This window comes from Malus domestica, chromosome 16 (assembly GCF_042453785.1).
Source record: "Malus domestica chromosome 16, GDT2T_hap1".
Classification (NCBI taxonomy): domain Eukaryota; kingdom Viridiplantae; phylum Streptophyta; class Magnoliopsida; order Rosales; family Rosaceae; genus Malus; species Malus domestica.
In genome coordinates, this window is record NC_091676.1 from 8706569 (window position 1) to 8778657 (window position 72089).

Genomic DNA, 72089 nt, shown 5'->3' on the forward strand with positions numbered 1-72089 from the left:
CAACCATAGAATATCACACTTGTGGGAAAATCCCCTGATCATTTCTCATAAAGAAATTGTCATTTCCGCATAGATAATCCATCATCAACCGTAATTAGTACGAGTTTCTGGAGCTTCATGATTAAGGGTGGAAATTAATATGTAAAGCCTATTGCTTGGGGAAATTCTATGGTATTCTGTTTCTAAAAGAAAAACGTATGGTCATTTGTTTAAATAATATTTAATTCAATATATAATCGTCAAAGTTCATTGTCAAATGTTACACAATAATAGTAAGTTTATACATGATATCGTTTATTACACAACTACCGTTGATTCTTACACCATTAACGACGTTACAAATAGAAGTAAGTTATTATTAGGGAACGTCATGTAATTACACATTATCATTAGTCATTTTTGAGCTCCTTACCTACCATAGGATCTTAAGCATTAACATTGAACATTTGAATTACAAAAAAGATAAAGTTATATCATAAAATTGTCAAAGTTAACTGTCCAATATTGCATATTAACAATAAACATTAGTACTATGGTCTAGCGTATTCATCTTCATCTATAAGTAAAATATCTTAAGTTCGATTCGTCCAACCAAATTATTATGTCTAACCCATTGTATTTATAAAATGTAACATAATTATAATTAATAAATTAATATGATACATAAAGACATTGTTATTACGATAATAAGTTTAATTTTGTACACTAGGTAGAATGTTATGCATAAACGTATTACATTATCGTTCAGTTAACCAATTCCCCGGTTTTAAAGAGTACTGTATATTTGCCCTAATTACTATTAACATTATCTCTACTAATTAATGAAACTCTCTTTGTCAACCAAAAGAGGGTAAAAAGACAACTTGGTCTTCTATCACACAAAAAAAATGATGGGCAATAATGTAATTTCATAGGTTCAAATTTTACTATTTTTTATTGAAGCCTCACCTACAGGTGATGTTAAAATACCTCCAATATTTAAAAAAAAAAAAACTAAAAACAAAAACCTCCCACTCCCCCATGTTCTCTCTCTCTCTCTCCCTCTCTCCTTCTCATTTTCTAAAAAAATGTGTTCATACACATAAAGTGTGTAGGCAAATATTAGTTATTAATTAATTAATCTTAGTTCAATACTTCAATTGGTTGGTTTTGACCAAATTTACCTAGGTTTCGTACGGGTATACTTTTCATTGAATCTAAAATACATATTCAAATATTTTGGAACTTGTTTAGTACTTTATTTGAATCCAAATTTTTAGACTTTTTTTTTTTTTTTTTAAGTTTTACATTTTGAAATTTGAATACCTATTTGGCTGAACTGTTTTCAAAAACTAAAATCAAAATTAACTTAAAAATTAGTCTACTGCTAGAAAACACAAAAAATGAGTTTTTTAAAGTTCTTAAACTTCGAACAACTATTTTCACTCTCCTCGCCTCTCACTTCCGATATTTATGTGCTAGCTCTTTATCTTTATCCTATCTCTCTTCCCTCTCATTTCTTTCTCTCTCCTCCCTTCCGAATCACTCTCCCTCCTCTCCCTCCTTCTCCTCCTCCGACTCTCTTTGGATCTCTTGTTCTATCCAATTGAATTTATTCTCTCCTATCTTTCTCTTCTCTTTCTCTCTCGTCTCCTTCTCCTTCAACCTTCTATTTGAATCTCTTGGTCTGTCCAATTGAATTTGGTAGTAATTTCTAAATCCATGGGGAGTTGTTGTTGGATATTTTTTCTTCTTTTTTAATTATTAAAATTTAAAAACAATTTTGAATCTCATACCAACTAAGTTTTTGGGTTTAGGGTCTAGACCATGTCTATGTTGAAATATCTTACATCGACCGTCTCTATGAGAAAAAAAAAGTTTAAATATTCTAACCTCGCTCAAACTAATACCAAGATATTTTATGATAAAATCTCATACCTGACGGATTATACATTTGATAATTATCAAATTTGAGACAATATCGATATTATTAGAAGTAGACATTTGTTTCGTCTCTCTAATAATTGTACGGTTTTTATATAAGTGGATGTTATGGCATGCTGGACCACATGTAATAATTTAGGCTTCCCACGGGTTGGGGGCCATCCGGCCATGCATATGAAGTTTGTAACTTCCCCATGTGTCTGGAAGTGGAGGTTCAGATTTTCCAGTCAGAACACGTGTTTTAAAATTATTCTGTAATCTATAGACTGCTAAGATGATTAAACTCATTATTAAGAGGGTCGACTATTCCTGTTTTGATATCTCATGTATGTCTTCTCTGTAATTTGTTCACATGTGTTTATCTATTTAATTCAAAAATTAACACCTTTAACTTTTAATGATAATAATAATATAATTAATACTAAATAATAATAACCAAAATTAAAATAAAAGATAAACTGAGCAACACAGACCATCAACATCCCCTACACGACTCCGGTATCCATAACACCTTGCCTTCGGCTCCATCCCCTTTCGCTGCCCAACTTTTCTTCAACCACGTCATGACCACCACCTCCTCCTCCTCTCCTTGATCTCTCGTCAAACTTGGTTTGATTATTGTGTTTTATGTGTTAATTTGATTTCTTTCTTTTATTTATTGCATAAGATTCATGAATCACTCATCTTCTAATTTTAATTTTTTTGGGGGGGAGGGGGAGAGAAATATTGTATTCATTATCGGAATCTTAAAATTTGGGGCAATAAGGACACAATGGTTGAATATCTGGCGATAAGTAATATATATGTGCGTGAAGGGATGCGGTGTAGCCTGTAGGAGAGGACTGGATGTGGGGAATTGCGGTCGTGGAATGCGAGATGGATGAAGGAAATCACGAGTGGCGCGGGTGTTAGTTTGTTTTATCTTTCATTTTATTATTATTTTGGATAAATTATATTTTACCACCTCAATTTTGAATCACATAACAAACTCATACCTCATCTTTTAAACATTACAATATTATACATCAACTTACAATTCATTGCAATGTTAGACCTCCGTTAAATATTTTGTCAATTTGGCCATTAAATGATGACATGACAAGTGCGGAGCCCACCTGTCACATCCCCGTCCATGTCCACCACATCTAGGGCCCGTTCCACCACCGTAGCACGATATTGTCCTCTTTGGGCTTACCATTCCCTCACGGTTTTGTTTTTGGGAACTCACGAGCAACTTCCCAGTGGGTTACCCATCCTGGGAGTGCTCTGGCCTCCTTCTCACTTAACTTCGGAGTTTCTACGGAATCCGAAGCCAGTGAGCTCCCAAAAGGTCTCGTGCTAGGTAGGGATGAGAATATACATTTAAGGATCACTCCCCTGGGCGATGTGGGATGTTACAATCCACCCCCCTTTGGGGCCCGACGTCCTCGTCGGCACACTTCCGGCCAGGGATTGGCTCTGATACCATTTTGTCACATCCCGGCCCTAGTCCACCACATCTCGGGCCCGTTCCACCACCGTAGCACGATATTGTCCGTTTTGGGCTTACCATTCCCACACGGTTTTGTTTTTGGGAACTCATAAGCCATTTCCCAATGGGTCATCCATCGTGGGAGTGCTCTTGCCTCCTTCTCGCTTAACTTTGGAGTTCCTTCGGAATCCAAAGCCAGTGAGCTCCCAAAAGGCCTCGTGCTAGGTAGGGATGGGAATATACATTTAAGGATCACTCCCCTGGACAATGTGGGATGTTACACCACCCGTTCGTCCAAATTTTAAAAAATGTAAAAGTGTAAATTACATTTACCACCTCAACTTTGGATCATGTAACAAACTCATGCCTCATTTTTGAACATTGTAATGTCATACATCAACTTACGAATTCGCTGCAATGTCAAACCTCGTTTCTTTGTCCGTTAATTTCTTTGTTAACTGTTCACATGGTAGGTGCAAGGGCCCACTACCTCGTCCATTGGAACTTCACGCTATTGACATGTCCACAGTGGAGTGTGGCTAATCTCGTTCGCCATATATGTCCAATCCTGTGTCCACCCACCGTCCTTGTCTTCTTCTGGTTTTTCGCTATGTGGCTCCCTCCCTTGCTTCTGTCCCTAGCTATTTCCCTCTTCCCTTTTTTCTCACCCTCATGAAATCTGAACCCTAAAGATTTTCAAAGCAAAAAAAAAAAAAAACTTGATGCTTGAAACTTTATAATTTTTTAGTTACGCCCGAAGTGGGATTGAAAGATGAGGGGTTGAGACTAATTTAGGGCTGTTGATCGATTGCAACTTTCAAAAATTAGAGAAATCAAAGCTTGTCAATGGGTTTGATGTAGATTTAAAAGAGAACGAGCGCCGTCTCCATCGCCGATCTAGTCGTCGGAGCCAGAGAGTGCGCTTCTAGATCCGCATACCAAGCGAGAGATGCAGACATTGAGAAAACAAGAAGCGAAAATGAAGTCGGATGAGAAGAAAAGCCAGAACGGAATGATTCCCAAGCAAATGAGAAGCCAGCGTTGAAGAAATAAAGAACATAGACCAATGTCAACGTGAATATGAATTTGAGCAAATGACAAACGGAGCTACGCTAGTCGGTTCAACAACTTGGCCAGTACCTGTACCCGGTGGTTCAATAAATGAGATATATTAGCGAATGACGTTAGCCACACTCCATCGTGGACAAGTGAACATCATGGAGTTTTAGTGTGCAAGGGAGTGGGCCCAACGCCACCATGTCAGTAGTTAGCAAACAAATTAACGGACAAGGAAACGAGGTTGTAATGAATTTGTAAGTTGATGTATGACATTGTAATGTTTAAAAGATTATGTATGAATTTGTTATGTGATCAAAGTTGAGGTGGTAAAATGTAATTTGCCCTTTATTTTTTTTTAAATTTGGGCGAGGGAGTGGGCCTTGTGCTTGCCACGTCATCATTTAACAATCAAATTGACAAAATTTTTAACAGAGATATAACATTGCAATGAACCGTAAATTGATGTATGACATTGTAATGTTTAAAATATGAGATATGAGTTTGTTACATAACCCAAAGTTAGGGTGGTAGAATATTATTTATCTTATTATTTTATATATTAAAAGTTAATAGTTTTAATTATGGCTATATGAATACATGTCAACACATTAAGCAAATTAAAAGAGACACAAAAGAGACTCCCAAACGGAAACATAAGACTTGCAGACTCATAAGAACTAAATGAGACAATGAAAATTTAGAGAACCCTAAAACTCCATTTCCACGAAGCATGCATTGCAGTGGAAAAACCATGCGACTAATTAGGCCATTTCGAGGAAGGATTTGGATCCTCTCCTGAGGCCAAGGAGAGGATTCTCCTGACCAAGACATGTGGACCATTGGATTTTTATTCAACGGCTATAAACAGGAGGGTCCCTTTAAAGTTATAATAATTATAGTCATTGGATGAAAATCCAACGGCCTTCATCCAACGACCCACGTATCTTGGTCAGGAGGATCCTCTCCTTGGCCTCAGGAGAGGATCCCAATCCTTCGAGGAAATGTGTGTGTATGATAATATATATATATATATATATATATATATATATATATATATATATATATATATATGTATATGTATATATATATATATTCTGTATATATTCAAATTCACATCATGATCATGATTATCCTAAAAGTGATGGGCCTTGAAATTAAACCAACTATACTAATTAATTATGTTATTATTTCAATAACTTTTCCAAGTTTGGGGTCTGTTATATAGATTATGTATATTTTGACCTAATCAAAGTTAGAGGGATAGTGTGGATGTGGAAAGTGTGTAAAGACTAACTATTCGTTGTCCACTCGGTTTGACTAAATACATCCGGGCGAAAATGAGATATCATTAACAAACATCAATTTCTATGTTTTCATCACAATGAATTTTGACTATAGACAGTAAATTGTAGTAATAGTTTATTAAACTAGAAAGAAAAATAAATGAGTTGAAAGTTTAATTTGATTTTATCAATATTTTATGTAGTATTTTTACGAAGCTGCTACCAATCTCCTTAGCCGGACTTTATCATTCTACAATATCTGGCTCTTTTTTTCACTGTGCAATGTTGCACCATGATCAAATTTATTTACTTTTTGTTCTGCTCTTTAGGTATCAACTGTGCAAAAAAGTCAATCAAATTAGAAAAGTGTAACATTTGATTAATGTTGTCAAAATTTCAGTTTTTGATTAAACTACATAGTTAATTGTCTATTTATTGGATAATCATTAAAAGACTAAACAAATTCAAACTTGATTTAATTTTTGAAAAAGTTGATATTTAAAGAGTGATCTAGAAAATAATATGATTTATATATATTATCGTTTAACATTACTTAATGAGAATGAAAATTATGAAGAAAAGATAGGAAAATTCAAATAAAAAAATTACTCAATCAGACCTTCTCGGCGGTTCTAAAATGATTGATATACATCATTTGTCACATAAAACACTTTTATATAATTGAAATTTGTGCGGCCTCTTTCATATACATTAAATTAAGAGAAAGAAAAACTGAAAGAGAAACTTGAACGGGCACTTGGGTTTAAATTAATATTCCCGGCAACGAAAGGGAACAAGGAAAGTCCTAGCTAATGATGGCGGGCTGAGTTTTTAAGGTTATACATCAAGGTTGGTGACATGGTAGTTATCACTAATATCTACTTAGCGACAGCCTCATCACCTGCTTCCTGTCAAAGTTAGGAATTGTAAAATTAACTGAATTATAAAATAAGATCAAAAGCTTAATTTAGTTAGTTGATAGCTTTCCCTGTTTCCTAATTATCTTGCATTTGTTACTTTGAAAAAAAAAAAAATCATTTGTAAGAGGAAATTTTCAATATGTACAGAACATCGTTCGGTATACCAAGTGTTATAATACAATTGATTGAATTTTTTTTTTTTAAGTTTCCAACAAATTGTATTATTTCTTTGTGTACCAGACTGTGTTCACGGTCCACTGAAAAAAATTTCCATTTGTAGGTATACCAAAATTGGCAAAGTGCTAGAGCGGATGAACAACAATTTTGAATTAGTAATTTTTTGCGTCCACCTAGACCTAGTTGCAAGGGAATAGATTTATATCTTTAACGAATGAAAACGATCATCGATCGTACGATGATATAGGTGTCTCGCATGCATAATGTGACCTATCTATTGCGAGATTAGATCTGCTTTTATACTTAGAATCTATAGCTAGATAGCTAGAAATGTATATATATGATCATCCCACTCAAAAGATTTGATACCCACTTTTATAAACTTTATTAGATAGTAACTTATTTCTGACTGATTAGCCTGCTAGATGGTACCATTTTTATCAAATTTTGCATGTGTTTATAAGGAGTTGGAATATTACTCTGCGTATAGTCAATTGATTTTATGATGTCAGAGCATGTTGGTACCCAATTTTGAAGCCCAATGGCTACACGTATTTCACGTCACCTAATTTTCGTTGTCTATAAGGTAAGTTTGAAAATAGCACGTCTAGCATATTTTTTCACAGTAGCAGGATTGCTATAATGGACTCCGTTAGTATCGGGAATAGGTCTGAAAAAGTATCTAAAAATATCAAATTTAGATATTTGTATTCTGTCGAAGTAAGGAACCATGACATATATATTTGGAATATATATTCCATTTTGAGAGAGTTGAAAAAGCACTTCACACCAAAGGATGCAGAGTGTGAAAGTTTACGAAACTTTGCATATTGTTATAATAAGATGAACTACTTCTTATATATGGAGATTAGTTTTATGATGAAACTTCAACTTTTATCAATTTCGTTACTTGACTAGTGTGGCCTTAATGCTAAATTTGGATTAACTATGATCAGTTCATAAGTTCTTTGAACCCTAGTCTGCCGAACTGCCTTTAAAGGAAGTATAATAGTACTGCTGCAAACCAAACTAATTAAGCAAGCAGCCAAGTGACCTTGTGTTCAAAGGGGCCAACGTATGGCATTGCTGCATTGGCACCTTTTTTCATAGACAATATTCGAAGGAGATGGAACTACGGGGCTAGTTAAGTCTGGATATTCCTAGCGATATCATACACTAGTTTGTCATATCATTTAATATTTTTGGGCAATTAGCAAGAATAATCAATATTTTAGATTTCGTTGCCGAAATGATCAGTTTTAGTAGCAATAACATATTCATATCATATATTGATAACTAAACGATAACATAACAACAACACAATGATAGTATAATAACGACATAATAAACACTGATCTTTTATACAACCAAATGTAAAAAAGTGACCGTTTCTACTAATTGGCCTAATTTTTCTTTAACATAAGTTACCCTGCTATTTTTTAAATTATTATTATAAGCCGTATGTACACTAAGAAGAGAAAATAAAGTTTGAACTTAAAACGCAGGAAATTAAAAAAAAAAAAAAGCTACTTAAATACCCTCAATTATGTAAACCATCCATGCATGCACATCCTCATGGCGTTGCACCAATAATGTCCGTAAGTACATCTTCATGTGAGAAAGGCCATGGACGTGTGTACGCGGAAGAGTATTGGTTTTGTGACTTCCGTCTCCTTAATTTGAATTGACGAGTTCTGAAATTCTAGATAAGTCATCGACTTCTACTAGATGGTGAATTATGTATTTATTAGAGAATACAATTACATCAAAATCAAGGACAAAATAGGATTCAAATGTTTTTTTTTATTTTTTGTTGAAAGATTCACATGTTCTTATTTTAATTTTCTTTGTAGTCGTTTTACATGTACTTTTCAATCAAATTAAATTATGTACAGATAACATATCACCATATTGCACGTGAGTTCCTTTAATTCTTACAAATTGAAAAATATTATACACAAACTTGAAAACGGCTTGAGGTATAAATCATCTCTCTTATTGTTATAAACTATGGAAACAATATATAGAGAGAAATGAGAAGAAGAGAGGGTAGAGAAAGACAATATAAAATGTTCTTCAAATTTCTATATTTCATCATTGATAAGCATCTATTATAGGCTTACATTGATGGATTAACCCATAAATTACAAAGTACTAGACACAATAATTAGAGATATTGGTTACAAAGCATCTATTTATTTATTTCAAATTTATAACAAATGTGTGACAATGTCTTCAATGCTTTGGGGGAAAAAGCACTCGCACCAAAGGATGCAGAATGTGAAAGTTTACCAAACTTTGCATATTGTTATAATAAGATGAACTACTTCTTACATATGGAGATTAGTTTTATGATGAAACCTCCAACTTTTATCAATTTCGTTACTTGACTAGTGTGGCCTTAATGCTAAATTTGGATTAACTATGATCAGTTCAAAAGTTCTTTGACCCCTAGTCTGCCGAACTACTATTAAAGGAAGTATAATAGTACTGTACTAATATATAAAGGTCTGCATGGCATGTTCCTTCAAATAATGCCGCAAACCAAACTAATTAAGCAAGCAGCCAAGTGACCTCGTGTTCAAGGGGGCCAACGTATAGCATTGCTGCATTGGCACCTTATTTCATAGACAGTATTCGAAGGTGATGGAACTAGCCTTCAGGATACGGGGCTAGTTAAGTCTGGTCATTCCAAGCGATATCATACACTAGTTTGTCATATCATATTATTTTTTTGGGCAATTAGCAAGAATAATAAACTTTTTAGATTTGGTTGCCGAAATGATCAGTTTTAGTAGCAATAACATATTCATATCATATATTGATAACATAACGATAACATAACAATCACGCAATGATAGTATAATGACGACATAATAAACACTGATATTTTATACAACCAAATATAAAAAAGTGATAGTTCATACTAATTGGCCTAATTTTTCTTTAACATAAATTACCCTGCTATTTTTTAAATTATTATTTTAAGCCGCAATTACACTAAGAAGAGAAAATAAAATTTGAACTCAAAACGCAAGGAATTAAAAAAAAAGCTACTTAAATACCCTTAATTATGTAAACCATCCATGCATGCACATCCTCATGGCGTTGCACCAATAATGTCCGTCAGTACATCTTCATGCGAGAAAGGCGATGCACGTGTGTACGCGGAGTATTGGTATTGTGACTTCCGTCTCCATAATTTGAATTGACGAGTTCTGAAATTCTAGATAAGTCATCGACTTCTACTAGATGGTGAATTATGTATTTATTAGAGAACAAAATTACATCCACATCAAGGACAAAATAGGATTCAAATGTTCTTTTTTTAATTTTCTTTGTAGTCGTCTTACATGCACTTCTCAATCAAATTAAATTATGTACAAATAACATATCACCATATTGCACGTGAGTTCCTTTAATTCTTACAAGTTGAAAAATATTATACACAAATTTGAAAACGGCTTGAGGTATAAATCATCTCTCTTATTGTTATAAACTATCGAAACAATATATTGTAAATGTAGGATATTTCAAGAATATATATATATATATATATATATATATATATATATATATAATAGGCATATGTATATATGCATGCGTTTTGAGTTAGCAGAAAAGATTTGGGCTCTTTGCCCAATAATTACATATTTTCAAGAAAAGCCATGCAGTTTTTCATTGTGGCTAACAGACATATCCATTGATCGGGTATCTAACCGTATGCTTTATAACATATATGACCTTTGGGTAATTGGTGATTTGTATCAGACATGTCCATTGGATATACTGCTGAAATAAGTTGTATCCTATGGTGAAGAGGCATACTCAAACCAAATGATATGTCTAAAAGGTGCAATTCTCTCTCTATATATAGGTAACATTAGTAGAAGAGATTTCATTCAGAAATTTGTTGTATACACAATTTCCTTGCTCTCTCTTCTTTCTCCATCACATTCATACAATTTCTTTCTAGTTATTTCTAAGGGAATATAATTCGGTTTTGCTAACCGAATATTTCATACTTTGTTGTATCCTAGAAGTGATTTGCCAAAAACCCTTTAGCAAACTCATTTGAGTGGGGGCATATAACACTTTAAAGAAACGATTCAAGTCGTACCTCAAAGTCATCATTCAGATTATTCTCTAAATTTCTACATTTACTCAAACAATCTTAAAGTGTTATTTTCGTCATGGAGAATAAATCTGATAACTTAGCTTTGAAGATTATCAATCAAGATGTCTACAAGTTAGACAAATTTGATGGATCAAATTTCACCCTGATGGAAGGACAAGATACGTTTCATGCTTACTGTTCTAAATGTCATTTATGTGTTGGACTCGAAATTGGAGCATATTTGTGAACCAAGTGACAAAGACTCGGACAATATAGTTGTCGATCGAAAGAAGCGTGAAGAAGATGAATTGGTATGTCGAGCACACATCTTGGGCACATTATTTGATCGATTATATGACATGTATGCACACATTCAATCTCCAAAGGAAATTTGGGAAGCACTTGAACATAAGTACACAACGGAAAAAAGTGGTACCGATAAATTTTTAATGTTCAAATATTATGAATTCAATATGTTTGATAACAAACCCATCCTAGACGAAGTTCATGAATTATTGGTCTTGGTCTCAAAGCTTCGTAAACTTAAAATAGTTATTTTGGATCCTATGATTGTTAGGGCTATTGTGGTAAAATTACCCTAAACATAGAATAACTATAGAAAGAAACTTCTACACATGGTGGAAGATATTAGTTTAGATGATTTGCAAAAGGGTATTCAAATTGAAGAGGAAACTTGAAATCGTGATAAGAATTTTACAAATCAAGATTTCTCTAAAGTTCACATTGTCGAAGGAAACAAATATAAAAAGAACTTCAAAGTCAAAATTGACAAAGGGAAGTTTAAAAAAACCAATTCCAACAACAATCAAAAGAATGCAAATGGTGTCTGCTACCATTGTGGAAAGAAAGGCCATTATATTCGTGATTGTAAACACAGAAAAGTAAGTGAGGAATATGCTAATAAGACCAATAGCGCAAATATGGTGGAAAACTCTGGAATTGATAACATTGTTGCAATGGTATCAATGATGCATATTGGTATGATTACCGAATTGAATATGGCAGCGACAATAAAATCCTCTGATTGGTGGCTCGACTCAAGGGCTACTATACATGTGTGCAATGACAAGGCACAATTCAAGACGTATGAAGCATTAACAAACAATCAAGAAGTTTTAATGAGGAATCATAATTCCGCCAAAGTTCTAGGAAAATGAACCGTTGAACTTCAATTTACTTCTGGGAAGAAATTGACTTTGCTTAATGTACTGCATGTTCCAGAAATTAGAAAAAATCTTGTGTCTGCAAATTTATTATGTAAGAACGGTATAAAGACTGTTCTAGAGTCCGACAAGTTAATAATGTCGAAAAATGGGATGTTTGTTGGGAAGGGGTATTCTTGTGATGGGATGTTCAAACTAAGCATTAATAATAAAGTGAATTCTTCTGCTTATATTGTTGAATCTTCCTCTCATTTATGGGATTTACGTTTAGCACATATAAATTTTAGATCCTTAAAATATATGCGCACACTTGGTTTAATTGCTTGCAATGATGATTATAATGATAAATGTGAAACATGCATTCAAGTGAAAATGACTAAGAAACCTTTTCCAACTGCCAAAAGAAATACAAATTTATTAGACTTAATACATTCTGACATATGTGAATTTAATGGTGTTTTAACCAAGGAAGAAAATATCGGTAATATCGGTAATATCGGAAATATCGGTAGTCCGAAAACACTGAAATATCGATGGAAATATCGGTAAAATATCGATATCGATAAAAATTACATGGAAACCACGGAAATTGTAAGAAAAACTTGGAAATTTTAATTGAAACTTTGCAAGATGTTTATTTAGTCAATTATCTATTAGTTTATCACAAAAAATTGGAAGGAAATGCATTGCATGATGGATTTAACATTATCAAGTTGATTATATAGCGAGCTGACAAACATTGTGAGTATAGAAAATATGTAGTAATTAATGAAAGAAGTTTAAACACACCATAATCATTTATATATAATGAATTATGTACCATTCAAACAACGAGGAGTGTGCCAATGCTCTTAATCAGGTTGGATAGACCTGAAGTCGTTGCTAGAGATGTGATTTAGGTATAAAGTTACTTAGCATTGTATCGCATTCATCCAAACAACTAACTTTCTCATGTTCGTACCTAATCACATGTTCAATTGATTTTGGTCACATGTTTAGGAAACATGATTCAATTAACTCATATTCGAGGACAAAAAATCATTAGTGTGAACATAGAAAAGAAGAAATTCTTGGATAGTTGGACTATCAAAACTTGTTTACCAAGTAAATGGCAAGAGAAAGGTTATATAAAGTTTCTAACAAGCAATCCTAAGATTTTATTCTTTGTCATAATTATAAGCCACTTTGTGAAACCCCACCCCAAAAGATTTTGTAAATTCGCATTTTTTCCCCCAAAAGGTTTATTAAATTTTGCATTTTAGTCCCCTATCTTCATCCAATCAAAATCTCCTTTTCAGATTTTCTAAACCTGTCCTCCTATCATTGCTTGCCACGTGGCAAACACTCACCTATCTCTCTCTTCTCCCCGTACCAACTCTCATTTCTCTCTCTCAAGTCTCAGCTAACTCACATCTCTCTCTCGCCGATCGAACCCACACCACACACCGAGGTACCAGAGCCACCCCGACGACGGCGCAGCAGCACCACCACACGCACAGAGACTCTCAAAACTCTCATCTCTCTCCGTCCTTTCTCTCTGCAGTCTGCACCGAGAGTCCGAGAGTCCGAGATTCACACATGCTTCAGGAATACACCCACCTCGGCTTTCTCCCTCTCCTTCTCGTCTCTGCAACTCGGCAAACGCAGGAACCCTCCGACGAGTTTCTTGAATTTCTCCGGTTAGGTAAGCTTCGGGTTTACCTCTTTCTGTTGAATCTGTTATAGATTGAAGCTTAGATGTGAAATTGAAGTTCTATCTCGTGTTTTTGCAAGGTTTTTGGGATGAAATCGGCTCGGGAATAGGCACACCCATCTCCGGCCTTCTTCTTCGATGTGCACAGATCCGAAATTTTACGAAAATATCGATAATATCGCGATATTTTCGATATTTTCGATAATATCGCGATATTATCACGAAAACCATTTGGATAGTGATAAAAATATCGGTCTCCTTAAAAATCGATAATATCGGCGAAATATCGCCGATATTATCGATTTTTTCTTCCATGGTTTTAACAAGAGCAGGAAAAATATATTGTATCACATTTATAGATGATTGTTCTAAGTTTACTTATGTTTATTTATTGTCTAATAAAGATGAAGCTTTTGAGTGTTTTAAGAGCTATAAGGATGAAGTTGAAAACCAAAAGGGAAGGAAAATTAAATGCTTTCGTAGTGATAGAGGTGGTGAAAAATTTTCACATGAATTTGATATTTTTTGTGAAGAACATGGTGTTGTACATCAAAGAACTGCACCCTATACACCATAACAAAATGGTTTGGCAGAAAGAAAAAATAGGACACTCAATGAAATGATGAATTCTATGATGATTAATGCTAATACTCCAAAATATTTATGGGGTGAAGCATTGTTTATTGCATGTCATATACACAATAGAATTATATCTATGAAGACACATATGTCACCATATGAAATTTGGAAAGGAAGAGAACCAAATTTGTCATATTTGAGAGTACGGGGTTGTATAGCTTTTTATAAGGCACTCGATCCTAAGAGATTCAAGTTGGGTCCAAGAGGAATTAAAAGCATATTTGTAGGATATGCATAAAATTCAAAAGCATATAGGTTGCTTAATTTAGACTCGAACACAATAGTTGAGTCTAGAGATGTCGAATTTATAGAAAAATTTAGACTCAAACACAATAGTTGAGTCTAGAGATGTCAAATTTATAGAAAATAAATTCTATAATGACTACTCAGTGTCTAGAAAAGTGAATGATCAAACACTTTTTTCTAATCCGTCTACTAGTTATTCTCAAGGTGAGAAAAGAAAACAGTCTAAAACTGTTAATGAACCAAGGAAAAGCCAAAGGGTAAGAAAAGAAAAGACTCTAGGCTATGTTTTTATTTCATCTCAATCTATTGTATTTTTAGTCGAAGGAAATAGAACAAAGGTTCTTAAGAAAATACCCATATTGTTGAATGTTGAGGATGATCCTAAAAGTCTAAGTGAAACATTGACTTCAAGAGATGTAGCCTTTTGGAAATAGGCTATAGATGATGAATTTGAATCATTAATATCTAATTAGACATGGGTTTTAGTAGACTTGCCCCAAGGATCAAAAGCAATATGTTGTAAATGGGTATTTAGAAGAAAATACAATACAGACGGGTCTATTCAGACATTTAAAGTCAGGCAGGTTGCCAAAGGTTTTAAGCAGAAAAAGGGAATAGACTATTTCGATACATATGCACCAGTAGCTAGGCTTACATTAATTAGAATATTGTTTGCATTGGCATCTTTATATAATTTGCATGTGCATCAAATGGATGAGAAAACGACTTTTTAAATGGTGATTTAGATGAAGAAGTCTGTATGGAACAACCAAAATGGTTTGTTCTCCCTGTGAATGAAAAGAAAGTTTGTAAATTAGTCAAGTCGTTATAAGGATTGAAGCAAGCACCAAAACAATGGCATGAAAAGTTTGATATTGTCATTTTATCATATGGATTTAGACATAATAATGCTGATAAATGCATATACTCTAAATTCACAAATGATTATGGTGTTGTTATATGTTTATATGTTGACGACTTGCTAATTTTTGGTACAAACATGAAAGGTGTATCTGAAACTAAAAAGTATCTAAATTCAATATTCAAAATGAAAAACTTGAATGAAGTGGATACTATCTTGGGAATTAAAGTAAAGAAGCATAATAAGGGTTACGCTTTATGTCAGTCACATTATATAGAAAAATTGCTTCTTAAGTTTAAGCATCTACAAATAAAAGAAGCAAATACCCCTTATGATCCTAGTGAAATTTTGCTTAATAATTCTGGTAGGTCCGTTGCACAGCTTGAGTATGCTAGTGTAATTGGAAGTTTAATGTATGTCATGCATTGTACCAGGCCAGATATCGCATTTGCAGTAAGCAAACTTTATAGATACACTAGTCATCCAGGTACTGCTCATTGGAAAGTAATAAATAGAATTTTTGGTTATCTTAAGAGAACTATTAACCTGAGTTTAACTTACTATGAGTTTCTAGCAGTACTTGAAGGATATTCAAATGCAAGTTGGATAACAAGTGCTAATGATAATAAGTCTATGTCAGGGTGGATTTTTACAATTGTCGGAGGAGCAATTTCTTGGGCTTCGAAGAAGCAAACATGTATAGCACATTCAACTATGGAATATGAATTTATAGAATTAGCAGCAGCAGATAAAGAAGCGGAATGAACTAGAAATTTGTTATTGGAAATAGAGTTGTGGCCATAACCAATGCCATCCATTTCTTTATACTATGATAGTGAAACTACTTTGTCTAGAACATACAATAAGGTATACAATGGAAAGTCTAGCCATATTAGCTTGAGACATGAATATGTCAAGCAATTAATAACTGATGGAATTATTAATATTATTTATGTTAAATCAAGTAATAACTTGGCGGATCCGTTAACGAAAGCACTTTCAAGAGTTTTGGTAGTTAGTACATCTAGTGGAATAGGGCTAAAACCCTTTATTGAAAATTAGCCACCAATAATGGTAACTCGACTTTGTCTAGAACATCACTAGTTTAAAAGTTTAATGGGTAATAACAAGTTATTGTTAAGTGGTTGTGAAAGCACTGAAAATTAATATATAGCTCATTCCAGGATGATCAGTGCAAGACTGCTACGTTTAGGAGGATAAGTTTTATCTCTTAATGAGGTTATTTGTAGTTATGTCTATAGGAGCAGGGACATGGGAAGGAACCTCACCTATATGAACATAAGAAGTGGTGCCGCTTCTGCAAGGAGTTGGGTTTTCTCTTGTAAATGTTTATGAAACCAGGATGAAGCACAAGGCCATAATAGTGCTTAATTGGTTTAGATATTTCTTTAAGGAAATAAAACATAATCATGTGTGTAGTGATTCCGGTTTTAACATAAGAATATGTGGTTTAAACTTAGGTCACCATCGCATTTGTTATAACTTTGAATTACTTACACTAATTAAAGGTTTAATTCAAAAGACACATTTATTGTATGCATGATTATATCGGTATGCTTGTGATTAATTATAAAGAAAGAATTATTGTATACCATTTATTATATATTCTTAAAATAGGGAAGGATTGTAGGATATTTCAAGAATATATATATATATATAATAGGCATATGTGTCACATCCCGATCCAAGCCCTCACCATATCCCGGACTCGACTCCACTGTAGCACGATATTGTCCGCTTTGAGCCCCTACCATGTCCTCACGGTTTTATTTCTGGGAACTCATATGAGAACTTCCCAATGGGTCACCCATCATGGGATTGCTCTCGCGCACTACTCGTTTAACTTTAGAGTTCCTACGGAACCCAAAGTCAATGAGCTCCCAACAGGCCTTGTGCTAAGTAGGGATGAAAATATACATATAAGGATCACTCCCCTAGGCGATGTGGGATCTTACAATCCACCCCCTAGGGGCCCGACGTCCTCGTCAGCACACTTCCGACCAGGGATTGGCTCTGATACCAAACTGACACACCCCGACCCGGAATGTCCACAAGGACTCCGAATCGAGCTGTGCTGGCAGACACCTGGAATGTGACGAAGCCATAAAGTGTGATGATGTGGAAAATTATGAATAAATTTAAACCTAAGAGTGCCTAAATACCAGAGTGCACTGGTGAGCAGGAATGAACCCACTTTACACGTGACGTTAGAGTATAAGCAAGTACAGAAAAGTGAATTAAGAATCGTACCCTCGAAATAGTCTTCGATATAAAGAATCACCACTAGTCTTTGATGATAAGAAAACTCAACTAATAAAACCTGGAGGGTGAAGACAAGACAATGGTGAGTGGCCCGGTAAGTAAAATACTAATAGAAAACATATAAAACATTATAATCCCTCACTACAACACCTGTATAATTTCCAGAAAAATCATAATATACCACACACAACATCTCCTAAAAAATGTCAAATAATCATGCGATTAATAACTCATGCTAGTACGCAAGTCGGAGTCACCTTTGTTGATATGTAAGACTTACCCATATCTCGTCACATATACTAATTCATTATATTTTTCATCACATATGCTAGCTCATCACATATTCATCACATATGCTAGTTCATCATATATTCATCACTTATGCTAGCTCGTCACATATTCATCACATATGCTAGCTCGTCACATATTCATTACATATGCTAGCACATAAGCCGGAGTCACCTCTAGTGACCTATACGACATATTCATATCTCATCACATATCTCATTAATCATAGCTAGCGTATAAGTCAGAGTCACCCCTAGTGACCTATACGACATGTTCATATCTCATCACATATCTCATCAATCATAGCTAGCATATAAGTCGGTGTCACATCTAGTGACCTATACGACATATTCATATCTCATCACATATCTCATCAATCATAGCTAGCATATAAGTCGGAGTCATCTCTAGTGACCTATACGACATATTCATATCTCATCAATCATAGCTACCATATAAGTCGGAGTCACATCTAGTGACCTATACGACATATTCATATCTCATCACATATCTCATCAATCATAACTAGCATATAAGTCGGAGTCATCTCTAGTGACCTATACGACATATTCATATCTCATTAATCATAGCTAGCACATCTCATCACATATCTCATCAATCATAGCTAGCATATAAGTCACATATCTCATCAACCATAGCTAGCATATAAGTCGGAGTCAGCTCTAGTGACATATACGACATATTCATATCTCATCACATATCTCATCAATCATAGCTAGCATATAAGTCGGAGTCACATCTAGTGACCTATACGACATATTCATATCTCATCAATCATAGCTAGCATATAAATCGGAGTCACATCTAGTGACCTATACGACATATTCATATCTCATCACATATCTCATCAATCAACTAATATCGTATACTTACTTGGACTTACCTAAACTTACTTGAACTTACCTGTGTGTCATGCGTTCACCTTTGCACTTCAAAGCGTTCACAATAATTATGTGCAAGGAATATACGTATGGATATGCCATGATGAAATACAAACTTAAAACATTTCATAATATTTCCAAATATATAAACATATAAACAATTGGTCTAGAATGTCTAAACTGTAGTGCCCTATTCCCAAACTAGAATATTGTCTCGATTATTCGTTCTCATTTATTATATGGCTGGATCTAACGTCTTATTAGACTGCCTACGTACCCTAAATAGGGATCAAGCCATTCGTAGTTCGTAATAATTATTTATAGTAATCCACATATAGATATATCATGATTAAATCTAAACTCAACCATCTCATAGTATTTTATAACATATAAATGTATATATGTCATGGCATAAATTTCTCAGTTTTATTTAAAAGTATTTATAGAATTATCAATCATGAAAATATGATAAGCAAGGAAATATCCACTCACCTGGAGTCCTCACTACAACTTCCTAGCACAAACATCGAGGCGTCATGAACGATCGGCGCCTGTAACCAATTATCAAACCATATCTCAGAATTCTCGTCAATACAATACATAACTTACATCGCACATAAGTCTACGTCATTTGGTCCAAAAGATCTACAAATTAGATCTCTAATCTGTAACTTATAGGGATCCACATTATGCTTCTAGAATAACATACTAAAGTTTCGGAACGATCCAACGGTCGGATCTCCGCCAATTGCCAAAACCAAGTAGTGGTTAACATTTTATTTTACGAACTTACAAAATCAATTCAAGAAGATCCGTACTTCGGATTCCCAATTCGTAAGTTCCTATATTCATCAAATATTATGAATAATAACCTATTAAAGTTTGATGACGATCCAACGGTCGGATTGTCGATTCATACAATGGCCTATTAACGTATCTTAGAGAATTTTGGTTCTAATGATAAATCTATGTCCTTAAATTCTAAAAACTAAATTCCAGGCATCAAATATAGCCTAAAAATAGCATTGGCGGCCCTCTAGCCATGCGCTGCCATGGGTGGCGGTTGGCTGCCCCGACTCGCCGGAAAAATCAACTATCTCTAAAAATTACCAAAATTTTCAGATTTGAAGATCTCAATGAGTAGAACAACTTTCATACATGTGACCAAGGCCAATTTGGCCTGGAAAGGCTCTAATTTCATCAAAACCCGTCGAAACCCTAGAATTTAGGTGAGCTTCAATTCACCAAATTTGCAACTCCGCTGTCCCCAAACTTGTTTGGGGTTTTCTCCTGACCTCAAGAGAAGTTGAATGAGGGTGGCGATCAATGGTAATAGCTGCACAAACGGCGGATCGTCACCATAATACCCACGTACCCACCGGTGAAATTTCACGAACCCTAGGCCTAAAATCCACCAATTAATGGATGAAAATGGAAGATGGGAGGTCGTGGAATGGTTTCCAGGTGGTGACTTGGCTGAATTCCTTGAAATTTTGGTCGGGAAACCATTGATTCCATGGCTCCCCCGGTCGAGTCTTACGGGTCAAAGGAGACCTGGTTTGGGTTATCTCCTCTTCGTTTTCTCTCATTTCCTTCTTTATCTCTTCCTGATCGGTTCTTCACTCCCATCTCTACTCCGATTGGCCTTATTTCCTAATTGGGCAGCGCCCTTCCCTCTGTTCTCTCTCCAGTCCCCTACTCTTCTTCCTCTTCTTCTACTATTTTTAAAATCATTAAATGATAAACAACATATATCATTATAAAAATGTATAAAATATATAATTAGCTACTAAACAAAAGTACTTCTCGGTTTTATAATCCCGAAACGTCGAGTACTTCAAGAAAACGCTAAGTATTAATTCATACACTTCGCTATATGTTGGTCAACGGATGTCAAAACCCTCGCCTTTAAAGGCATTTTCGTAAAATCACACATTTAAATTTTGTAAAAACGTAAGATTTGGGACGGGTTGTCACGATCTACCCACCTTAAAGAATTTCGTCCCCGAAATTTAAAATCATTAGCTGAATGTAATGTACTCCATAAGATAGGAAGCATTATATACCTACATACATGGAAAGAGGAAATCAAGCTAGAGCGGTAGCATAACAAAGAATGTCATTATGTCGCGATCGGAACGTAATTATTCTTCTTTCATGCTTTCAAGCTCAAACCTTCCTTCTCTTTATAGGTATGATAATGCTATATAATAGATGGAAAAATGATTTTCCTAAAAAATAATCGACACCCAAAATACCGCTTTCATGGCCCTATGGTGTTATTTTTGGGAAACTGAAGTGACCAACATACCCAAAAGGCTCAACAGATCCGTAAGTCCAAATTCCTCTTTCAAACAGATAAATAAATGTTGCATTTGTCTAGAAAGGTTTCTGTTCGCTCATGGGGTTCTGATCGCCGGCGCACGCGCCCACCAAATCGATCTATTATGAATTCCTTACTAATTGAGCGAAAAATCAGGTCGAGAAGGTTAAAAGAACACTTAAGAAATTGAGGGTCAAAACAAGTTCATGAAATTTAGAATACGAGATATCTGGACTAAATATACCATTTTCATATCTAAGTAGTCCTCCTGGATAGTTTGTCCTAGGGGTGGTTCGGTATGGGATCCCATACCGAAACCCTTGTCCCGATTCCCAAACCGAAATTTTCGGGAATCCCAATTTCAATACCGATCCCAAACCAAATTTTCGGGAATCCCGAAATAGTTTCGGGATTTCGGGACAAATCGGGAATCCCAAAATGGTTTTGGGCTTTTGGACTAAAATTTGACATATTATGCTTTTGGGCTAAAATTCAACCTTTTATATTGAAAAATTGACATATAGGCAGACTCAATCTGCCAATTTGTTTCTACTAATCTGTGCACACAAATCTGCCAATCAAATGGCAAGGCCCAGCTAGTCTCTGCCTATTTGTTTCTGCCTATTCAAAAGCAATCTACCAATCTGAAACGTTAATATATGCTTGAGTAAACTAGTGCAATTATCTATAATCATGCCAGTCCCCAAAATTACATCTAAAACATTAATATATGCTTGAGTAAACTTCTGTACATATATAATATAAATATTATAGATAGATGTAAAATTTTCTCAAGCAAATTGTAACTTATAATCTATCCATGTATCCATCTATCAATCTCCCGTGTTTATTCTGCATCTATGTATCCATCTTTCAATCTTCTGTGATTTAAAAATTCTGAATATGTTCCGCTATCTATCTTAGGGCTCCTTCCTGTATACGGTCCATCATCGATTTCCAATGCTCCTTCAGTATTTCAATTTTCACTATTGTAGGTAGATGATGTTCCCCTTAAAGATGTGCTCTTATATATTTAGAAATTAAATAATATATATATATATATTTTTTTTTTTCGGTTCGGTTTGGGAATACCGAAATCCCAAAAACTTGAGACCGATTCCCGTACCGAAATTTCGGGATCGGTTTGGTATTGGATACCGAAATTTTCGGGATTTTCGGTTTGGGATTTTTTCGGTTTGGTTTCGAGAATTTTTCGGTTCGGTTTGGGATTTTTGGGATTTTTTTCCAGCCCTAGTTTGTCCCTATCTAAAATGATATGGGAAATAGGCTGGTGACTCTAAATCAACCCAATTACCTTTAATACCGGGAGGTGAAACTGGGGGTATAAACATAACAGAGGCAGACTAAAATATCAAAGAGTCAAACAAACAATGAATTATGCCAAAAGCCTAAACAACTCTGTAGTGGTCTTAGGCCAAAAGTAACAAGATCAAATTTATGAATAAGCTCACAAGGTTCTTGATGATCGAATGGCAATAACACCAAAGTATTAAACTACCAGAGACCAAAAGTAATTTCCCAAAATGTTATTCCGCCGAGTGTTCTCACATTAGCACCACATTGCCACAATAGACATTTCTTGAGTCTTAATAAAAATAGACTTCGCAAGAATTCTATTAGGTGATATTCTAACAATACTACCAAGAATTTAAGATTCGTTGAATTTCCAATCTCAAAATGATCAATATTAACGGTGGAAGAATAATGATAAAATTATTTAATAAGAAGTGAAATACGTAACACAATGTAGTATAAATACACGAAGATGATAATATTATTGGGTTTCTGATTGCCTGAACTTGTATAAAGATCTAGAAGCCACTTTCTCATAATGCCATCATCCTCCAAAGTAACCAAAAGAAAATGTGGTTATTCAGTTTGTTGATACCTTCTTTCTTCAACATCTTTCCGCTCTAACCTAAAGCAAGACGCCTCGATTGAAAATTCTCTTCCATCATCTCACGTGAAGTCTCAATTTTGATTTCTGTCTTAGTTCCACCTTTGATCATGTCCCACGGGTAAAATTAACAACATCCCACCTTATATCTTAGTTGTTCTCACCAGTATCTTGTTTGTTGAGATTCCAACGCCCATTTTTTTAGAAAATAAACCCTCACCAAACTTTAAGCTTTGAGGTTGGAAGAATACTATTTTCCACTCAAGTAAAGCTACCACCAATTGAACAACACATGAGCATAGCATTTGTTCCGCATCATAATTATTGGTTTTCACATTCTCAATACATACAAAATATTTCATACTGAAAGTTGTATAATGGTACTTCCCAACTCCATTCATATGACAAATGATTATAATCATTCAAACCATTTCTCGATAGGTTAAAGATAATTCCATATCGATACTCATATTTTCCAACTGAAACAGAATAGGACAAACTAAAAGTATTCGAGAGTAATTATGTCCTTCTCATACAACCGGAAAAATACCCTATAGCGCACTTATAGCTATTGATTAAATTCTTCTACTGCCACTATCAAAACTCAGTCCTTTCCAAAGGTAAGTGTATTTAAGAAGTTCTAAGATTGATAAAGATTCTAGACACGTTTTCCATAAAGACTTGTCATTCGATTTCTAAGCAAAGATGATAATCGTTAACCTTAAATCATAGATAAAATAGTTCCTTCCAACTGGTTCTATACATTGGTAAGACTACTATGAATTCAACAAGCTTCCCAAGAAAATTCCAAGTTTCAAAAAGGTTGTTGCATATACCACCAATTGAAATAGGATTTGTGCAAAAAGATTCAAGAAAACTAATGTGGTAAAAAAAATTGAAATGGTGGTATTCCCCTAGATACCGCCTAGGAATTAAAACTATTTTTGATTTCTATTCTCAACAGGTTTAATAATGACGGTTAACAATAGTAATGAGATTAACCCATAAATTTTTGGCGATACACCAACAATGATCCGTTAACTCCACGTTAGGGCAACTAGTCTCAAATTCTACACCTTTCCTTGGCAGATAAGTTCATTGATTATAATCTAGAGACACACGTCAAAATGATCTTCTAAACATTGACAAATCATCAATTTTTGCTCAAAATTTAGAAGCAACTAACATATTTTCCGTATTCGACGAGGTGGCAAGATTCAAACATTATACTCGGGAACCGAAAATGCTCACATCACGTGTGTGATGAATGCAATACTGCCCAACTTATGCTCTGATACCAAACTGACACATCCCGACCCAGGCCTTCACCACATCCCGGGCTCAACTCCATTGTAGCACGATATTGTCTGATTTTGGCCTCTACCACGCATTCACGGTTTTGTTTCTGGGATTGCTCTCGTGCGCTACTCGCTTAACTTCAGAGTTCCTACGAAACCCGAAACCAATGAGCTCCCAAAAGACCTTATGCTAGGTAGGGATGAGAATATAGATATAATGATCACTCCCCTTGGCGATGTGGGATCTTACAATATGTATATGCGTGCGTTTTGAGTTAGCAGAAAAGAGTTGGGCTCTTTGCCCAATAATTACATCTTTTCAAGAAAAGCCATGCAGCATTTCATTATGGCTAACAAACATACCTATTGACCGGGTATCTAACCGCATGCTTTATAACATATATGAACTTTGGGTAATTGATGTTTTGTATCAGATATGTCCATTGGATATACTACTGAAATAAGTTGTATCCCATGATGAAGAGGTATACTCAAACCAAATGATATGTCTAAAAGGTGCAATTCTCTCTATATGTATTGGTAACATTAGCAGAAGAGATTTTATTCAGAAATTTGTTGTATACACAATTTCCTTACTCTCTCTTCTTTCTCCATCACATTCATACAATTTCTTTCTAGTTATTTCTAAGGGAATATAATTTGGTTTTGCTAATCAAATATTCCATACTTTGTTGTATCCTAGAAATGATTTGCCAAGAACCCTTTAGCAAACTAATTTGAGTGGGGGCAAATAACACTTTAAGAAAACGATTCAAGTCATACCTGAAAGTCATCATTCAGATTATTCTCTAAATTTCTAAATTTACTCAAACAGTAAGATCCCACATCGCCCAGGGGTGAGGATCCTGTAAACCTTATATGTATATTTTCATCTCTACCTAGCACGAGGCATTTTGAGAGCTTATTGGCTTCGGGTTCCGTAGGAACTCCGAAGTTAAGCGAGTTCGCGTAAGACCAATCCCAGGATGGGTGACCCACTGGGAAGTTCTCGTGTGAGTTCTCAGAAACAAAACCGTAAAGGCGTGGTCGGGGCCCAAAACGGACAATATCGTGCTACGGCGAAGTCGAGCCCGGAATGTGATGAGGGCCCGAGCTGCAATGTGACATATATAGAGAGAGAAATGAGAAGAAGAGAGGGTAGAGAAAGACAATATAAAATGTTCTTCAAATTTATATATTTCATCATTGATAAGCATCTATTATAGGCTCACATTGATGGATTAACCCATAAGTTACGAGAAATTTTTAGTTCTGACAGGAACACGAATAGTACATCACGTGTTTTTATGCAAGTGGTGGAGAATTTCAATTTTAAAGTTATTAACTTTTTAACACACATAACCCACCATTTATATAAGAACATATGGTGTACCACCTCGTGTTACGATCACACTAAAAAATTTCCCATAAGTTACAAAGTATTAGATACAATAATTAGAGAATTGGTTGCAAAGAATCTACTTATTTATTTCAATTTATAACAAATGTGTGACAATGTCTTCAATGCTTTTGGGGAAGGGAGGGACAGAGCAACGACCCAGCTTTACTGTTGGAGCATCGGATTCCGGTCCAATTGGAGCGGAGGTAGCAATGGGTGTCGGGCTTGTAGACAGATTACAAGGGTCCTCATTGTCCACGTAGGCGGATAACGAAAATACTAACAGAACTTGAGACAGCTGTACAGTATTTTTTATTTTATTGAGTGAAGACAGTTGTAAGATATTGAAATAAAATAATAGTAAATGTATGAAATTGAAATATTTAAATATGTTAAATGAAATTGTAATTGTACCTAAACTTGAAGATGCAAAATGTAAAATACCCTTTTTTATTCCTACCCTTCTTGCACCAGTGATGTTTCAATTGTTGTTCCATATTGTTGTCTTTAAATTTGAGAAATATATTTTTCTCACAATTGCGACAGCTTGCATCATTCACTTTAGGGAAGATACTAAATTGAGATTTTTCAAAGATACCGAGTAGAGCAAACTGGATGAGATTGATAGATTCATTGTGAATTCATGTTTAGGATTTTTCAAACATCATGCTTTGACTAATATTCCTTTTCCGAAACTAATTTGGAGTGTAAAATTTGATCCCAAATAATTTTGGTTGAACATCATCTAAAAAAAACCATCTTGCAATTGCATGTGGTGTTAATTCTTACCCGCTTTAACTACGGACTTCGGCTTCATATTATTAGAATCCATGAAACTGTTATGAACTTTGGGTTCATATTAACATATATCAAAACTTTGGGTTCGTATCAACATATATCAAACTTTGATTTCTAGTAATTATATAAAATAAAAAATAATATTTGGTGTTTGAATTACAGGTTCATGTTCTAGAATTTTGAAATGTGTGTTGGACTTCCAAGCCTTGCCTATATAATATTGAATAAAGCAAAGAATTAAATTGTAACAATAAAAGTAAAATACTATTGCTACTTAGTATTACAGTCTAGTGGTATTCCTCTTTACTTGTAAGTGAGTGGTATTAGGTTCGATTATCGCTAAAGGCGAATTTGAACCGCATTATTGCTAGTCCATTGTGAGGCTAAGTCTACTCCCTTCCTTTCAATGTAGATAATATCGTTTTTTTTTAAAGTAAAACATTATTGTGATAAAATAAATTGTTGGAACATTCAGTTTCTGGGAAGGAGAAATTGAGATTCGCTTCTTATATTTGGTTTTTATGACTAAAGAACTTTAGGTTCCTAAGTAGTTATAAAAACGAATAAATATCAAGTCTTTGTTTGCGTACAAGGTATGAGGATCCTTTAACCCTCAAGTATATTATAAAAAAATGAACTTAATTCAGTCGTAGTAGCTGACTAATACCAATACATCATTTCGAACCTTCGTATGATAATTAGTAAGGTAAATGAATCTAAGAAAAAGAAAAGAAGGAAGAAATATACCAAATTCAAAAGAGCTTTAGCTGGTCTTAGAGGTTCGTGCTGATAACATGTTATAAATCTATGGAGTAAATTGTAGAGAGAAACGAGAAGAGGAAATAAAATATAAAATGTTCTCCAAACTTATATATTTCATCTTTGATAAGCATTTACTTATTGGCTTACAATAATGGGAATAACCCATAAGTTACAAAATACTAATACAAATAGAGCATTGGTTACTGAACATTAAGATTAGAGGTTATGGACATTATGATGGTCATGATCCACATTCCAAACATTTACAGCACTTGTTAATTTTTTTTGTCGAATTTTGTTTCTTCAAAATATATACAGTGTGAGTACCAGTAAAATGATCAGACGCTGAAAACTCTCTGACTCGGCCTTCAAAAGATATCACAAAAGTCATCATGAAATAGACAAGCAACGTTTACTCAAGAAACTTCAATTTTGTATTTGAAATATGTACAGATCGATGATAAAGTACATATAATTCCAAATATCAACATGGAATCAATACATTGCATGCATATATTCCCAGGACATTATCAACGGATACATGTGAATGTGAGCTTGTGTTCGTACATTATCTGGTCTAAAAATTGCATGCATGCATATATTCTTAGGGCTTAATCAACTGATATCGTCATTGCCTACGTATCACGTGATAGTCCCGAATGTTTACTTGACTCTACAACCATACTTTTGCTACGTACATAGCGGGCTCGGCTGCTAACAATTTATTCTTGCGAACTAATTGGTGCTCCCTTAATTTTGATTAAAAAACTACTTTTCTAATCAAATTAAGATGAAGCATACATAATCTTAATCTTAGCAAGTGCGCTATAAACCTATAACCCGGCAACCCACATTGGTGCATGCAATGTCGTGACATGTATTTGCATGTCTCTCGTTGCAAATCCACTGAATCACTTATACACACACACACATATCGGATCAATATTTCTGACAATCTAAACTGATCATCATTTTAGGATATTATTGAATTTTTGTAAAGATGATTTTGTCCTGATAACCTAAAATTTGAATAATTCGAATCATGAGATTATATTGTGGAGTGAGCTCAAACGAGTGGTTAGTGTTGTATTAAAATATGGTGTCAAATGCAAACGAAACCCTCGGCCTCTGAAGTGAAGGCGGGGGAGAAAAATACAGACAGTTACAAACCTGGGCTTGATATTCTTTGTGAAGGTCAAATCAATAGGCCAATGGGTCAAGTGGGTCCTGGACCCCAAATCCAGTTTTTGTGAAGGTCAAATCAAGTGGCCAATGGGTCAAGTGGGTCCTGGACCCCAAATCCATTCACGCACATGTGTACAGTGAGATTGGTTGTAGGGTTCATATATATATATATATATATAAATTTTAAAGGAAGGGATCTCTATTTTTTTTTTTATAAAAATGGATATTAGTTATGGGATTCAAACTACATTGAATTTTAATAATCCGAACCATCTAGTTTTTAAGTTGCATCTCATAAATTATCCTTACAAAATATTAACTAAATACAACACATGAAAAACTAATTATATTAGAGAAATATCTTCTAAGTTTTGTCTTTTACAATATTAGCCTTAATATCCCCCCTCAAACTAAACTGAGGATGTTGAAGGTCTAGTTTGTGTATGAGAAGATGAAAACGAGCTTTGGACAAAGATTTTGTGTAGATATCATCAATTTGATCCTGTGTGCAGATGAAATGGACTGAAATTGCTTTGGATAAAACCTTCTCCCGAATATAGTGATAATCAATTTCAACATGCTTGGTTCGAGCATGGAAGACAGGATTCTTAACTAATTGAATTGCTGAGATGTTGTCACACCAGAGCTTGGGAGGATAAGGAAGTTGCAGGCCAATGTCAACTAAGAGCTTGCAAATCCATGTAATTTCAACAGCATAATTTTCCAGAGACTTATACTCAGCTTCAGTTGAAAATCTGGCCACAGTGGGCTGTTTCTTAGCACTCCAGCTAATTAGAGAATTGCCTATAAAGATGCAAAAACCACATGTGGATCTTCTGTCTAAGTGGCAGTCTGCCCAATCAGTATCAGAGAATGCATTGATGCTAAGAGATGTTGCAGTTTTGGGAAACCAAATACCAAGTTCAAGAGTACCTTTCAGGCACCTAAGAATTCTCTTTACAACTTGGAAATGTGATTCTCTTAGTTGATGCATAAACTGGCACACCAAGTTTACTTCAAATGAAAGGTCAGGCTTAGACCAAGTAAGATATTGCAATCCACCAACAAGGGATCGGTATTCTGTGGGATCTGATAATAATGGAGACTCAAAATTAGGGTACCAAAATTAGGGTTAAGGCGCTGAGAACACTCTATGGCTTCATGGTCAAATTGCTTGCAAATTTGACAAATCAGTTTTCTACCAGAATTATAAGAACTAGAGTTGTTGAATCTGAAACCACGATTCTGATGAGACCTCTGATTATTGGACTTGTTGTAGCTATTACGCTAATTGTTACCCCTGAAATTTCCTCGATTTTACAAATTTCTAGGGTTTGAAAAAGGGTGATCCAAGCCACAATCTTGATTAGATGTAAAATTGGGGAAATTATGAGCAATGTAGGCCTGCAAATTAGAATGATCAGTAGTTGTAGGTAAAATTCCAGTAGAAATATTGAAGGCTTGAATTGGTGCAAAGGATAATTTCTTCCAATTTTCAATCTAAATTTCTTTACTCAGCAGAAGACCGTGGAGTTCATCAAGAGTTGTGGATCCTACACGAAACTGAATTGCATCAACAAATGAGTCAAATTCAGGAGGTAAACCATGAAGCGTGACAGAGATCAACTCGGAATCATCAACCGGAGCACCGGCGCTGGCCAAAGCATCAACAATTTCTTCAATTCGTTGAAGATACAAGGCGGCGAAGGAATCGCCTTTGGTTATGGTGCGAAGCCGAGATCAGAGCTCATGAATATGAAAGTGCGATGCCTTCGCAAGTCTTGATTCGAGTTTAGACTAGAATTCTCAAGAAGAATTGGCACCAACGATGTAAGGAATCAAAGAATCAGAGAGAGTTGAATTGATCCAGATTAGGATATTTTGATCATTTTCATACTAAGAAACAAACATAGGATTCAAGGTAGAGGTGCGATTTCCAGATGAGTCGCAGAGATACTTTGGGGGAGCCACCTGAGATCCATCAACAATGCTGGTGAGACTGTAGGGCATGAAGATCAGAGCAAATAGCGCACTCCAGGTGAGATAGTTGGTGGTGTTGAGCTTGATCGGCACCATTGAATCAATATTCTAGATTGTAATGGATGAAGTTGACAGAGATATGACCGGAGAGGCAGGAGAGAGGGATACATTTTCAAAGGAAGGAGATGCAGATGCCGCCATTGATGACGATTAAGGTTAGGATTTGGGCAAGAAAGGGTGGATAAATGCGATGCAAACAGGTGTTGTGGAAGCAGTTATGAGTGTTGGATATATGTCAACAATCTATGATAAATTTATATATGCTAATAAATAATAAATGTGAAAAACTAATTAACCGTGTATGAACAATGAAATAATATTAAACAGAAATATTGAAGATCGAGGCTTGCATACCTCAATGTAATTGAAACAGAAATTTCGTTCCTACTCAATGCTTGTAGTTCTACGGACGTCTGCTTCACTAGGATTCAATGATCAAGTCAGAATTCCAGCACCGGAAAACTGACTTCTGGCGAATTTATGCGTGGTTCTCTTAGTAAGAAGGTTTAGGCATGTAGAAGAAGAATTTGATATTTTTGTGTGTTCTAAATGCCATGCAGATTGATGTATATATAGTGGGATTATGCATGTTCGCAACATGTATGAGAATGAGATGTGACTGTTGGGAGACATCTCTTTAGAGGGGTGCTGTGTTGTATGCATTTTTTCATTGACTTCAGACTTTATCTGAAAAGATGAGTCTGTTAAAAAATAATTTAATAAAATTTGAAATTAATTAAAAATAATTAATTAAATAATTTAATTTTCAGAGCCCAAGGCCCATCTTTTGATAATTAATACTATAATATGGGCACACACAAAGTGTGTGAGAAAAATTTTTATTTTTGTTTTTGAAATAGAAAGAGCGAGGAAGAGAGTGATAGAGAAACTGGGAGTGAGAAGTTTTTTTTTAATTTTTTTTTTTAAATTTGAGATATGTTATAATTACATGAAGGTGAGGCTTTGAAACAAAAAACAGCAAAATTTGGTTGTGTGAATTCATGTTCTGTTTTAATTAAAGGTTAAAATGGTAATTTCATAGGGTTTTGGTTGACAATGAATGTTTAATCAATTAGTAGAGATAATTAATTATCAACTTATTAGTACAACCCAAAGCCCAACCCCAAGATTGAACCCAATTTCATTCTCAATGGTTCATTACTCCAATCAATATCTATAAAAGACAAAACCTTATAAATTGAATAAATCTTTTGGGAATGACCAATGTGGGACAATGAAATTTCTACTCAAAATTTCCAACATGAGTATAATCGAGAGAGAGTCAGTAGCCAGATGGCGAGAGATACCATGATAGAAAATTTATGATTGCATTTCTTAATCAATAAGATTACAACTGATGGTTATATATACAACCTATAAACGTGTGAAAAATGACAGCTCACCTAATAATTACAACACATGAAAAACTAACTATATCAGAGAAATATCTTCTATGTTTTATATTTTCCAATATTAGCCTGAATAGAAACATGATATGCTGATTAGAGCTTATTACTTAAACTACCGTTATTTCCCCAAGCAGCCTTGAGTTGTCACTGTACAAGAAATAGTTTCTGTGCAAATGATGGGTGTAACCGTAGACTTGGTCTAGATCTGTCATCTTTTCATTGCCTCTTTATCTGTGATCTCTGGCAATTGCTGTTGATATCCAGACACATCTTCGTCTGATCTCTAAGCAAAGGTAAATAGCAAAGATGGGGAAAAATCTTTAAGGAAAGGGGTAGCTCCCTCCGTTCAATCACCATTTCTTTTCCTTTTTTAATTTTAATCTTTTTAGAGATGAAGGGAAAGTCTATGGGAAATAAGAAAGATAGAAGGGTATAAAAATAAAATGATTATCATAGTAGCCATTGATGTTCTTTTTTATTGAATTTTTTTTTTCGTTCATGCCACAAATAAATCATTTTTCTTAGCATCTTATTTTTGTAATATCAGTAAGTTGTATGTAAAATTCCAAGAAATATTCAAATTGATTGAAAATGTTTATAATTAAAGAGGTGTGGAAATATCGATCATAAATAATTGTCCTCTTCTTTTTTTTCTTCCTGGAAATAGTTGTACGACTGTTTAGATTGGCAGTCTCCGTGTTTTACTTCAATGTTACATGGTACGTTGAGATTCTACTTCACTAATTGATTATATTTTGTGTTTTACTTCAATCTCACATGGTATTGTGAGGTTAAGTTCATTCTCTTATTTTCAATATAAATAATATCGTTTGTTAAAAAAAAAAAAATTATTGTGATAAAATAAAAGGAAAACTAATGAAAATGACTTGAAAACTTTGAGTTTGAATAATAAGGACAAAATAAAGGGTAAAGTGAATGGTACCATAATTGACTTTTTAGTGTAAAAATGTGGTTTTTCGTTAAAGTGAATAGTACCGGGTGCTTTTCGTTAAAGTTCCCTAAAATAAATTGTTGGAACATTCAGTTTCTGGGAAGGAGAAATTGAGATTTGCTTCTTATATTTGGTTTTTATGACTAAAAAACTTCAGGTTCTTAAGTAGTTATAAAAACAAATAAATCTCAAGTCTTTGTCAGCGTACAAGGTATGAGGATCCTTTAATCCTCTCTGTGAGGATCCCTTTATAGAGAAATTTTTAGTTGTAACGGAAACACAAATGGTACATCACGTGTTTTAATAGGAGTTGTGAAAAATTTTATTTTTTAAGTTATTAACTTTTTAGCACACATATCTCACCATTTGTATAGTGACACGTAATGTACCATCCTGTGTACCGGTCACACTGAAAAATCTCTTCCTTTTGTGAGGATCCTGGGTATACTCCAATCAAATATGTTCATCGTATATCGTGTAGTCAGTTTTTATCAGATGCTATTTATATTCAATTTTAAATAAAAAAATTTACAATGATTTATAACTGTACAATGTACGATGAACGGATGTAATTGAAAGATCCTCAGGATCCTCATAAAGAGGTTAGGGCTTAATCAACTGATATCGTCATTGCCTACGTATCACGTGATGGTCCCCGAATGTTTACTTGACTCTACAACCATACTTTTACTACGTACATAGCGGGCTAGGCTGCTAACAATTTATTCTTGCGAACTAATTGGTGCTCCTTTAATTTTGATTAAAATACTACTTTTCTAATCAAATTAAGATTAAGCATACATAATGTTAATCTTAGCAAGTGACGCTATAAGCCTATAACCCAGCAACCCACGTTGGTGCATGCAATGTTGTGACATGTATTTGCATGTCTCTCGTTGCAAATCCACTGAATCACTTACACACACGCGAGCACACACATAATCAATATTTCTTACAATCTAAACCAACCATCATTTCAAGATCAATATTTCTTACAATCTAAACCGATCATCATTTCAGGATATTATTGAATTTTTGCAAGGATGATCTTGTCCTGATAATCTAAAATTTGAATGGTTCGAATCATGAGATTACATTGTGGAGTGGGCTCAAATGAGTGGTTAGTGTCATATTAAAATACTAACTGGTTAATGCTCTTAAGGGACCCCTCAAATAATTTTGATTGAGGGACAACTCCCAACCGTCTCTATGTTTATACATCATTCATTAATCATCCTTACACTAATATGCAAATTCAAAACCATTAGGATATCTGATTGTAGTGAAGAAAATAGATGAATAAGATTTTTCAAAGATTCATTAATATGACCACCATTAATCCAACGGACAAATAGTTCCAAATTTTGGTGGTTTTTGGTAAAAAATGATATTCAAGGGAAGAGAAAGAAAAAAAAAAACAGATAGTTGGATCGTGAAATACAATGTCAATGGGGTCGTACAAAATGGGTATAAAAAAAACTGTGATAGTGTTACCGTCTCACTCAAAAATCAAAATATATTAAAATAACTTCTTTTTTTTTACAAACAATAGCGTTAGTGTGTTAAATTATTATTTGTTCAGAGGGAAGGAGATCGATGAAAATCGAACCCACACCAGGATGAAGGTTTACAAGCTCAAATCTCTCAGCTCTCATTTTCTTCATTCTTTCTTATTCTTGCATAATCAGTTTCAGTTGTTCATAATCACTTGACTGTGAAAGTAGTGCCATGTGCACAAGGAAATGATCAGTAATGCCAATGTCCAAAGCATTCAACTTGTTGGCAATGTTAACCAACTTCAGTAAGTGCTCCCGTATGCTGCTAGAGCCATCATGCTTGGAGTTTATTAAAGCTGACAAATAAGCCCTAATTTTAGCTTTGTCTGATCTCTTGAACTTTTCTCCAATTTTGTCCATGTAATTCTTAGCCAAATCAGAGCTAGGAATCCCTCCTCTTAGAAGTCCTCCATTGAGTAATTCGTAGCCAAAACAGAGCTAGGAATCCCTCCTCTTAGAAGTCCTCCATTGAATTTTGCATGATGAGTAGAGACATTTGATTGGCTCTATCCCACTTTGCAAAATTCTCTGTTGTGCAGTACTTTCATCAGTTAATGTAGAGAGTTGAGGTACCTTGAATGCTATGTTAAATTCCAACATCCCAAGGTTCATTTCAATTTGATGCTTCCATGCTTTGAAGTTATTGCCATTTAACTTCTCAACATTCACCAAACTCAGCTTATTGAAACCTATTAACTCAAAGAAATTTGAAAAATTTCATGACCATATGATCAAGAACTGACACACATTATTTCTTGTCATGCTTAATTTATGGAAACAGTCACACTTTTGAGCCAGAGACGGTCCATACACAATTTTGGGTAAGTAGACAACAAGTAGCATGAATTTCATCACTCAGTATGCACTGATCTTACAAATGAACCCAATAATCTACCTCTTTGGAAGTGTTTTACTTGTTAATACTTGTAAGTCACCACATGCCTTACATATATCGAAGTAACAGTAAAGGACCAAGTTTAGGTCTACACTTTGGTGTTATACGAAATTTGTCCCTTAATCACAAGGTCTGTATATGTTGCATAACAATTTCTGGTCTGTGTAATTCATCAGTTTAATAAAATATTAACCAAACATATAGTAGTATAAACGTATAAGACAGAATCTGTACTTCATAACTTCTTCCAATTGAGGAAGAAATGCAACAGTTTTATGTACTTGAATCAACATATCAACCAGAGAAATCAAAACAGTTCCACGTACAAGATTATGAAGGATGAAACTGTTACTTTAATACTTTTAACACAGCGAAATCATACATATACAACTGTTTATGATAGGATTTAATTGTGTGGCTCTGATACCACATGTTAACATTACATATTAGAAGTAATTAGGATCGAATACAACTAAACCCTAGCATACCAAAGACTGTCAAAACATGCAATCTCAATAAACTACATTTAATGCAGTTCATGCACATACTAGGATTAGTAACATATATTGTTACTTGTTGCAGAAGACATCATAGTCTTTGAACGGCTTTGTCTTCTCTTCTCTTGGTTTCAATATAGGATCTCTGCACTTTCAATAAGACAAGTGCTTCAACACTTTTTGAGAACCAACCACACCCGAAAAGAGGGGCCAAACCTGTACTTTATACTTCACAACTGCTCCTTCCTATCAAAGAGCAGTTGTTGACAGGTTCATTTGGATTACAACTGCTTTACTGCAGTTGGTTAATCCTCTTAATTATTCCCTCTAATATATATATGGTCTTATACCCGCACAAACCATATAATTAAGTCCATATAAAATACAACCCGTTCTCTTCATCTATATCGTAGTTTTATGACACCCAAACTTAAGTTAGTCCAACATCAGGAGTTGTTGGTAAATTACATATGGACGGTACATGCTAGTGGTGCTCTGCTTTGTCTACCTCGTTTCTTATGCTTCATGTTTTGTGCCAAAATTCTTTGGTCAAGTTGTAAGAAAAATATTGTTCCAAAGAAAATTATGGGAAAAACGACATTCTATTCGTTCGTTTTCTACAGTTTCACTTAATATGTATGCCAATTTAAGAATTCAAATCCATGAAATATATATTGTGAGCGTATGCTGGAGCCTCCACAATTGTTTGTAAATTTGCACGTGTGGCTAATTTTTCTTTTAAACCTGCTTCAGTCCCGCCCTATGCAATTATGAGTTTGGGCTTGTACGGAAGCTTTTGCATTGCGTCTTTTCAAAAGAAAATTGTGATTTTTGAAAAAAAAAAACACTTGCTTTTGAAAACATCAGTCATAACGCTTTTGGTATATAAAATGCGTCTTAAGCACTTCTAAAAATGTTGCAAACGGATCTTAGGCTAAATTTTTTAGTTTGTACCCAATCAAATATCTAAATACCAAAAATTATGATTCCCTTTCCTACTCCTGTTTTTAAGCACTCTGATTACTTTTATTTTATTTTATATATTTCTATTAAGTAAACACGCCATAAAATTGTTGTGGGAAAAACAGTCGTGGTTTGAGTTAGCAACCGTGAAAAAAAGGGTGGAGCAGGCAACGTGTTGGCGGGAAATTACAAAACGACACCGCATGCAATCAAAGGGGTAGATAACATGTTCTTTGATACAAACAAGTAGGATCTCACTCTTACAAACACTCATCAATCTGTAGAAATCACTTCTTACTAATCAAGCAGTCACAATTCGAAAAACCCAACTTGAATCTCTTATCCTTTCACAGCTCCAGGACTAGGTCTACAATAAACATAACATAGCTGAATCAGATATAATCCTCAACTAAACTGATTCAAGATTCATATAATTAATACTCGATTTGTTTTAGGCTCTTTACTTATAAGCATCTCAAACCCATGTTTCTTATTTTTTTTGAGAAGAAAACCCATGTTTCTTAGTCAAACACCTTAAACACTGTTTTGAAAAGAAAAAAATATTGGACACAACCTGAATATTATTTTACCTGACATTATTTGTTGAGGTAAGGAGTTTTTCTCCATAATTTTAGGGCTCTTCTCAGATAAAGCACAGTTTCAAACAAAGACACTTACCCAACTGTTATTGTACCCGACATTAACACTTGATATGTGAGGCGTTATTTTCTATAATTTGATTCCTTAAGTGTTTCTTGTTAACAGTAATAGTAGTCAGAGGCTATGCTATTAAGTATTCATTTTTAAGTGCTTTGCATGTAGTCATTGTTGAGGAAAGACCAAGATCAAACAAAAGGGGTTGATTGGTACTCTACATTGTATTTGAAATGAGTTAGTGCATAATGGACTTACAGTCTGCACCTGTTTTGATCCAGTGCTCCCTGTTCTCATTTGAATCCATGCCGCTAAGCACAAATTGGAGCGGGTTTGATTGGCTCTTGTAGTGCCACATGCTCTGCATTGAAGAAAATCCTTGTTGAGGATATAACAAGATGTCTTCATCCTGACCTCCATTGTTGTAAGTCCCCTCACTGCTTGGTTTCTTCTTGCTTTGGTTCCCTTTGTACTTACCGGGTTTTCGCTCAGCCGCCGAGGTTTCAGGGTGAACTTTTCTACGGAACATGTGAAGGATCTACACACAAATTTGATATACATATACCCCATTTCAGTTCAAATTACTTTTTCGATGCGAGAAGCTTGGAATGCACGTAAAATGTTTGATGCAATCATATAAAAACTGTAAGACGGGCGGAGAGCATTGGTCTAGGCCTACCCTCACTTTTTCAAAATATTTAGTATCACATGTATTATATTTCCTTTTTTTTTTCTTTTGTTTTTTTTTGGTAAACTTAATATTATACTTTTTTTAGTATACACAAAATTTCTAATTCTGTTCACCAATAAATAAAACAAGATGTCTCTTTTTCTTTTCAATCCCAACAACACTCATCCTAAAACTAAGCATCTTATTTATAAACAAATCAATAACTCTTAAAATATAAAATCTAAAGTCTAATTTAGTTTTATCAAAATAATATTCTTTTAAATTGCCAACCTAAGAATAATAAACTTTGAGCTTTTCTTCCTCCCCTTCTTGAAATTTCAAATATTTTGTCCTCTAAATTCCCAGCCCACAACAATATTAAGGTTTGTAAATCTCTCTGTTCTTTGTAACTTTTACTTAGTTTTTAAAATTTGACATATTTTGTTCTCCAAATTTCCGATCCATTCTTCACATTTTTGGTTCGAAAATTCCCAATTTATTCTATCTTGACTTGGGGTGGTGTTAGAGAGACTATTTACTTGAGCCATATTTTGGGATCACATGATTATATAGCGGTTAATAGTTAGATTATTTCTTTAAATCATTAAAGGAAATTAAATCAATAACCACCACATTGGTCTCCAAAATATGGTCTAAAAAGTAGGTCTCCCTAGCATTTTTATTGACTTGATATTGGAAGGTTAATTTCTCTTAATCCTCTTAAATTTTGATTTACTACTCTATATTAACTTGATATTGGAAGATTAATTTCAACATGAAAAACGCATTTAGCACCTCAAAAAAATTTAATTAGCTCACAACTCCAAGTATGTATTATACTATCTTGTAAGTACTACCTATTTTTTTTAACAATTGTGAGGCCCCTCCTCACATAAAATCATTACTCCGCCAGTGCTGTAAGAAGCAAAGTTTTTCCATATTTTTCGTTAGAGTTACCTTATTGAGTTTTGTTTCTGCTGAAGCATGATCAGCAGCTCTGCCGGAGCCACGAGAAGAAGCGTGAAGCATTTTTTTCTTGAGCATCTTTTTTATTAAGTGCATGGCGGACTTATCCGCTCGCTTCTCCTCTTTGATCAATTCTGCTCCGGAGATCTCCTCAGCCAATTTAGTCCTCTGGAACAGCTCACCAAGAGATGTCCTGTGTTCCTTCTTTGCCACTATTGTTGTTTCAGACAACTCATATGCCGACCCGAAAAGATATCCCTGGAGCGGGCACACTGCCGTTCCATTATTCCCCTTGTTCGCTGCGCCTTCCAGTGCCTTCCCGCTTAGCGTAATGGTGCTTCCTTGGCTACTTCTTCCATTGCTGACATAGCTGTTTCTTCCAGATGAATCATTACAAATATCATCCTTCGCCGGAACAGCCACTAGCTCTTTCTCCAATTCATCATTGATGAGATTCAACTCGTTCTCCGTGGCCTCAGTTTCTTTTTCGGTTATGTTCTCCACGGAGATTCCAAGCATTGGGGTTGATGGTTCAGTGTTCACTTGGTCCGAGCTTCCAAGGGTGCCGATTGCAAGAAAGCCATGGAAGAGCACCGATGCCTCAGCAGATGATTCCTCTTCATAGTATTCTTCTTCTGCCCTAGCTGCATCTAGACCGTTGAAAGATTTTCGAAGGTGCTGATCTTTCGGGGCTTGCTTGAAGGGTTTCGTGCCCCAGTTTGACTTCGGATAGTATTGTTGATCGTCGAGCGACGGCTGCCCTGAAAGACAACCACAAGAATGTTCTGACACAAAACGCATTGTAAGGAACTTGGATGAACATTAACTTTTTTTGGTTTTTTTATGTGATCTTTTTGGAGCAAAGGTAACATGCATGACTAACAACAAACATTACAACACAGATGCCCAAAAACAAAAAACACAAACAAACAACAGAGGCCCAACCAAAGTTGAGACCAAAACACAAAAACAACCGGAGCTGCTGCATCTTCCGCCATAACCGCCGCTGCAACCACCAAAACAGCAGTCGCGCATGTCAATCTAGCCAAATTCACTTCCCAAACAAAGCCTCGCCTCACCGATACCAGCAGCCAATTCCAAGCTTCACTCCTAGCCCAACTACAGACACCAGAGAACCTGCAGCCAAGTGAAAGAAGCTCATGGCAGTCCACGAGCAACACTGCCAACAAGGGCAAACAACAAAGAGAAGGTGGGGGTGCAAGGAACACCCGACCCAATGCAAGCATCAGATCAAAGCACACCAACTCGAAACATCGCAACAAATCGCGGTAAAGGGTGATTGAAGCCTGGTAATTGGATGAATATGGATGAGAGACAGCAAAGGGGAGAGAAGAAGGCAGATCAGCCAATAAAACCAGGGAAGAAAACAATGGATGGAAGAGGAGAAAGAGAGGGAGAAAGAAACAAAAGAAAACCCACCGATCCCAGCCGGAGCTAGGATCGGCAGCACCAGAATTGGACTCGATTGGGAACCACTCACACAGATCGGTGAGATTAACCCTCACACAAAGGGAAGGTCTCTCCGACTAATTCTATGTTCTTAGGCGGACTAATTAAGTTTTAACTATTGTTTACTTTTAATTATTTTAATTACATTTTATTTTAAAGATTCAAAACTTATTATTATTTTATTTATTTTTAATACTTAAGAGTTGTGTTTTATTTGAAGAGTCATAATCCTTTTCTAGAAAAGTATGAGAAATTCTTTAAATAAGAAATCTCATACAGAAAACGAAATATGTTAAAAACTATTCTGTCTCCTTCACTTCTCACATCTCTGTTAGTCAATTTACATTCCTACTTTATAATTCTTGAGCAATTGATCACTACTTGGCAATCTCATATGCCGTTGGCATGCATAACGGATCAAACATCCTCTGAGGCTTTGGGTTGTATATTGGAGTTATAGGCACCGCTATAACTTGCACGTAGGGAGGCATCTACGGCTTTAGGACAGCAACAACGCGCCTCTCTTTGGTTCACAAGCCAAATATTCTTATTCCATTTTTCCTAATTTAATTTTCATAAGTCTGATAGTGATTATACATTTAATTTGTTATATTTGATCATATAAATAGTTGGTATATTTCTGCAATATATTTCACATTAGGGGTGTGATATCCACACACCTCTTTTTACTTCTCCCACACATTTTTGGTTTTCGGCTGTCGGATCGGATGAATTGAAGAAGATTAACGGACAGAAATTAACAAGGAGTGTGTGAGAAGTAAAAAGAGATGTGTGGATAGCACACCCCTTCCCATTAATTGCATTTTTGGGAGTGAATTTCTCGTGTTACAAGAATGTGCAGTCCAAGGCATAGAGCGACTTACCGACGACGGAAACTTTAAATGGATCGTTGCTATTCTGCCGAAACATGCGATGCATCCAACCTAGTAACTGCAACATTAGCAGGCAAAATCAGTTTATACATCACAATTGTTGAAGAGAGAATTTTACAGAATCAAATAACAATGGCATATGGACAAAATGTTGAAACAAAATGATCATTCTAGCAGATGGAACAATGTATTTCCATTACTTTAGCCACTTTCCTATAAGAACAGGAGAATACTAGGGTTTTTCTTTTCTTACCTTCATCTTGTAACCTTTCTTTTAGATGACTTGAACTTTGCTAGGAGAGGCTGAAACTGTAGCTTCTTTTCATTACTGGTTGGTCAGTCTTTATGCTTATTTATGAACAAGGTGTCAAATGCATAACCGAAAGCCTCCAGCCTCTGTAGAGAAAGTGGGAAATCAAGTGGCCAATGGGTCAACTGGGTCCCGGACCCCAAATCCAGTCACGCACATGGGTACATAATGTGAGATTGGTTGGAGGGTTTATATATATATATATATATATATTATATTTTTGGTAAATTACATTTTACCCTTTTAGATTTGTGTTCAATTATAATCTCATACAATATCTTTAAAATATTTTAATCTCGTACATTTATTATCATTTTATTTCAAAATGATACAATCTTAAATCAATCCATTAACTTAACTGATAAGTGGTGATGTAGCAAATCAGAAAACTTTTGTGCTGACGATGTCACAAATATGCCACATAAGCCCTAAAAAAATAATAAACTCAAAAAATAATTTTTTTTAAAAATACAATAATTTAATTTTTTATTTAACACTGTGGGGCCCACCCCCTACCAACTCCCAGCCCCACTCTTCTTCCCACTCCATCCGTCTCCTCCCCCACCCTTTTTTCCTTCCCTCACCGCCAGAACCACAACCAATTTCCCCACCGCCTTCTTCTCCGGCCGAATTCGGCATTCTTTGATTTTGATAAATATAATTTATCTAAAAAAATAGAAAGAGAAATCTCCATCCAAGAAAATCAACAAGAAACTAAAAACCCAAACATTAAAGGCAAACAAAAAACCCGCAGTCCCTCCTCTCTAAAAAGCTCCCTTTTTCTGCACATTTTTGGGTAAAAACTGTAAAACCAAACATGGAATGGACACAATAAGCCGCCTTTCTTGATTCCCAATTCACAATTCAAATTTCTAGCCATATATTAAACGACCCCAAGTAGAGGGATTTTACCAGAGAAAGCAAGAACACTAAGATGGGTGAATCGGCCTGCCTGAAGAGATCGTTCTCCCGACCTTTCGGAGTGTTCCACTGAAGTCAAAGAGGTCAGTCGTCCTTCTGCAGAATTTCCCATTTCTTTGACTCTTTAAGCTTTTCGATTCATGGGTTTTTCTTGTTTTCTCGAAATCTGATGTAAATGGGGTAGCTCCGATTACCCAAATCGACGTCCACAACGGTGGGAGCCACAGGACCCGTTTTGCTCGACGGCTGATCCACCACCTGCGCTGAGCTCGCCATAATCCTTGACCTCTATCTCTGTAATGAATGGTGTGGTGAGGGGTTCGTGGAGGTCGATGTCGACGTGGGTGTCTTTCGCCAGTGCTCGCGGCCATGGGAGTGGCGTACGGAGAGGCTGGAGAATCTGGGTTGGAGAGAAAGATTTAAGTTTTAAAATAAAATTATTTTTAAGAAAACTAATGAAAACGACTTGAAACTTTAAGTTTTAATGATAAGGATAAAATAAAGGGTAAAGTGAATAGTACCAGGATTGACTTTTTAGTGTAAAAATGTGGTTTTTCGTTAAAGTGAACTTTACCCTATTTTTTAGGGAATTTTAACGAAAAGCACCCGGTACTGTTCATTTTAACGAAAAACCATATTTTTACACTAAAAAGTCAATCATGGTACTATTCACTTTACCCTTTATTTTGTCCTTATCATTAAAACTCAAAGTTTTTAAGTCATTTTCATTAGTTTTCCTTATTTTTTATGAGTGAAAATTGTAGGGTTTATATTTCTTAGTATCAATTTGTGGTGAATATATCTTTATGTATAGTAATACAAGACTCCAGACACTCATGTGTATATATATGGAGAACCAAAATTTTGTATGTTAGTTTACTCACGTGATTAGTAGACACTCTTATGAAGATACTTTTTTTCTCTTCATATATATTCTTGTTTAGTCTTGTTCGTATAATTCTGTTTGATTTATTCAGTCCAATAGTTAAAAGTAAAGAAATGTGTGAAACATTAAAAAAGATGTGAAAATCAACTTCCACTTATTTTGAGCTAAATGGTCTCTTAACATCGGCAAGCATGTTCATCTTGTCTAACCACGTACTTGGACTTTCTTCTGGAAGCTTTTCTCTTGGATTTGCTTCGATTTCTAAATATCGCGTTTGTGATGCAATTGTGCACGTCCTGTTTTGAAGAAATTGCCCATATCAGTATCAGGTGTGTACCATGTTACTATGGGGCTTCCTGCATTAACATGTTCGTGCACATCTTCCTGCAGAGGATGACAAGGCAATTTTCATTCAATTATTTTCTACTATTTTGTTATTTTACTAGCTAGGTATGTTGTTAGGAGTTCCCTAGCTTGAACAGTAGGGACTGCAGAAAATATTTTGTCCGATCCCAAGCCAAACATAAAATTCGACAATTAGTTGAATATTAATCCTTCGATAAGATTGGAATTCAATATTTAAAACCCAATGTAAGATCAAATATTAATTATAGTCCTTTGACTAGATATCCACACCAGCATTTATATTTAATTCATAATGAATTGTTATTAGATACTTAAATACGTTTTTTTTTCATTCCCAAAATGCCCATATTAAATATTTGATTCTTTTTTTGTCAAACTAAAAATTTTGATTTATTGATTTGATCTAGACTTTTTACCCTTATCCTTGACTTCGCCCTGGTTTGGTACTGAGGTGATTCTGAAAAAAAATGGTTAAAAAAAAAGTTGGGAGTTTTTTTATGTTTGGTAAACATTCAGCTTCAGTTTTTTTTCATAATTTTGGGTGAAAAAAAAAACCAAAAACACAAAGCTGCAAAACTCAGCTTTGAAAAACCAGCATTTTTTCATATCTGTTTTACATAAAAGTTTATCAAATACTATAATACTGTTTTTTTTTTTTCAAAAGCACTTTTACAAAAAAGTTTACCAAATACTGTGCTGCTTTATTTCACAGCTACTTATTCTCACAGCACGGCAGAAACAGTTTTTTTTCAAAGCACAGCAATACCAAACCAGCCCTTCCTCTATTAATAAATGCAATTGAATGGAAAACCATAACAAAAAAAATACTAGTGAAACGTTGAGGAAAAAAAATGCAAAATACATGGCCTATCATTATGCAAGTTGCAAAGTAATGAGTATATACCAAATAATTACAAAATGATTGTACCGAAGTATGTGTACCGAAATATGTGCACCAAACCGAAGTATATAAATGTACTGAAATATAGTACTGAAACATGTGTACCGAAATTTATGTACTAAATCATGTGTACCAAAATATATGTACCAAAATTTATGTACATGTATAGTTCTCAAACGTATAATGTAGCTATATGAAAAAAAGACTCCTTGTTGAGATCACTATTGTTGTGAAATGAAAAACCAAATGGAAGAAAGGCTTCATATATTTAGGTATAACAATCACCAAATGGAAAGTTCCATTCAGATTAATAGAATTTTTTGAGGGAAGGAGGGATGGATATCGAGAGCGAGAGGGGGAGAGAGAGATGATCACCATCTTATATCAAATTCTGAAACATTTGTCTCAAATGAGTAATAAATTAAAGGAATGCAAATATTTGGATTTCAAATGAGTAATAAATTTTGCAACATTTCTCATAAAATCAATTATTGTTCACAAGGATATAATTCGAAGAAAGAAAACCATAAAATCAATGTAAAATGGATAAATATGACGTGGAATATATAGGATGACATGTAAACCGGATCAAATGACTAAATTCAATTATTAATCAAAAGTTGATCTTATTCAAGGATTAGACTCTAATTTCCTATTTTCTATTCATGGGAACACAATAGAATTCTCTACTCTTTGGTCGGTCAATCACATGCAGGTGGAATAGGCATAAATTTTCGGTGCGACAATCATATTACTATATATAATAATATTAATTCACTTATATTATAAAATTTGTATATATTTTAAATAATGCACCCAAATTTATGACACATGAATTAATAATATCACTTGACGAATCAACAATCAAACTCAAAATTTTCTCGTGAAATACTTCAACTAAAAGAGCTTTAGCTGATAAACAATGATAAAAGTATATATGACCGCTTTTTAATAATTATCTTCATACTTAATTAGCTTTAATTATAAGATTGAACATCTTTTGAAAAAGATTTCTTTCTTCTTCTTTTTTCTTCTTTTTTATTCTGTTTGCAGTCAATATATTCCAAGTTTAAACTAATCCAATCCTACTGCTTATCTATGTATGTACCAAACTAGGACATAGTGTTCTACCATGTTTGGACTCTGGAGGATATAAGCTTTGATGGGATCGGTTGCAGGTCTTGATTCCACATCTCCCTTCAATTCCTGTCATGTTTTCTGTTTGATAGTTGCAGCGAATGCAATGGCATTCATTTTTCACCATCTTTCTGGCGTAACGTAGAATCAAAAAACAAAACTTCATGCATGCATCAGGTCCTTTATCATGACCTTAAATATTCAGAAACTGTTTTTGCCAAACATGACATGGTAATCTTACTGCCAATGGCGGAGTTAGAAATTTATAACGATGGAGTCATAAAATAGAAGCTTCCAAAAATTGATCATCGGTTTACTTATAATTGCCAATTTATAAAAAAATTTGGCAATCCAAGTCAATCAATCAGTAACAAAATCTTAAAAATCCCAATAAACCCAAGATGAGAAAAATACTGATATGATTGGAATTCTGTGAAACAACCAAGTGGGATGAAGAGTGGCTGACCGAACTTGAACACCGGAGAAGCTTTGAATTAGAAGATATGAAGCTTTGTGGGCAATAATGTTGACGAAGAAGCCTTTAACACGGAGGGAACTCTCCCACAACTTCTCCCAAATCTCCATCGAGAGAGTAGGGATTGTGTTCGAGGGATTTCGATTGGTGTTGCTGCGGTGGTGGTCTTCGATAAGGAAGTGGAATTTGTCGGCGACCCAGCCTTCCTTAGGATATGGCAGAGAGAGAGACAGAGAGAGAAGGATGAGAGAGGGAGTGGACGGCGGAAGAAGAAAGAAAATACACGTTTTGTAAAAGAGGAGAACCGAACCTTAGAGAATAAAATAGAATAAAAAATTATGATTCCATAATAAAAGAAAAGATAAAGAGTAATAGTTGTATAGTAAATAGATATTATAAATGTTGGATTATAGGTTGAATGTTGGATTATGATTTCTTGTTAAACGTTAGATTATATGTTTAAGATAAAGTTTATAAATATTTTTCTTTTAAAAATAAAGTATATTTATTAATTCACATTTAATTGTTAAGAAAATTAAATTAATGACACATCTAGTATTATACCATTTTTTGTCATTTCACACGGTCGCCGCTAGTTTTACATAAAAGTTTACCAAACACTATAATACTGCTTTTTTTTTCCTTTCCAAAAGCACTTTTACAAAAAAATTTATCAAACACTCAACTGCTTTATTTTACAGTTGCTTATTCTCACAGCACAGCATAAATAGTTTTTTGTTTTTTCAAAGCACATCAATACCAAACCAACCCTTAATGGGATCGGTTGCAGGTCTTGATTCCACATCTCCCTTCAATTCCTGTCATGATTTCTGTTTGATAGTTGCAGCGTGCAATGGCATTCATTTTTCACCATCTTTGCGTAACGTAGAATCAAAAAACAAAACTTCATGCATGCATCAGGTCCTTTATCATGAACTTGAATATTCAAAAACTGTTTTTGCCAAACATGAGATGGTAATATTGCCGCCGACGGCGGAGTTAAAATTTATAACGATGGAGTCATTAAATAGAAGCTTCCAAAAATTGATCATAGGTTTACTTATAATTGCCAATTTATAATTTTTTTTTTTTTGGCAATCCAAATCAATCAATTAGTACAAAAATCTTAAAAATCCCAGTAACCCCAAGATGAGAAAAAATACTGATATGATTGGAATTCCGTGAAACAACCAAGTGGGATGAAGAGTGGCTGACCGAACTTGAACACCGAAAAAGCTTTGAATTCGAAGATATGAAGTCTAGGTGAAGAAGGCGTTTGCGTTCAAACGACGTACATGGTTTTGATTTGTGTCAATTTAAAAAATATTGAGTAAAGGTCTTCTTATTTCATTTGTCTTGGCTAGTATAGAGGTCAAATGATATTTTAAAAGGGGGATTTTATGTCATTGGGGCCGTAGCAGCCAATGCATGGCGCATCTTGCCAAGCTGTCCTCTCCTCTCCCATTGTTAACCATTCATGTCATGTACTTACAACTATCATTATGCGTATAGGAAGGAGGAGATAAGACCATCTCTTACCCAAAGAGGGCTAGATGGCTCGTTTTAGCCTTCTGGTTCTCAAAGAAATTAATATTTTAATTAACAATGCATGACTATATTTCTTACCATCTCCAACCGAGGGCCAAATGGTCATAGGGCTCGTTTTAACCATGTTACAAAAAACTGTCTCCAACCGAAGATCATAGGAGCAAACATAATTTATTATGTAAATTTAAAAACTACAACAACTTAAATTTAAAAACTACAATAACTTAATCAGATATTATTATATCATTGCCTATGTTATCCAAAACTAATATTTTTCTTGTTTAATCAATTGTTAATGCATGGCCCACTCAATCCTCATAAATTAATATTAATCACTTCACATTGAACCAATTACTTATTACTATAATGGAGAATATTGGAGACCAACTCGATGGATGGTCAAAGTGCACGTGCATGCGCAGTTGATGTGGTGATGTAAAAAAATGGCACTGGTGGTACTAGTCAATCTCTACACTTATCATTTGTCCCGTCGGCCGTGGGAGAGATTTTGGCAAGCAATCATGCTTATAAAAGGAACACTTCAACATTGAACTAATAACCTTTTGGGCCTATAATTAAATATATTTTTAAAAATTTTGACCAAAAAAATGACATAATCATGATGTCAGCATGTGGCCCGGCCAGGGGCTGGTTGGGTTGGACCAGCTGATTGACCTTTTTTTGTCCAATGGGGTCCATGAACCTTTTGGCCTGATCCTAGGTTAAAGATGGTTTTCGGATTATTTTTGACCCTCTGACCCTTTAGACCTTTTGATTAGAGATAGTCTAAAAGCGAAAGGGTATGTAAGCTTAGAGACAAATTAAGGTTATGGCCGAACTCTAACCGTTGTATGGATCCCTTGATGGGAACTGAGAGGAAACATGCTCTGATGATTAGAGCTTATTACTTAAAGTACCATTATTTCCCTAAGCAGTCTTGAGTTGTCACTGTACAAGAAATAGTTTCTGTGCAGATGATGGATGTAACCGTAAACTTCGTCTAGATCTGTCATCTTTTCATTGCGTCTTTATCTGTGGTCTCTGGCAATTGCTCTTGATATCAGACACATGTCTAATCTCTAGGCAAAGGTAAATAGCAAAGATGGGGAAAAGATCTTTAAGGAAAGGGTAGCTCCCTCCGTTCAATCACCATTTCTTTTCCTTTTTTAATTTTAATCTTTTTAGCAATGAAGGGAAAGTCTATGGGAAATAAAAAAGATAGAATCATAGAAGGGTATATAACTAAAATGATTATCAAAGTAGCCATTGATGTTCTTTTTTATTGATTTTTTTGTTCATGCCACAAATAAATCATTTTTCTTAGCATCTTATTTTTGTAATTTCAGTTAGTTGTATGTAAAATTCCAAGAAATATTCAAATTGATTGAAAATGTTTATACTTAAAGAGGTGTGGAAATATCGATCATAAATAATTGTCCCCTTTTTTTTCCTGGAAATAGTTGTACGACTGTTTAGATTGGCAGTCTCCCTGTGTTTTACTTCAATCTTACATGTTGAGATTCTGCACTAATTGATTATATTTTGTGAATAGCAGGAGACATGATCATGGATTTGTCCACTTGATCATGATGGCTACCTGAACTTGCTGTTTATGATAATAATTCTCACAGTGATATCTGAGTAGTATACATAAACCCACCAACGTACGGTTATCTTATGGGGTGTAAAAAAATACACCTATTATGTCTATGTCACTTAGTACTACAATCCAGTAGTATTTTTCTTCATTTGTAAATGAAAAGTTTTAGGTTCGATTCTCACCAAAAACGAATTTGAACCACATTATTGCTAGCCTATTATGAGTCTAAAGCCTATCCCCCTCTCTTTAGTATAGATAATATCATTTGTTCACAAAAGTACACCTCTTATTTGCATGTTTTCTTAATTAGGCCATACTTACTAGAATCATTACTCATTAACATACTAACTACATAAGTTATAGCTTACACAGGGCCTGCTCAAGGAAAATTCCAAGGTGCAACAGGCAGGCAAGTTGGCTATGTGGCAACATTTACACAAATTGGGCCTTAAATCCTAAACCAGAAGACTTTAATCGTGGTCCCACATTTGTGAAAGAAGGATTCATGCGGCCTATCTTACATAAGAACTTATCTTGTTTTAAACCTCTTTAACTTATTGATTTATTTTCTTCACTCATAACTTTCATTCGTTATCATTGCACAACATGGTTCTTGGCGAACATCCGAACCTTAAGTTAATGATACAAGAATGGGGCATTTTGTTTTAAAATTACAAATTTGTCTAGTATGGACCGGTCAGGATCTATAGTCATTAAATCCTTAGTCCTTTGATCATTGACTAAAGATCCAACGACCATGAATCTCTTATATATGCTATGATCCAATTCATTCTAAATTTTTTGATAAATTACTGCAATAGTTCAATGCTTACAATGAACTAAACCAAGAGTTTGAGGACTTTATCAGATGTCTAATTCTCACTGTATCTTCTTTGACTGGTCATAGACAACTCACAATCCATCCAGCCAACGAATGGAAAGAAAATGAAGGTTTCCGGATCCATGTTTAGGGAAAGATGGTATTGTCCGAGCAAAAAGGGACCCAAGTGAACTCCTCCTTTAAAGAAACCAACAGCAAACTGGAATACGAATTGGTAGAGAAATTTTCTGCAGATATCATGAGGGGAACACAAATGTGTATTCAAGGTAAGCTCCCCATCCCCACTTGATCGCCTTTTTCACTCGATTATCCTTTCATAGCGCCAACCAAAAACAATCCCATTTTCCAAATGTGTGTGTGATCGCAACACACATTGTGTTGTGAAGGGCAGGCGTTACTTGTCCTAATACCTACAGCTCTTTCTGTTCTCCTCTACTAGCTAGACCTTAATTATTAGGTCAAAAGTCGCAAATGGTATATGTGGTTTCTTTGTAGTGATTACAATTTTTTCAATTTTACTCGCAGAGTTTACTTCTGTTACTAATTTTGGTCAAATGTTCCATTACTTAAGTTTTACCAGTCGACGGAAATTGAACAGCTGATCAAAATTAGTAATGCCAATAGACTAGAGAAATAAAATTAACAAAATTAAAGTCACAGCACCTGAAATGACATTAACTTTTGACCTAATAGTTAACCTGCTTCCTCCTGCTGTGGATACAGATGGAGGGTGATTAATTTACAACCCTCATCATCTTATTATTGTTATATTATACTAGCCTTCATGCACATGCATGAGAAGACATTTTTTGAATCACGGCATGCTACGTCTGACTTACACGTTTTAAATGTATTTATATGCGTAAATTGATAAAAGAAAAGTCAAATATTTGAAGTAAATTAATAATCTTAGATCATGCTAGAAGAAACCCCTCATAAACCAATTAAAGCAGCTGAATTCACATAATTAAATCAATCTCTATAGAATTTACATTAAGAATAGAGAAATAATATTTAATAAACAATTGATAGAATCATATTATTGATAGCCCATTGTGAGGTTAAAACCACCCCCTCCCATAGTGTAGATAATATCGTTTGTTAAAAAAAAAATTCATTTGACAACTAATTTAATCACATTATTATCCGCATGCGAAAGACATTTTTTATAACCGGCACGCCTCTTAAGATGTTTTGAACATGCTTAAAAATAGAGAAAATAATATTTAATAAACAACTGATTGAATCATATTATTACTAGCCCATTGTAACGTTAAGCCCACCCATCTCCCCCTTTGTGTAGATAATATCGTTTGTTAAAAATAAAATAAAAACAATCATTTGACAACTAATTTAATCACATTATTATCCGCGTGCGAAATATTTTTTTTATAACCGGCATTACACGATTCTTAAGATGTTTTGAACGTGTTTAAAAATGGAGAAATTGAATAACATTATTGTTAACTTGTTGTGAGACATTAAAAAAAACCACAACGGAATTAATTATTAAAAAATACTGTTAAAATGACGAAAATACCCCTACCTGATTTGATGCATTATTTTGGGATGCCTTTAAAAAAATTTTGTTTTAGAAGTATTTTTGTCTACATATTTTTATTCAAACTTTGTGACATCAAAATCACTATTCACTTTTCTATTAGCTTTATATATAATAGATAATAGACAGATTGAGTTGCAAGTGCATATTATAATCCAAATTGCAGGATTGTAGAGCCGACATGTTCATACTTATTTTATCAACTTTTATTATGCAAAAAGAAAGGATAACTACTAATCAGGCCATTTGTTATAACTTATACATCAGTGATCACCACGAGTGATTTTTATACTTTCTTTTCTATTTCATGCATTTTTCTCTCTTTATTTTCTTTTGGCCTCTTCCATCCAATAGTTAGAAAGAAGGAGCACATAAATCGCTCCTATTAGAGAATATGCGGAACGATCCTAGACATCAGGCAACCTATAAATGCATAACCGCTCATCCTTGTATTTGATATCAAGAGTTTAAAAAAATTTAACAGAATTATTTAATATTACGATCTAGTTGTATTCATCTTTACTTGTAAATGAGAGGTTTTAAATTTGATTCTCCCCAAAGGTGACTTCGAACCATATTATTGCTAGTCCATTGTGAAGCTAAACTCACCTCCTCTCCTTTTAATTTAGATAATATTGTTTGTTAAAATAATAATAATAATAAAAAAATATAAAAAAAAAATTTAAAAGCATCTTCTTGAGCTTGAGTACGTATTATTATGTTACCCGACTTGACATAACATAAGCAGAGTTGGGTTGGGCAAAAAGTGTATCTACAAAGCCCATTTTCTCCAAAAGCTTACTTCACTATTGTTTGCGTTTTTTTCTATGTTAAATGGAATAGGACTTCTAGCAAGGACTATTTTGATAATATCATTAGTATGATTTAAACACACAAAACTAACTTTTATTATTGTTAAAAACCACTATTAGAGATGAGTTTTATCATTATATGCGAGACCTATTTGTATTTAAGAGTCCGCCTGATACAACCCTACACTCTGCTTCTATTGTACAGTGAATGATGTATTTCTTATTACTGTAACAACATTTACAACAACCCATTTTCTTCTAACAGTCTTTCCTTATACAGTGACTAGTTAGCTTTCTCCCTAATTCACCCTCTAACAACCCCATAACAACCAACAATCCCAACTAATTCCTGTTTGTCCTAATCAGCACTGCCAACCCAACAATACAATCGTGTTGACTTGTCCTCATACCCAGCATCCTATCAATACCCCCTTCATCAAAATAAGGCTTGTAACACAAGACTTAAAACAAAACGAATACAATGCAAACAAAGAATCAATACATCATAATTGGGACACCATAGGAAACCTAGACTTTAATTCAGAGTAGTTCTCCTAAGTTGTCTCTTCTGGAGCATGATTTTGCCATTGGACCAAGACTTTAGTTGTTGCAGTAGCTCATTTTTTATTAACCTCCTCTCCAAAATTGCTATTGGAACGTCTTGTAGTATTCCTGGATCTGTGATGGTTGGTAACTGGACTGTAGGCTGAATGTTAGGTCCCCAGATGCTTCTTGAGGCAAGAAACATGAAAAACTGGGAGTAATTTTGAATTCTCTGGTAATTTGAATCTATAAGCAACCGGTCTTATCTTAGCCAACATATCAAATGGCCCATAGAATCTAGGCTGGAGCTTGTGAAATAGATGTGAAACAAAAGCTAAATGTTGATACAAGACCAACCTCAAATACGTTAAATCACTTACTTGAAAGACCCTCTTAGTTATGTGCTTGTCAGCTTGAACAGTTATCCGATTTTGAGCAGACAGTAAGTTTGCCTTTAACAGAGATAAGATCATGTTTCACTCTTGCAAGCAGCGATTAACCATATCAAGCTTTGTAGTACTCGCCTCATACACTGGAATCTCAAGTGGTGGTTGTCCATAAACCACTTCATAAGGACTAAGCTTTGTTGATGTGTGGAAAACAATGTTATAACTGTACTCTGCCCAAGGTAACCAAGTAGACCACTTCTTGGGTTGTAGGCTACAAAAACACCTCAAATATGTTTCCAAACACCTGTTAACCACCTCGGTTTGACCATCTATCTAAGGATGGTAACCTAAAGCTAAAACACATAAATGAACCTTGCAGGGGTAAAAAAACTCCTTCCAAAATTTACTCATAAAGATTGGGTCCCGATCTGATACTATCGAAGTAGGCATGCCATGAAGTTTAAAGATATGCTCAACAAATAGATTGGTCACCGAAGTCGTAGTATAAGAATAGGAAAGGGCAAGGAAGTGAGCATACTTTGATAGTCTGTCTACAACCACCCAATAACATATTTACCTTTGCAAGGTGGTAACCTAATGATGAAACTAGGGCTGGGCACGGGCCGGGCCGGGCCCATTTTTGAAGGGACCGGACCGGACCCGGAATTAAAGGAGACGGGGCGGGCCGGGCCGGGTATTAAAATTCTGAAAATAGGAACCGGACCTTACCCGGCCCGGTTGAAACGGGCCGGTTCGGTCCGGGTACACGGGTCCATTTTTTTTTTCCTGTTTAAAAATGTTTGCTGCACACAAATTGCAGTTTGAAAAAACTGCACAGATTGCAGTTTTTACACAGAACAGATTTCACATATTGCAGTTTGAAAAAACTGCACAGATTGCAGTTTGAAGTCCAACATCATATTATCCTCATTGAAATTTAAAGTTCATTCATTTGAGTTTAAAATATTACCAAACCCTGTTAACAGGAAGAAACTTCAACCCACGAAACCTCCAAATTTATGCAAAAATATTAACGGCCAACCAAACTGACAAGCGAACTCGTTTAATTAGCACGACCATTAAGCCAGCTATTTCAATAATTGAGGATTGAGACTCTTACAGTATTACTATATAATTAGAGTGAGAGTCTTCCTAATTGACCCCCTGCTGGTTCCTATTTCATGTTTTATGCAAAGAGACAAACAACAGCATTTTTGAGTCCGACTTTTATCCGAATGACAATTCGTCCACTAAAAAGGTTAAAACTTTCCTATCACAATACTAAGAAGGGTTTGACGGCCAATTTCCATATGTTTGTTCCCTAATTTGTTAGAAAAAATTACACAGTAGGCTCTATTTACCCAAAAGAGAACACGATTAGTGAGAAATAGCAATTAAGATATGCAAATTAGCGAAATTTGGTAGAAGCAAACAGGAAAAAGTAGAAATTTCAAAAATTTTAAACGGACGCTTGACGAAATGTTGCTGATTGGAAACTCTGGAAACATGGGAACCAATTGAATTTCATAAACATGCAACCTTCGAAATGTACAGGAAAGAAAAGCGGGAGCCTAAAATCCACATATTTTTTAATTTCAAAATTTGAAACATGAAATCCGAACCTCTCTTTGGGCGTTTCCGGGGCGGCTGTGGGGGCATTTTGGGGGAAAGCCTCGGTCTTCACAGGCGGAGGCGGAGGCTGAGGCTGTGACTGAGGCTGAGGGCGTAGTTGCTGAGTCTGAGGGCGTAGTTGCTGATGCGGCGGCGGGGCCGGTGGAAGTTGTGGGGTTCGGGGGCGTGGTGGTGGGGGTGGAGGGCAAAATGGGTAGGGAATTGTTGAGGGAGGAATTGAGGATGGTGGTTTGGGGGAGGTTGTGAGGGTGGTTGTGGTGGTGGGGGTTGAGGTTGTAATGTAGGGCAAAATGGTCTTTGGGGGGTTGCGGCAGTTGGGCGAAGGGGCGGAGGAGGAAGTTGATCTGGTCGCGAATGAAGGCGGCCTTGTGGGAGAGGTCCAACCCTAGCTTGGCCTCGAGCTGCTGAACGACGGCGTTTGAGAATCCGAGAGGGACTCAGGGAGATGGAGTCTGAGAATCCGAGAGACTGGTCTGAGGCTGCTGAGGCTGAGGATGGATGCTTCTGGAACTCGGGAGTCGGGACTCGGGGAAGGTTTGCTAGGGTTGAATTGAAAGTTGAAAACTTGAACTGACGGTTGAGATTGGATGGAGAGATGATATTAAATCTCGTCCGTCCAATCTAACACAAACGGGCCGGTCCGGGTACCCGCGGATCCTATAATTTTGGAACCGGCCCGCCCCTAAAACTTCAATTACCCGGCCCGCCCCGCCCCGATCTATTTTTACAAAACTAAGAACCGGCCCGTACCCGCCCCGTACCCGTATTACCCGCGGGTCCAGGACCCGTTTGCCCAGCCCTAGATGAAACCATAGAAATGTCCGTCCATACCCGAGAAGGGATAGGCAATGGTTGGAGTAATCCTGCAAGAGCCAATGTCTCATATTTTTGTTGCTGACAAGTTGTACAATTAGCTACCAACTCCTTGATGTCATTTTTCATGCCAACCCAATAAAAGGATCGAGATAATCTTTTATAGGTTTTAAGGAACCCAGCATGGCCAGCAATAACACTACAATGATGTTTTGCAAAGATCTTGTGTCTCCAAGCACTAGTATGACCCAATATTATTCTGCTTTTGTATCTCAAAAACCCATTGTCTACCTTGTACTTCAAGTTACTGAGCACGGTTGAATCAGTGATCTGTAATACTTCTTGGATTTTTGTCATAATCCAAGTATCTTGCTTAAGATCCCTCCTCAAGTCATCCATCCAACTGAGATAAGGGTAGGAAATAGAAACCAATTCCATATCACAATTCTGAGCTTGAATATCAACAGGTAATCTTGAAAGGGCATCAGCTACTTGATTATCACAACCCTGTTTATACTAAATCTCATAATAAAAAACTTTGAGACCCATTTTTGTTGAAATGTAGTGTGAGCTCGATTTTGCAAGAAAAATTTAAGGCTGTGATGATCAGTTCTGATTATAAAGTGTCTCCCAATCAAGTAATATTGCCATTTCTTCACTGCATGAATAATTGCCATTATCTCCCTCTCATATGCAGATAGCGATTGATTTCGTAGACTAAGAGCTTTACTGGTAAAGGCAATAGGTCTCCCATTCTGTTGTAACACAGCACCAATCCCAAATCCAGATGCATCACTCTCAATAATAAATGATTATGTAAAATCAAGAAGTGCCAATACCTGTGAAGAAAGCATAGCTGTTTTGAACTAATTAAATGCAGTGGTTGCCTCTGGAGTCCAATGGAAATGATCTTTCTTAGTTAAAAATGTTAGAGGACTGATGATCTTTCCAAAAGCAGGAATAAACTTCCTATAATACCCTGTCAATCCTAAAAATCCTCGAAGTGTCTTCACTGATGTAAGTACGGGCCAATTTGCAATGGCTTCCAATTTACACGGATCAGCTGCAACCCCATCCTTAGAGACAATGTGACCAAGATATTCCACTATAGATTGTCCAAAAGCACACTTGGATTTTTTTTCACAAATAAGGTGTGTTATTTTAACAACTGAAAAACCACTCAAAGATGAGTCAAGTGGGATTCCCAAGAACTGCTATAAACAAGAATATCATCGAAGAAAACCAGAATAAACCTTTGAAGATAGGGCCTGAAAATCTCATTATGAGACATTGAAATGTTGTTGGAGCATTGGTTAAGCCAAAAGGCATAACTAAAAACTCATAATGCCTATCGTGTGTTCGGAAGGCCGTTTTCTCAATGTCATTTGGATGCATTCTGATATGGTGATAACCAGATCGTATGTCTAACTTGGAAAAGAACCAAGCCTCAAACAATTCATCAAGTAACTCATCAATTAAGGGAATAGGGAACTTATCTTTTATTGTAATCAAGTTAATTCCCCCTATAGTCCATACATATTCGCCATGTTCCCTCATTCTTCTTGACTAAGATAGCTGGGGACGAATATGGACTATTGCTCACTCAGATAAACCCAGTGTTTAACAATTCCTGTACATATTTCTCAATTTCTGTCTTCTGTAAGGGTCCATACCTGTAAAACCTCATACTTGGTGGCTTACTACCTTCTAATAAGGGTATTTGATGATCATGGGACCTATGAGGAGGAAAAGTGGTTAGAGTTAAGAAAACCACCTCAAATTCCTGCAAGAGCTGGTGCAATTCCTGAGACTGTTGATCAATAAGTGAGTCTTAATGCTGCACAATATAATGCTGCACAATATCTTCAATTTGGAGTTGAAACAGAAAAGCTCCAATAGAAGACTCGTGTTGCAAAAGTTTCTCCATTTGAAAAACAGAGATACCTTGAATGTGCTAATCAGGAGTTTCAGGGCTAGAAAGACAATAAGTGGAATTACCCTTCTTGAACTTCATATACATTTTGTCAAAATCCCAAAGAATTGGTCCCAGCTTTCGTAATCGTTGAATACCCAAAACAATGTCACAACCACTAATAGCCATAACATACAAGTCAGTTACACAGTGATAATCTTGAATTTTCAGAGAAACTGCTCCTAATGACCCAATTATGTTCATTTTTCCACCATCAACAATCTTAACACTAAAATAGTGAGATGTGTCCAGATGCCCTTTAAATTTTTTTCACGAAGGATGAATCAATGAAGTTGTGGGAGCTACCAGAATCAATGAGGATTACTACAAGGCAATTTTTTATGCAACCCAACACTTTCATAGTCTTGATGGATTTAGGTGCAGGAGTACCAAAAAGAGCACAAGATGTTATTTCGAGATCTAAGTTCTCATTCTTAGAACTATCAGTGTCACACGCAGGTGAACATCAATGAGTAATAATTGTTTCTTCTTACAAGAATGCCCTCTGGAATATTTTTCCTTACAATGAAAACACAACCCATTTTTCCTACAATATTCAACTTCCTCAGGGGTTAATCTCCTAACAACCTTGGTTTTAATCTTGTTATCCCCTATAGGCACATTACCCACATTCTATAAATGTGCACGAAATGAAGAATTACCAGAAGAACGAGTACAAGGCTTAACCTTTAAATCTGCTAGCTTGGCATCAATCTGTTGTGCATAGGCAGTGGCTTTAAGAACAGTTATGGGCTTCAAGATTTTAACATCGTGGCGCAATTCTGCTTTGAAACCGCCAATGAAGCAAGATTTCAGCAAGGAAGGATTGATATCTAATGTGCGATTTGCCAAATGCCTAAATTCAAGAATGTAGTCCCGCAATGTCCCAGATTGTCTCAATTTGACCAAACTCTCGGCTAAATCTTCAAATTCTGATTGTCCGAACTCCTGACATAAAGCTGCTGTGAAATTCTCCCATTTGGGATAATTGACTACGCAGTTCGCCCATTGAAACCATTGAAGAGGTTGCTTTAAAGGATTCCTCAATCGCCCCACTCCCTTTTGTTGATAAAGATTGCAATTGCTGCATGATCAACTCAGTTGCGGGTCGGGATTCCAGACGCGATTCGTTGAATTCTTTCCGAAAATCTTCAAACAAAGATTCAAGCTTGGAAACGCGCGACTCCATTGTTCTTTTAGAACCCAGGCAAGTCATACATGAGAAAGATCGAGGAGGATCGACGGCACTGGCTGATACCAATGATACAACCCCATACTCTGCTTCCACTCAGTGTACAGTGAATGATATTACTGTAACAACATTTACAACAACCCATACAACCCATTTTCTTCTTACAATCTTTCCTTATATACTGATTAGTTAGCTTTCTCCCTAAGCCACCCTCTAACAACCAACAATCCCAACTAATTCCTATTTGTACTGATTAGCATTGCCAACTCACCAATACAATCGTGCTAACTTGTCATCATACCCAGCATCCTATTATTGCCAGCTTTGGGCCGTATATTGATTTGCCACCTCTAAAAAAATATGATAAGTGAGAGGTCTTCAGTTCGATTCTCGCCAAAGACGAATTTGAATCCATTATTACTAACATATTGTGATACTTAACTTACTCCCTCACCCTTTTAATGTAAATACTATATCATTTGTTCAAAAAAATAATGTCACAAGGACTGTACTTATCTTGGGTAATTTTTGGTATCATCAAATTTGATCCTCACATCTCATAGTTCCAATTGTCTCTTTTTGATAAAAAAAAGTTAGGGAAATTATATTCACACCTCAAATTACTTCTTTCATACCTTTTAAATTTTTTAATATTTTTCTATCAAGTGTTAGTGATGTATATAAAATATTAAAAAATTAAAAAAATATGGAAGAAATAATTTAGAGTGTATTGAATATATTCTCTCAATAGTTAAACTACAACTGCTAGTGGTCCTCTCTCACTCATGGCAATCTGTCACGTTATTTCTACCCCTATCCATTTCTCTATCCCGATACCACTTGTTTGTAACACAAACTTTGTCCGTCTCCAAGCCAACAAAATACAACCAGACAATTCCCACAATTCAATCTCAAAAGAATTAATTGTTGCCTTTGTCCTTTTGGATATAGAAAACGACACATGTCTGCGTTGTTTATGTAATTTCACAAAATTTATATAGATCATTATTACGACGAGGACTAAGTAGAACTAGAACGAGTTCATCGTTATCGCAACGATGCGGATCAAAATACAAAGTCGTGTATAAAAACTCACACACATTTGTATGAATGGTTGGAACGTTACGGTCTCCCTCCGTTTTACGTATTCATGATTTCATGGAAATATCATCTCGAAAGGAACAACGATGTTGCCCCTTTATTACAAGACAAAATTAACCTGGAAAACGAGGCTGCATCCGAATGCTGGTACAGAAAGAGGGAAAGGGCATTTTGGGATTTCCAAGTGGTTTTCAGGGCTGCTTTCATAATTCAGAGAAGCATAGGGCACCTAACCCTAAGCTAGCCTAGTAGTGGCCTTGGGAAAATATAAATCGGAAGGAAAGGGATGAATTATTGAGAGGATTCCAGCCAAAAAGAATCAACAGAAAAGTATAGAAAATCGCATACTTTGACATTCAAATACGAAGAACTCCAATAAAAAGCAACACTATCACATTAATCTAATTAATCAATCCTAAATCTTTAATCATTCATCACTAAACTCCCCAAAACTCAAACCCGACTGGCCCACCTCGAACAATTAAAATTATCCCCCCACCAAATTATAAGGCTCTGTAGCTTGATTCCGAAGCAAAAATAAAGAACAAAGAGATAAATATTACGATAAAAAAGGAAATTAAAACCCTTTAAAAACAATAAAAATTAATAAATAAACATTTTCATTGAGAGAGAGAGAGAGAGAGTAGGGAACATACCTATATTTCGAGCGCAAAAATAAACCTACCCACCAAAAATATAACACTTGCTTCTCTTTTCTTTTCTGAGGCTCGAAAAATAAAAGAAATTAAAGAACTTTATAACGTTTTCCTTTTTTTAGACATTCGGACTCCAAAGGTTCCACAAACGAGAGTTAAAGAGGCCCAACACGTCCGGCAGCACTTTCCTTGCCAAACCCCTGTGGTTGCTCGCGGCCGCCGCCCTCAAAACCACCGCCGTGTCTGGCGGCGCTACCGCAACATCCACGCCCAAGTCTTCCACTTTCCCCTCATTTCCTTCTACCGCATCAGCCTTCTCAGGCGAACCTACGGAAACAACGTCGATTTCAGGCAGCACATCGGTAGTAGAGCTTTGAACAAACTCCGGTGAAGCTGGAGCGACGCTCTCTTCCAGAAAGATGTCGTTTTGGGCAGAAACATCGGGCGTTTTGGGGGAGTCCCGACGGCCCATCTTGTCTCTTCTCTTGCCTCGGGCGTTCCTCTTGGGCCGCTCGCCGTTGGCCAAGTGGTCCTCGAAGGCTTCGATGGCTTGGTGGATGAGCTCGCGGTTGGGGGAAGAGTCCCATTTGAACCAGTAGCTTCTGTAGCAGTCGAAGCAGTCGCAATCGAACATCGGAGGCTGGTGGGCGGCAGCGGCGGCGGCAGGGGTGCTGGCAGACTTATTAGAACCTTTTTTGGAAGTCTTTTTCTTGGGGTCTTGGGCGGTGGGGATTGAAGTAGAAGAAGAAGAAGAAGTGTTGGGGGTGGTTTTCATGGAGCGGGTAATCAAGTAAGCGAGGACCTCGCGGTCCTCGAGAGAGAGGACGGAGGCCAGAGCTAGAATGGCAGCTGGAAGGAGCTGAAGAACGGAGAGAACATACCCGTCCGAGGAGGAGGAGGAAGAGGAGGAGGCGGCGGAGGAGGAGAAGGGAGATGGGTGGACTTTGCCTTTGTTCTTTATCTTCATGGTGTTTGGTGTTTTGCCTTTGAGAGAGTGGGGATGCTGGTGAATAGGTAGAGGGATTTTTGGAAAGGTGAAAGCTTTAGAGAGAGAGAGAGAGAGAGAGAGAGAGAGAATAGTGATAGGGTTTTATTTTTGTTTTTATTTTTTGTTGGGTTTTGAAAAGAAAGGGTGGTGGGGGTGGGGCTGTGAAAAGGCAGGACGGCAGTCGCAGAGAGAGGTCACAGTTTCTTGCTTTTCAGGATAACTATATTTCCTCTACGCGCGGGGGCGCGTACCTTTTAGGCATTTCTTCTTTTAGAGGAAATTACACCCAAACCATTCATAAATTTTAATTTCAAAAATGTGGTGAACCAGAACCACACACCCATTTGGCTATTGCAAATGTTATTTACTTGTAGCCCATGAGGCCCCGTTTGTCACATTGTATTGAAGGGAATGGCCTTCATTTGGAATCTGATATCATGCTTGGTAAGATTATAAGTGGTTGATTGTTCTAATGGTTATGGTATTATTTTTTAATTCAGTATGATTCGGGTTCAAATATATATATATATATATATATATATATATATATATTAGTGTAAATTAGTGCAATATATCGCTTGTAAAAAAAAAAATATACATTTGGTACAGTTACTAAGATCAAATTATACTGTGCAAGACTCTACACCTTCACTATATATTCTTATCTAATTTTGCATGTAAATGCAGACTAAAATAAAAACACCTCACTAACGTGTAAAATTTAGTAATTTTTCTATTTTCGATGGATGAGTATGTGAAAATACAAAGTCATCTTTAACAATGAATTAATAATTTTGTTTAGTTAACTGTCAACGACCAAAAAGATAGTAAATTGTCATGTAACAACCAAAATGAGAAAGAGATAATAATTGAATTCTTAAAGTTTTGTAAACCAACTTATGTTGTTAATTAACCAGCACGACGTGTACAATTTGAACATTTATAACTAAAGTCAATTGATATGGTAAAAAACAATAAGATAAACCTAAAAGACAAACCATCTTAAAAAGTTACAAAAGAACAGTTATTATGTAGACGTGGATCAGAAGGTAGTAGTTCGCATTTTGCATAAAAATGATCAAACATGTGGATCAACCCCATTTCCTCAACCATTCCAATTGTTCAATAGAAGGAGAGTTGGTTGCCACCATATCTCTGCGCGTGGGTTTTGAATAGCAGTTTGAATATGGAGGAAAAGGTTTATTTCCCAATATCTGAAATTTTGATCGGGTTTTGTCACAGAGCTATATAGCTAGCACATCACCCGCTGTAACTTTTACTTTTACGGGTAAAATAGTCATTTAACCCCCGTATGCAGGATAAGAACAAGCGGCCAACCGACCAAAAGTACTATGGGAGGCGCCAATTGAGGTGGAGAGGACTGTAATCGGCTTAAACAGTTTGAGCTCGTAAGGGATTCAGCTCGTGCTTCGGTCATCAAAACTCGGATCATGAAAGAACCAAACCCAACTTAGTTTTGGCTTAATTAAGAAACAAGTTAAATCTGAGCATTAGTATTTTCAGCTCGTAAAGCTTATGAGTAGCTCGAAATGTTTTACAAGACAATGAGAGGTAGGCCGCAGGCTTGAGCTCAGCTTTGTCATTCAAGCTCGACAATTCTTGTATAGTACGCATTTGGGGGCCTAAGTCCAATTAATTCAATTAACAAAACAAAAAATAGACGTTTAGTACTACAATGTTATGTATTTCTCTTCACTTATAAGAAATGTTTTACATTCAAATATCAAAGGCCTAATCGGATAAATGGTCCCCGTGGTCATAAGGTATTCGGATGATAGCCCCTGTGGTAAAAAAATTCGGATTTAAACCCCTGTGGTCTAAGTCTGTTAGGATTTATGCCCTTCTGTTAAATAATGTTGATGTGGCTGCCACATATATGCCATGTGGCTGCCAAATGTCTGCCACGTGGCAAAAATAATAATTTTTAATTTTTTTTTTAAAAACCTGAATTTTTACAACAAAAAAAAAAAAAAAAAAAAACCCCAAAAGCTCCCCCCGCACTCCGCCCGTTCCCCCCCCCCCCCCCCGCCGGACTTCTTCTTCTTCTTCCCGCCGGAGACCAGCTCCCCCCGCCAGAGCCATCTCCCCGCGCGACCCTCCTCCCTCTCCTTCTTCCTTCTTCTTCTTCTTCCCGTCGGTCTCCCCGCGCGACTCCTCCCTCTTCTTCTTCAAACCCCTGTGGTCTAAGTCTGTTAGGATTTATGCCCTTCTGTTAAATAATGTTGATGTGGCTGCCACATATATGCCATGTGGCTGCCAAATGTCTGCCATGTGGCAAAAATAATAATTTTTAATTTTTTTTTTAAAAACCTGAATTTTTACAAAAAAAAAAAAAAAAAAAAACCCCAAAAGCTCCCCCCGCCCTCCGCCCGTTCCCCCCCCCCCCCGCCGGACTTCTTCTTCTTCTTCCCGCCGGAGACCAGCTCCCCCCCGCCAGAGCCCTCTCCCCGCGCGACCCTCCTCCCTCTCCTTTTTCCTTCTTCTTCTTCTTCCCGCCGGTCTCCCCGCGCGACTCCTCCCTCTTCTTCTTCTTCTTCTTCTTCTTCTTCTTCTTCTTCCCGCCGGAGACCAGCTCCCCCCCTCGCCGGAGCCCTCTCCCCGCGCGACCCTCCTCCCTCTCCCTTTTCCTTCTTCTTCTTGCAGATCTGGGTTCTTTTTTTTTTCTTTTTTTTTTTTTTGTAAAAATTCAGGTTTTTTTTTTAAAAAATTAAAAATTATTATTTTTGCCACGTGGCAGACATTTGGTAGCCATGTGACATATATGTGGCTGCCACGTCAGCATTATTTAACAAAAGGGCATAAATCCTAACAGATTTAGACCACAGGGGTTTAAATCCGAATTTTTTTACCACAGGGGCTATCATCCAAATACCTTATGACCACGGGGACCATTTATCCGATTAGGCCAATATCAAAAATAGAAAGTTCGTAACTAATTTATTCCACCAAGCTAATCGAAAATTTGAATGTAAAAGCTATTAAGACACAGATCGGTGTGAAACGATGGTGACTGGCTCTTGGAAGAGTACAGTGAAGTTGTTGGTGTTCTTTGCCGCTTAGGAAGAATTTAGGTGTGGAAACAAGAAGAAATATTCAATTTCAAATTCGACCCAAGATCAATTAAATGAGAAGTCGGCAAACAAGAGAGCAAGAGAAGAATTGGGATGCAAAAAATCCTGATCAAGATTGAGAAATACTACAAAGTTGTTGCCCGAGTACAAGCACTAGTTTTGTGCTGCCCTGTGATGGAAACAATGAGATGATGACCAATGATGCCACTAAATTACTAATCATGATCATGAGTTGATTAATGACAACTATGATAGATTGTGGTACAATTATTTACTGGTGGACATCAAGTTAATAACATGATGAACGACAATGTGATAGGATCTGACTTCGACGATGATTTTCTTTGTTAAAGACTTGTCTGTACTAAGACATCGTTGTTTCAGGAGTTGTTCTTGTAATATAGTTAATAACGGAAATAAGCAAATCACAAATACAATTAACCACTAACCTTGTGAAGCCATTGCAGCAAAAAAACCAGAGCTCTTCTACACTTAACATTACTGTATGCAATTAACAAACAATGGGGCTTGTTCTCTCTGTTTTGCGTAATCAGTGTGAATGCAAGGACCTCTATTATATATCCTTAGTGCTCGCATTTGATTAAGTTACTTCCCATCATGTAATCCTAATCAAATTGTATAAACAAATATCCTTATCACCACAAACCAATATTGTATCATAATAGTTAAACCTATTCATACCAGGATTACTTCCATCTTTATTTCGATCAAATACATTCCCTGATAGCTTTACAAGTCTAGTCTATCCATGTGGTAAACTAGGTGTGTAGCTCTAATTAGATTACAGTTGTTGCCTCACAAATTGCTAAAAACCAAGTTAACCTATCCATGTGGGATACACCCTATGTTTTTTTTTAATGAAATACTAACATAGGTTAGATTTCGACCTTAATTGTTGACGAGGCTCACACAGGGATTTAATTAATAACTTCTCGCCATGAGGGTCACAATGAAAATATGATGTCACAATAGTTTTTTTTTTAATGGCCGATAATAAATAAAGATGTGCATAGAGAGTTCGGTTCCACACAAGGTGTGCATAGAGAATTATCGTTTTTGGTTCACTTAAATTGTAACAGTCAACTGAAATGAGTTAGGTATACTCCTAATTGCAATTACGCCAGCCCTCTCTGTGTTGAGAACTCGAGTTGATGGTGATACTCACCCACTCACCATGGGTAGTGTTGAAGGAGCTCAAGCATCTCCAATGGGTGAGGCAAATGCATACTCCGGTGGCTTATGTGGCTATTCATTTTAGCATTTGCCTCAAAAAACCTAGTGACTCCAAAAGGATAAGACAATTGGTGAGGCAAATGCTCAGAAAAATCACCTTTGGGTATATAGATGGTGTGATCCGAATTGCCTAAATTTTTTCACAATGCAAATAGTTTTATCACACCTTCTTTGTGTTAAGCATTATGCAGGAAGAAGAGAACATAGAGATTATAGAAGACGAAGAAGGAAATAGAGAAAACTTAGAGAGAGAAAGAGAATGATTTTCACTTGTATTTTCTTGATAAAACTTTCTGGTTACAAACTGTTGCTGATAGATGAACCTTACAATACCAACAATCCTAACTGCCTATATACTCTAACATCCCCCTGCAAGCTCATGGTGGTCCAAGCATGAGATTGTTGCAGTGAGTGTTGACAATGGTGAACTTAGGCCTTTGGTAAGAATGTCAGCAAATTGCTCGGAAGAAGAGACAAACTTAACCAAGAGGCTTTTTGACAAAGCACCTTATCTTCAACGAGTGACAAGTAAAACTAATACCTTTGTCAGCAACATATTTAGACTTAGTGCAATTCATGAAGAACAAATTTTGATATGTCATGAAAGATCGATTGAATTCTTCCAACAACTGCACAAGTAATCTAATTATAGCAACAAGAAATTTCAACTTAAACTGTAAAAAACCAGCTCAGCAACCCAGTAATTAAGAAGGAAGAAATCATTCTCAAAGTACATCCAGGATAAATGTTTTTGAACAAAAACGTGGGGCCTTCACCTTTATCAGTAATTAGCATATGCGAGTTTAAGATCAACAATACTCGCACCATCACATAACCTACTCAAGGTATGCATTTCACCAAGTTTTCCAATGTTGTCATAGTCTTCCTGCAAGTGGTAAGAGCATATATATGATAAGGTATTACTTGTCTCCAGAAGAATGCCACCAGTCTCTGAATTTTCCAGAGGAAATCGTGTTGATTTTTCATCAGATGATTTGATGGTAAGATCAGATTCGAGTGATGGAAGGTAACTTGTAGAATGGCACAAGGAAGTTGATACATTGATTTCATGATCTGAGCACTGAAATGATGGTGTCAATGGAGTGTGGTGATTGTGGTTTTGTAAATCATACAACTCAATAGACAAAATAGTTTTCTTTGTTGCCGCCGTTTCCAGCTTCTCATCAAACATGCTTACTATTCTTTCCTTATTAGCTCATTCACTAGGCATGTCGTTAGTCATATCATGTTCTATTGGAATATAATATCCCTTCCTACCATAAACATGATTGCATCCACTGAAACATCCATCATTAGGCCAACAACATTCACAATGTTTTGTCAGTGGATGATGAGAGCCAATAATTCCTTGAGATATTTTCAATGTACTTTGACATGATTCAGGGGCTGAAACTAAAGAGTGAGTATTAAGTATGTAATAACAATGAGCATCTAAATGACCCTTTTTGTGAATTAGGATATGAAGATGAAGGTGAGCAAAGAACTCCAGGTGAAAATTGAGGAAAAGATTTGTATGTATTCAACCTTAGACCATTATTGTAATGGAATTGACCTTTACCACATCATGGAATTGACCTTTACCACATCGCACGACATTAGACAAGTGAGATGGCATATCATATGATTGGTTTTGTCCAGTGAAACTGGTATGCATAGCAATCATTGGAGATGCAGATGAATAGGTCATATTTCTCTACAAGCAAGTGATAACACTATGGTTCCTTCTATTAGAGATTTGAAATGGCTAAGGTGAATCAGTGATTCTGTAAATACAATTAGCTGCACTATGACCTTGTTGAGCACACAATTAGCAAGTGATTGTAGAATAAGAAGCTCTGTTGTTAAAATGTGAAGTGAAATTATGGACAACACGTTTAGGATTAGAATACCTTTGGCCTTGATTATACTAAAACTTGCATGTGCCCTTTGATTTTGAGTAAAAGGATTGAATGTGTCCAGTGCCTCCATTGCATCCAGGACTGGCATATAAACTAGAAGGACCATTGCCTTGAAAACCCAGATTTTGCGTAGAGCTATTTAACGCAGATGATCCATAACCATAATTGGCAGTTATTGAGTCTTTGGAACCGTGTCTTTGATCCTGTGCCACCATAGCAGAGAGGAATGGTATTGAGGAATTGTTTTGAACAAAAACTTCCTCTGCAAGCAATTGGAATCGATAATCTTTGAGAGAGATAACATTTTCTCTGCCACGGATCACACATCTAAAGGTGTTATACTCAGATGGCAAGCCATTAAGAGCAAGAATAACAATGTCCTCATCTGCAAATATGACTCCAGCAGTAGCAAGAAAATCTCTTGCTTCCTTGATTCTTTGCAAATGCTAAGTCATAAAATCACTGCCTTTCTTGATGGTATAAAGATTTGATTTCATTTGAAAGATTGCAATCCTACTGACGATAGATAATTGTTCTTGAAGCCTAAACCATAAATCACTTGCACTTATGCTACCAATAACACAAGAAATTGCAGAAGAGGATAGGGTTACAGTAATGAGATGCATAAGTGCCATATCATGCATTTTTCAGAACTTATATTCATCTGGTATTCATCTGCCTCGATTCTTGATGATGAAACACCAGTCGTTACCTCATAATCTCCAGAACATGTAGAAGAAAATTGGGAAAGACACATATTTGTGCCATCAACAAACCCCATAAGCCCATGACTTTCAAGCATCAATTGCATCAGAAAGTGCCATTGAAGGCAGTTGGTCTCTTCCAACCGGAGTGAAAACGATGTTGAAATTGATGAAATTAACCCCATGATCCGTGATTGCAAGATCTGCAATTGACTTGCAGTAACCATGTTGATCGATTTTCTCAGAGAACTTAAAACAAACACTTGGTGTGCAAGAACTTGCAAAAAACAAATGGCAGAAATGGGTAAGAATCACAACCCAAAAATTCAGAAAAGAAATCACAGAAAGATTGTAGAAGAAAGAAATAGGTAGCGGAACCAAAGAACTAAGGATCGAAAAAGCTTGCAACGAAGCTTATTCGGCGATGATACCATGTTAAGCATTATGCAGGAAGAAGAGAACAAAGAGATTATAGAAGACGAAGAAGGAAACAGAGAAAACTTAGAGAGAGAAAGAGAATGATTTTCACTTGTATTTTCTTGATACAACTTTTTGGTTACAAACTGTTGCTAATAGATGAACCTTACAATACCAACAATCCTAACTGCCTATGTACCACTTTGGAGATGTACACATCCTCCTATTTACGGCTTCATGCCTACTTCCCGAGGTTTTGGAGCTTAATGCTATAGATCTTCTCATAAAATTCATCTACTTCCTCACTGTCATTTGCAGTGGATCTGTTGTGTTCTCCTTGTTGTCACTCGCTTGCTGTGTATTTGGCTATCGTCTCCGACCCACCAACTAGTTATCGCCTATTTTAGGACTCCATTGTCGCTTTTTCTTATACCATTCTCTCAATTCAGCTCGGCTTGACGCACTGATATACGGTGTTTTTATTCCCTTCAAGTGGTTGGTCGTCGATGATTTTCGGGCGTTTCACGACAAATATGATATTTCCCTCGAGTTTCAAGGGTTTTTGTTTTGTGTAAAATTTTACTTGTTGCGTAAGGTTGTCCTTTCGGACTTTGTTGGATGAACTGGTCACCCGATTTACCAAAAATCGAAACAATTACTCGCATGTGATCTTCCACATTATGTTGTTAAGAGGGATTATTTAACTCGTTACGGTCACTTGATCTACTGGCACTCGATCTCCTTGCATTGAAAGACACTTGAATAACAACAAACTTGCAAGAAATTCTGTTGGTAGACTGAAAAACAAATTGGAACTTTGAAATGAACGATTTTTGCACTTCTACTTGGATATCTACCTCAGCCAGTGAGATAACATTAACAAACGTTAAACAAAGCAAACTGATGCGATGATATAGATCAGTGATCCATGCATAGAGGAGCAGCATTACACATACCCATTTTCAAGGAAACCCGAACATCATACTATACCATATATGGCACCACGACTGAGGGAGAAATCCGAATTCAATGACTTTTCTTATCTGCAACTGGTTCCAACTTACTTGCTGCTGCGGAGCGCTTGTCCTCTACCATCTTGGACTCAACTTCATCCCTCTCTCTGAAGTATCTCTCAAATGCCCTCGGAAGGAATCGAGGGATCAAAAACCCGAATAGGTTGATCGAGAAATATATGAAATTGGCTATAGCCAGGCTCCTCCCAAACCAAAACCATGCAACATCCTACAACAACATAACATCAATCAGTAATCATTAGCCAATGCACTAAATAAGAAAATTAATTAAGAACCAAATGTCTAAAACAACATAGTTATAAGATGTTCCTATCACGTTTTGAGCATGTGCCATCATATAATTGTCACATTTTTTAACTGTAAGAATTGTCATGTAGCAAGAACGTATGAGATAAGTTTTTCTCCCAAAACACAAGCACTGTAATTTACCTTAAACTGTGCATTGGCAGGCAGAGTTTTGTTAAGCCAAACATCTTTCATCCAATCAAGGATGACAAAGATTCTCCTGACAGTGTAAAGCAACGGGACCAATGCCCTCACCGGCGGAGAAAACAGCGACAATCCGCTAATCACATTCTCAGTGAGAATCTGAAATGAGAGCAAGAACAAGTGAGGTGTTGCCGAGCGGACAGCGTGCTCATCGCCCCGCGCAAAACCACCCAATACGTATGCAAGCGGCAAGAACAGCCCGATTGTGGTTCCCACAACCACGTAAAACCTGAAGAATCTGCTGCCTTGGAAAATCTCCCGAGAGCTAGAGCTGACGGGACCGTGAGAAGGGAAGGCCAAGCGCGACAGAGCTAAGAGATATGCGGAGGCAAAGGCCGGGAAGATCAAATCAAAAAGCGGGACAAGGCCGCTGACTGAGAAAACCATGATGAAGGCCACGAGTTGGAGCTCTATTACTCGCAATGAGCCCATTACACCGCCAACAGCAGGCTGCTGGTGCTGTTGGCGGTGGAGCGGTTTCTCTTGGGGTTTGGATCCAGGGGTTGTAGTTGTAGTGGTTGTGTCGGGCTCTGATCTAGGAGCCACAGCAAGAGACACACCCGACATGCCTTTTCTTTATTGAGATGTCTACAAACTTTGTTGTCAAAAGGTGATTAATTGGGTACTAATCAACCTAGCCAGGTAACACAGGGGTTAATTAGTGTCTTCCCTGATGATACTGAAACTTGAAAAGGAAAAAAAAGAAAAAACAAACATAAATAAGAGAATTAAATCATCTGAATCAAACATATCCAAGGTGAAAATTGATAATATTAATTATACCAATTGAAATTGTTCAAACTAGCAAGGATTTAACTTGGTTAATCTTAATCATTATTCT

At 36.0% G+C, this 72089-nt stretch overlaps 3 protein-coding genes across 7 annotated transcripts in view; all 3 read right to left on the reverse strand.

Annotated features, from left to right (window-relative positions):
* Nucleotides 1–37243: 37243 nt before the first annotated feature.
* On the reverse strand, nucleotides 37244–42082 carry LOC103403371 (protein LAZY 1-like). Of its 2 annotated transcripts, none has more exons than XM_029095358.2 (5): nucleotides 41949–42082; nucleotides 41687–41753; nucleotides 39324–40093; nucleotides 37964–38234; nucleotides 37244–37409 (listed from the first exon to the last, which is right to left on the reverse strand). In XM_029095358.2, the coding sequence occupies exons 1-5, from the start codon at nucleotides 41952–41954 to the stop codon at nucleotides 37390–37392; spliced, it is 1134 nt and encodes a 377-aa protein (XP_028951191.2). In that variant the 5' UTR covers nucleotides 41955–42082; the 3' UTR covers nucleotides 37244–37389. The 2 variants fall into 2 exon arrangements, with proteins under 2 accessions (XP_028951191.2, XP_028951189.2); XM_029095356.2 differs by having other exon boundaries at nucleotides 37955–38234.
* Nucleotides 42083–61298: 19216 nt separating this feature from the next.
* Nucleotides 61299–62835, reverse strand: LOC103403186 (uncharacterized). Its single transcript, XM_008342019.4, has one exon. It carries the CDS (start codon nucleotides 62316–62318, stop codon nucleotides 61470–61472), a length of 849 nt encoding a protein of 282 aa, XP_008340241.3. The 5' UTR covers nucleotides 62319–62835; the 3' UTR covers nucleotides 61299–61469.
* A 7632-nt stretch (nucleotides 62836–70467) lies between these two features.
* The window catches only part of LOC103403187 (uncharacterized), a 1994-nt gene continuing 372 nt past the window's right edge, over nucleotides 70468–72089 (reverse strand). For 2 of the 4 annotated variants that reach the window (XM_008342020.4, XM_070815363.1), the window contains exons 2-3: nucleotides 71189–71882; nucleotides 70468–70967 (exon numbers count right to left, since the gene is read on the reverse strand). In XM_008342020.4, the coding sequence (XP_008340242.3) occupies nucleotides 70752–70967; nucleotides 71189–71815 (843 nt within the window). In that variant the 5' untranslated portion in view covers nucleotides 71816–71882 and the 3' untranslated portion in view covers nucleotides 70468–70751. Of the gene's footprint in view, nucleotides 70968–71188; nucleotides 71934–72089 lie in introns of all 4 variants that reach the window. The other 2 variants (XM_017323798.3, XM_070815362.1) reach the window with 1 other exon arrangement.

Coding starts and splice junctions, on each gene's coding strand:
- LOC103403371 (XM_029095356.2), bottom strand. Junction 40,094..41,686: donor ATTTAAAGTTTCCGTCGTCG/GTAAGTCGCTCT, acceptor GTTGTCTTTCAG/GGCAGCCGTCGCTCGACGAT. Junction 37,410..37,954: donor GATCAAAACAGGTGCAGACT/GTAAGTCCATTA, acceptor TGTTTATTGTAG/ACCTAGTCCTGGAGCTGTGA.
- LOC103403186 (XM_008342019.4), bottom strand. CDS start 62,318: ATGAAGATAAAGAACAAAGGCAAAGTCCACCCATCTCCCTTCTCCTCC.